The sequence below is a fragment of the Rutidosis leptorrhynchoides genome, chromosome 9 (genome assembly GCF_046630445.1).
Source record: "Rutidosis leptorrhynchoides isolate AG116_Rl617_1_P2 chromosome 9, CSIRO_AGI_Rlap_v1, whole genome shotgun sequence".
NCBI classification, from domain to species: Eukaryota; Viridiplantae; Streptophyta; class Magnoliopsida; order Asterales; family Asteraceae; genus Rutidosis; species Rutidosis leptorrhynchoides.
In genome coordinates, this window is record NC_092341.1 from 72,506,436 (window position 1) to 72,578,524 (window position 72,089).

General features: G+C 33.7%; 4 protein-coding genes across 4 annotated transcripts; 3 read left to right on the plus strand and 1 right to left on the minus strand.

Moving 5' to 3' along the window:
* The first annotated feature begins 8,557 nt into the window (after positions 1–8,557).
* LOC139866214 (thioredoxin H1-like) lies at positions 8,558–9,997 on the plus strand. Its single transcript, XM_071854366.1, has 3 exons — positions 8,558–8,726; positions 9,425–9,547; positions 9,645–9,997. The coding sequence occupies exons 1-3, from the start codon at positions 8,637–8,639 to the stop codon at positions 9,798–9,800; spliced, it is 369 nt and encodes a 122-aa protein (XP_071710467.1). The 5' UTR covers positions 8,558–8,636; the 3' UTR covers positions 9,801–9,997.
* Positions 9,998–35,628: 25,631 nt separating this feature from the next.
* Positions 35,629–40,804, plus strand: LOC139866463 (probable ubiquitin-conjugating enzyme E2 16). Its single transcript, XM_071854697.1, has 6 exons — positions 35,629–35,725; positions 35,874–35,977; positions 36,130–36,232; positions 37,018–37,081; positions 39,273–39,361; positions 40,419–40,804. The coding sequence occupies exons 1-6, from the start codon at positions 35,696–35,698 to the stop codon at positions 40,512–40,514; spliced, it is 486 nt and encodes a 161-aa protein (XP_071710798.1). The 5' UTR covers positions 35,629–35,695; the 3' UTR covers positions 40,515–40,804.
* A 3,802-nt stretch (positions 40,805–44,606) lies between these two features.
* LOC139866709 (BEL1-like homeodomain protein 7) lies at positions 44,607–47,081 on the plus strand. The gene is made up of 5 exons (XM_071855001.1): positions 44,607–44,919; positions 45,177–45,898; positions 45,997–46,364; positions 46,458–46,518; positions 46,609–47,081. Exons 2-5 carry the CDS (start codon positions 45,233–45,235, stop codon positions 46,882–46,884), a joined length of 1,371 nt encoding a protein of 456 aa, XP_071711102.1. The 5' UTR covers positions 44,607–44,919; positions 45,177–45,232; the 3' UTR covers positions 46,885–47,081.
* Positions 47,082–51,389: 4,308 nt separating this feature from the next.
* Positions 51,390–52,969, minus strand: LOC139867345 (uncharacterized). Its single transcript, XM_071855715.1, has 5 exons — positions 52,722–52,969; positions 52,489–52,629; positions 52,266–52,385; positions 52,085–52,180; positions 51,390–51,572 (listed from the first exon to the last, which is right to left on the minus strand). The coding sequence occupies exons 1-5, from the start codon at positions 52,941–52,943 to the stop codon at positions 51,468–51,470; spliced, it is 684 nt and encodes a 227-aa protein (XP_071711816.1). The 5' UTR covers positions 52,944–52,969; the 3' UTR covers positions 51,390–51,467.
* Positions 52,970–72,089: the final 19,120 nt, after the last annotated feature.

Consider the following 72,089-nt stretch of genomic DNA (forward strand, 5'->3'; position numbering starts at 1 on the left):
GCATAATTGTTAACAAAGTATTAAAACCTTGGGTTACACCCAGTCGACATCCTGGTGTAATTATTAAACAAAGTAATAAAACCTTGTTACAGTTTAAGTCCCCAATTAGTTAGAATATTTGACTTCGGGTATAAGGATAATTTGACGAGGACACTCGCACTTTATATTTATGACTGATGGACTGTTATGGACAAAAACCAGACGGACATATTAAATAATCCAGTACAAAGGACAATTAACCCATGGGCATAAAACTAAAAATCAACACGTCAAACATCATGATTACGGAAGTTTAAATAAGCATAATTCTTTTATTTCATATTTAATTTCCTTTATTTTATATTTAATTGCACTTCTAATTATCGCATTTTTATTTATTGTTATTGTATTTAATTGCACTTTTAATTATCGTACTTTTTAATTATCGTAAGTTTATTTTATCGCACTTTTATTATTCGCAATTTCATTATCATTATTTACTTTACGCTTTAAATTAAGTCTTTTATTTATTTAATATTTTACATTTGGTTTTAACTGCGACTAAAGTTTTAAAATCGACAAACCGGTCATTAAACGGTAAAAACCCCCCTTTATAATAATAATATTACTTATATATATATATATATATATATATATATATATATATATATATATATATATATATATATATATATATATATATATATATATATATATATATATTTGTATTTTTATAAATTAAACTAATATAGCGTTAAGCTTTGATTAAAAGATTTTCCCTGTGGAACGAACCGGACTTACTAAAAACTACACTACTGTACGATTAGGTACACTGCCTATAAGTGTTGTAGCAAGGTTTAAGTATATCCATTCTTTAAATAAATAAATATCTTGTGTAAAATTGTATCGTATTTAATAGTATTTTATACCCCTTAGCTTTAACTATCATGCCTCGAGGGCTTATGTTAGAGCGCCTCGAGAGCAAGCAACATTGCTAATGGTCTTATCAAAATCCATAAATTCATTTATGGTTATTGATAATTTATTGTGATTTTATTTAAGGGGAGTGCTAACAAAGTTACATATAGGCAAATAAGCCAAAAAATTAATATAAAAGTAAAAAAAAAAAAAAAAATTCAATAAAGGAAATACCAATTTTACATTTATCAAAAATGATTGATCATAATATAATGTGTAAAAAGATTTATGACAGTAAAAGCGTTGCAATTGAGGTAAACTTGATACTACAAATTCTTTGTTAGTATTTTTTTATTACTCATGAGTCACGACTCTTATTTAGATCAAAATATTAAATGGACCATGCCCGCTTTGCTAGGCCATATTGTTGCAAATGAGATGGTTATCGTTATATAAAATTATACATTTTTAAAAAAAATATTTTACCTGTCCTCTATTTGAAAAAAGTAAAAAAAAAAATCAAGTTAAACCTATCAAACTCGCATAATTTAATTTTTAATAATTTAACCATTCAAATTATAGTTGATTTTAATGTTTGCACAAAAGAATATTTTATTTTTTAAATAAAAGGCAATAATAATCGCTATGTACAACTTATTTATCTACGTTAACAACATCTAATAAGGTTATCTTTAACAAAATTTAAAAGAATAAATGTAAAAAATTTGAAAGTATAATTTTTCGATTAAGAAAAATTTAAAACACTTAAAAATAATTATGTTAAAAATAAAAAAAAAATAAAGTAAAAACATGATGAATGAGTAATTATGTCACATCAATTAAGATCATTTCGAATGGTGTCTGTGATATCACACGCATTTTGCCCACTTTTTGGCCAGAAAGTGCAATCTGCATGTGACTAGACAGTATCAGTTTCTGCCATATTTAACCATTTGTGTCAGTTTTCTGTAGGGTCTACCAGTTTGTAATTTAATTAATTTCTTTAACATAAATAAAATAAAATACATACAATATTAAAAATAAAATACATTTCATTAAAATTCAATAATACATAATTTTATGAATTAAGGGTGAGCTAAAATTTTTATTTTGTTTTTTAAAAAAGATTAAAATCGCTAATTCATAGTACTAAATGTGGCTGGAAGATTCCATATATGCTCCATTAAATCGTCGGTAAGTTGGTCGTGCACCGCTCTATCCTTTATTTCTCTTGTGGTGATGTCTTGATCTCGTCCTCTATTCCTTATACGTTGTGGACGTTTCTCCACGTCCTCGGTAATAAATCTTTCCTCCCACTTACATAGTGAAAAAAATTATCTTCTAAAATCATATTATGTAAAATGTGACAACATTCCATTACTCTTTGCATCTTGTTTACTTTTATAGTGAAAGTCCTAAAATATAAAACCTATCTTGAAGAACCCTAAATGTACTTTCTATGTCATTTCGGACACTAACTTGAAATCTTGTGAACTTAATCTTTGAAATCTCTTGGAATGTAACCTCGAACTCTAGGAATACGAGGCGCGGACTCGACTTCGAACTCTTCATTCAATCCTTGAATAAGTTGAATAATAAGAACATCCTCCGAATCGGAATCGGAGCCAAGTAAATACGATGCCATAATTATATAGATATTAAGATTATAATGTATAAAAAATGATTAAAAACAATGATGTGTTGGTGTATAAAATGAGATATGATCAGGTATATATAAATAAAAAAATAGAGTTTTTTGAAGAAAAAAAAATTGTCCCAACTGCCATGTAGCCGTTTGAAAACGTCTATCCAATGGCAACCAATGAAATCGCGACACCTATGTAGTGACATTTTATTCCGTCAATCCCCTAACTGACGTCCGAGGTCTGTCAAAACTAACGCCCCATTAGACTCGTCAATTTTCGTCAATTTTCACCATCTCATTTGACGCGCTCTAAACGGGCCATTAAAAATGGTCTAAGTGACTTAAATGTTATTGTATATTTGTATGTAACTGTGTTTCGGTTAATCAAACGACTAAAAATTGTTGTTGTTTACATGACAACATTTAAGTAGGTTATCGTTAAAGAAATTAAAAAGAATATAAAATGATAAATGTAAGGCATTTATCAAGTATAATTTTTTAATTAAAAAAAACACTTAATACATTTCAAAAAACCTCCGGTAACACAGCCCCGAGACAACGACAAGTTCTCTGCTCTTGACTTTTTTGGGATTTCCTTCCTTCAAAGACTATAAAAAACTTTATCAATTCTCATTCTTCTATGGCGACAAGGAAGAGGTATGTTAAATATTAAGAAAATTAAGTAAAAACCATTACATGATGAATGTGTAATTAATGTCACATCAATTAAGTGACTTCAATATTATTGTATGTAAAAAGTGAATGATATCTACATATTTTTTTTTTGTAGATAGCTAATCATGTTTTACAGTGTTATATAAGCATGGTTGGTTATGTACATAATAAAAATGATTATCTACATATCATCATTCATGTAAAAATTGTTTGTGGTTTTATTTTAGTATATAAGGCAAATAGCTCAAAATAGTTTTTTAATCCTAGCTTCGTGTCGGGATTCGGTTTCCAATGTATTTTATTGCGTTTATTTTGCAAATTATTTTGTGGCTAACGATGATGTCGTTGAAGCGCAACTCGAGTCGAACGAAAAAGTATATCCCGTCAAAGATTTAGATGTTATCTTAAATTAACAATATATGTGTATTTTCGCATTTCGCTATGGAGTTGTTGACTTTTTAAAATTTAACGCAATTAACTCGTTAGCTTATATTAACACTCCGTATGATTTAAGAATAGAATATTTACTTAGTAATATCAAAAAGAAATTACTAAATAAATTTTTAAAAAAATAATAAGACCCATATGTATATGTTATTAATAGATAAAAATAGTTACGGAGCCCGTGAGAAAAAAATCAACGTGTATGAAAGGTGGATTCAAATATGTAGCATTTTTTTTAAAAAGTGTCCGTTTTGCGTATAGTTAGTGACATTGTGTTCGTAAAGTTATTTCTGTGATAACCCGGAAATTTCCAACCAAATTTAAACTTTAAATCTTTATATATTCCTGACACGATAAGCAAAGTTTGTAAGTTGAATCTCAAAAATTTTAAACTGTGTTCATACATTCATTTAATCTCGACCAAATTCCAAAGATTCACGAACCATTATAGGAACGGATATGATTATATATGTATATATGTATATATTATAACTTGAAAACATTAACAAAGTATTAGACGTATAATACTTTACATAAACTTATTTGTTTCGAAATATATATATTCAAATAGTTATCGATGGGATTAGAAGATGTTATCAAATGATTGACTTAACAGATACATTGAATTAGGATTACGAGTCTCTATTAAGAGGTCCACTTTGATTTATAAAACCTTTCCTTTTTAACGATATCCGGAATATTTGATAAAAGTGATTTACAAAAGTGTCATTAACGTGAGTTAGTCAAAAGTTAGGAATCATTTCCGTTTAAATTTCAAAAATATACTTTACTTGATTAACTCGTGTCCCTAGATAAACAACCCTTTAGTTTTCACATTAAAAACAGTATTTGGTGAAATAACAACTATTATTTAAAAACGAGTTAAATAAAACGAACTTTGAAAAATATTTGATTTTGAAAAAAAAAACTAAATAATACATCATTAGTTAAAATATTTCAAATATATTTATTATGTACGAATTTACAATTCTAAATAAAAATATATATATTTTAACTTAGTCATAAGACGTCCTGATTTAAAATAATATATTTTGACAAACAACGAGTCACTGATTTATAGAAGCAAATGACCACAACGCTCAATTTTATAAGTTACATTTATTATAAGGTAATTTTTTTGATAAGTAAGTCAAATTAATGATAAGGGTACACGTCGCATAACGTAAAAGGCTAGTTATCTAAACGTACGAACGAGCGCTCGAAAAACCGAAAGTGGTACATGAGTCGAGTGACAACGTACAAGTCATTTGAGTAAAAATTACATTTTTACCATTCACGTAAATATAATATAATATATAATTAATTATATAGATTAAATATTAATTTATATATAATATTAATTATAAAACAAGGGTACGTTCAAAACCATGTTCCAAGTTCAAAACCATGTTCCATTATTTATTCGTGCGTACGCATAGTGGCAAATTATATCTATAAAACCAACTCGATCAGGATCCAGTTTTCACTCTTTATCTCTCTCAAGATATATACACATATATTTATATTATAAATATTATTATTAAAATTAATATTTTTATTAATCTAATTATTATCACTAGAAGTATTATTATTAGTATTAATATACATAAAATACTACGACGAGGTCATGAGCGGGTCATTTCAAGACAAGTTTTGCGAGTAGGATAGGGCTAAGGAAATTATGGGTTATAGCCATAGAGGTGATGGGTATGGTTCATGGGTGTGTTCGCGAGGTCAACCTAGTATTTATCGTCTCCGTGGCGTCTACGTACCTTTCCTGCAATATTGAATCTCAATATTGATATGTGAGTACACGTAAATTAACTTTTATATATTAATAGTGTATCCCTGACTAGTGCTCGAGTATTTAGGATTATGCATGCTTGTACTTTTGATATTGCCCTTAGATAGGTTATGTTGAATCTTAAATTAGTTACCTATGCGGTTGAGATAAGGTATAAGATATGCATGTCGTTGGAAAGCTAGCGAAAAATTAAGAACTTTTCATTTAGATGTCGAATGGATTCGATGAACGGATTAGAAGTTATAGTCAATTGAAGTTTTGATATTATTATTAAAAATGATTATTTTCATCGTCGTTATTATCGTCGTTTTAATTTTTATCAAATTATTATTATTATTATTATTATTATTATTATTATTATTATTCTTATTATCAATAAAAAGTATTATCATTAAAAATTGTTATTTTTATTATTATTACTATTGTTAAAGTTATAATTAGTATTATTATTATTATTATTATTATTATTATTATTAATCATTAAAATAGTTATTAGTAATATCATTATCATAACATTTATTATTATTAGTATTATAATATTAAGTAACACTTAATTATTATAACTACTATTATTATCATCAAAATGAACGCGAAATGAAAGACGATTTAAAAGTTACTAACAAATCGATTAGGAAATAATGAGTATGAGTATCATGATGAAATTTAAAATATTGTAAGACATTGATATAGATAAAATTATCATTTTTTATTATTCTTATCACTATTATTATTAAAAGTATTATTAATATTAAAAATATCATTTTTACAAAAATTATTATTTTTAAGAGGAATATCATTTTTAATATAAAATTTCATTATTATGATGAATTAGAACTATCATTTTATCATAACATCATTTTTAGTAAATATAAAAATTAATATTTTTATTAATAGGATAATAATCATTATTATTATAAAATAATACAACTTTTACTTATTACTATTACCAATGTTATTTTATAAAATAAATATGTAATACAAATAATATAATTACCATAATAAAACCTATCGTAATATTTTTATGATATCAAATGAACTTTATAAATTTTATTACTTAAGATATATAAAAGTATATTTTTATATAAAATTATATTTGTTAATAAAAGAATTATATTATTTACTCTAGTAATTCTTTTAAAAATATAAAACTACGATGTTTAAAATATATTATAATCATGTATAAATTTTGGAAATCATTTTGAGTCAAATTGACTTTTGTTGACTTTTGTATATTAGTCTCGAGCATTAGGATTGTGGTACACTATGACCTGACCTAATTGTTAGACAAATTTTGACCAACTTATATATATATAATTAATTTAGGTTCGTGAATCCGAGGTCAACCTTGCACTTGTTCAATGACGTTATATGTATTTTTACTACGAAATACAGTATGGTGAGTTTCATTTGCCTTTTTACCCTTTATATTTTTGGGCTGAGAATACATGCGCAATTTTTATAAATGTTTTACGAAATAGACACAAGTAATCGAAACTACATTATATGGTTGAATGATCGAAATCGAATATGCCCCTTTTAGTCTGGTAATCTAAGAATTAGGGAACAGACACCCTAATTGACGCGAATCCTAAAGATAGATCTATTGGGCCTAACAAACCCCATCCAAAGTACCGGATGCTTTAGTACTTCGAAATTTATATCATGTCCGAAGGAGGATCCCGGAATGATGGGGATATTCTTATATGTATCTAGTTAATGTCGGTTACCAGGTGTTCACCATATGAATGATTATTTTTGTCTCTATGCATGGGACGTATATTTATGAGAATTGGAAATGAAATTCTTGTGGTCTATTAAAATGATGGATATAAATGATTATGATAAACTAATGAACTCACCAACCTTTTGGTTGACACTTTAAAGCATGTTTATTCTCAGGTATTAAAGAAATCTTCGGCTGTACATTTGCTCATTTTAAAGATATTACTTGGAGTCTTTCATAGCATATTTCGAAGAACGTTGCATTCGAGTCATTGAGTTCATCAAAGATTATTATTAAATCAATTTATAGTTGGATAGTGGATATTATGAAATGGTATGCATGCCTGTCAATTTTCGATGTAAAGAAAGTTTGTCTTTTAAAAACGAATGCAATGTTTGTAAAATGTATCATATAGAGGTCAAATACCTCGCAATGTAATCAACTATTGTGAATCGTTTATAATGTATATGAACGGGTCCTTTCAATTTCGAGCTTAACGATGGTGTCGGAAAAATTTAACTCGTTGCGGGCGAGAAGATATAGCTCGTTGAATATTTAAATGGAGTTTATTTAAGATTTTTTATGAAAATGTTGATTTGACACTTTACCCCATGTTTGGGAGAGTCGATTTAATTTTTGAACAAAGTGTGTGGATTTTTTTGAAAAAAAAACAATGAAAAAATGAAAATACCCTCAATACTATTCATAACTTTTTTTTTTTCAGGCAAACAAGACTTCTTATTAAATAACAAAACAAAGCTGGGAATATCCATGCCTAACACAAAAGCCGGAAGGCATACAAACATCAATACAACCTACATACACAAATAAAATGAAATAACAAACACTAGTTTATCCAATCAATAACCCATAAACTAACAGCTCTGTTGACTGCCGTTGACCTCTTGACTTTCAATGTTAACAGCTTACACTTGACATATTTTTGAATCAGTTTACATACATCTCCTTCACTCTTCTTTTCTTCATTGAAAATCCTGCAATTCATTCACTCTACTATTCGTAACTTTTGTGTAATAGATAATTCATTCACTCTACTATTCGTAACTTTTGTCTAATAGATAATATGGTAATATGGACTTGTTTAATTTTGACTTTCTAGAAATAATCATCACTTCTCAATAATAAATCCTAATCGCAAACGTCCCAAACTCAATGACGTCTTTTATGTAACAAAAAAAAAAAAACAAAAAAAAACAAAAAACAAAAACAAAAAAAAAAAAAAAAATTCAAAATCCATGCCGACCTAGTGAGGGGTATTTAAGTCATTTCGTCCACCTGACAGAAATGAAACGTGGTCCTATATATACACGAGTTCGGTGCTACAGAATCTTCATATGATCATATCTACCATACGAATAGAATTTCAGAGAAATACTCAATAAATTGAACGAAATTAGGGTTTTATTTCAACAAAAATTTGGGGGAAAATGGCGTCTGAAGAAGGTGTTGTAATTGGCTGTCACACCGTTGATCAGTGGAACGAACAGCTTGAAAAGCATAAGGGTTCTCAGAAATTGGTATTAATTACTGTTTTTCATCCACTAAAATTTAATTTCCGTTGAACTCCTTGTTGTGTTTTTTATTTAGTACAATTATAATTAATGAATTTACATGTTTCGCGCGCAATTCCGCTGTTCGTATTCGATTGTTTCTTATTATGATGGTTGCTTTCTAAGACCGATTTGATTAATGTTAGAAGTTTGGTTAGGGTTTTAAAATTCATTATTCAGGATTCACAAATCGTTTATTGTTTCGTATAAATTGTTAATTAAATTATAAGATATGTACGAATGTATGAAATTAGGGCATATGTTTGATTATTTGGTATGGAGACATACCATTTTTGTATTATTGAACTGTGTGTCTCTTTTATGTCTATATGTATATATATACGTATACGATACTTTTTTTAATAAGTCTCTTGTGGAATAAGTACTGTAATATGTTCGAAGGAGTTTTTTTATTTTTTTACTTTATCTTTTTAGATGTAATCTGTTATGCAAAATACGGAATTTATGAAACCTTGGTTGCTTGCCTGCTTACCTGTTAGTGTGGTTGCGATCGTTAATTGTTGCGTTTGTTGGATGAAATTGAGTTTAACATGTATTTATAAATCACGGGCATAGCGTGTATATAGATATGAAGTAATGTGTTGGTGTTTGGCTTTATGATTGATTTATCGGTTTTGGCATCTGACTATGGATGTAATTGACAGGTGGTTGTGGACTTCACAGCATCATGGTGCGGTCCTTGCCGTGTGATTGCACCAATTTTGGCTGACTTTGCTAAAAAGATGCCCCATGTTACCTTCCTTAAGGTCGATGTTGATGAAGTAGAGGTAAATTAACTGGTTCATGTTCATACTCTCGTATCATTTACAGGTCTGGCTCAAATTTTAAACGTTAAACTAATGAATGAATGTTTTTGTTATACAGAAAGTTGCTCAAGACTATAAAGTGGAGGCCATGCCAACATTTTTGTTCATCAAGGATGGAGAAATAGTGGACAAGGTTGTGGGTGCAAAGAAAGATGAGCTCCATGCCTGCATTGTTAAGCATGCTGGAGCTGCTGCTGCAACTGTATCGGCTTAAGTTTAATCTTTATGTACTAGATATGCTATCGTTAACAGCAAACTTATTCTCTTATCGTTTTCTTTTAATCTTGTAATGGTGTGGTGAAACCTTAGGTTTTGTGTACCCCTGGTCGACAACTTTTGCGTTGATCTATGCATAAATTTAAGTTGCTGTATATGATTTGGTTGTAGTAATAAGTTTCGGTTACATATTAAGCTGATTATAATTGTTTTCTCAGTAGGTTTAACTAGGTTATGTTGTCATTCTTGTTTATCTGTTTTAACTTTTAATTGAATAAATGGTGATAAGGAAGTGTTAAGTTTTACCATTAAGAACCTAAGCAGGAGCAAACATAGTTTAAAGGAGATACCTTTTACTTTTTATACTCTTAACCGATAAAGATATACGATGTCTTGTTGCAAACTCTATACTCGTAGGAAGTTTTGATGTCTTTGTTCTTACCCTGTGATAGATAGATTTGCTGCAAACCTTGGGTTCTTGGTTCAATATAATTTGCAGCTACGTATTCCTCAAAGGAAGAAGATGAAACAGTAGGTAATGTGTACAAAATCGTAGGACTTATGTAGTAATAAAAGTGGGAGTTCTAATTATAACAATGGGTGGGAATGAGGTGGTTGTTGTTAGCCTTGAGAAGTAAACAAAAAGAAATTCAGTGTGTGTCAATTTATAAACCATAATTTCATCTTTTGAATTCGATGTATATGAACTTATAAACCATAAGTTCATACCAAGGAAAGTTAACATTTTTTTTATGCAGGTTCAAGTTAGAATTTCACTTTGTTAGAATTTATTATCAAAAGGCTCAGGGCCTGTTTACTTTCTTTCTATTAATCTCCTATATGGGTATAGATGGCAGAATAGGTAATAAATGTTTATAGGCAGAAAGATGATAATTCAATTTGCTGTTTACTTTTATGCGGTATGAATTGACTGAATAATGATAAATGACTTTATTACCCTTCAAAACTAATAAAACGTATTAAGTAAACAACTTAGATCATGCATACCTTTTTCTCTCAAAAAACAAACCCAACCTTCAAACCTTCATACCCAAATTCCATACCCATCAAACATGCAAACACCATTAACAACACTTTCATCCACCAGAATTCGTTTGCTAAACCTCAACAACATCCTACTTTTTCTAAAAAAGCAACGATTTTTTTGGGTGGTTTGCCAAGATTTACTAACCCTACAACTATCAACAATTTTTTTCACAAGTTTGGCAATATTCAAGGTATATCTTGGAAACAAGATAGATCGTTTGCCTTTGTTAAATTTAAAAATACACTTCAAGCTTCCAATGCCATTTCAGTGATGAATGGTAAAGAAAATAATGGCAGAATCATGTTTGTAGGATTTGCAAAAAATATCTTTTCACCAAACCCAATTACAACGGCTCTTTTTCACAAAAACATAATTCCAAAAAACAAAATACTCAAGATAACAAATCATACAATACAAGCAACAGTCCTACTATCAATTTATCTATCAATCAACAAACCAGCGATCGACTTTCCCTATCCGCGGTTATCATCGACAAAGACCCAATCGAAGCTTTAAAGTTACTCAAATGGTTGAAAAGCCGATTCATTGAAATCGAGGCAATCTCGGCTTGGGGTCCTTACGCTTATATTGTACAATGTCGAGATGAACAAAGCTACAAAAGAATGACTATGGGCCCCACAATGAACGATCTAGAGTTCACTGAAGTTATTCCGATGGTCAAAAAGATTAACTCCTATTTCAGAATCATCAAAGTGATGATCGAAGGTATCCTGTTTGATTGCTGCTCTTCAAAATGCACTATCGAAGTTGCTCAAAATTTCGGCAGAGTAATCCATGTTCACCGTAATTCATACAATCTTAAAAGAGCTGACGTCTTACACGCTTTGATTGAAGTAAATGACCCAGGTCCGATTAAGAAGTATGTTGAAGCTAACGTGGCTAATGTTACTTCATGTATTCTTTGGGTTGAGGAAATGGGTCACGATAACCCTATCGAAATTGTGGATGATAATATAATTGCAGAGTACAACGAGGTTCTTAGGCTTACCGTCTTAGCCATGAATAACAAAAAAAATGCAGACGCTCCTGTCTTTCCTACACCGGAGTTGTCACCGGAATATGTGCCAGGGGTTGGGGAAATATACGTTACAGGGGAGGATGAGATATTCAAAACTCCTTCAAAGGACAACCAATCTCCAAAGGTGATAGATTCAAAAGTGGTCCATTATTTAATGGAAAAAGTTAAAGTCAAACTTGTAGAGGATCTCAAAAAATCTTTTTTTTCTCCCAAAAAATCGGCTAAGGTTCAAAAGTATGCTGGGAAATGAAACTTGTATACTTCAACAAGCAAACCAAGTCAAAATCACTTACCTTTTAACTTAGAAGAAAAAGACTACCCTACCCTTTCTCAATATCCCCCAAAAAAACTCTTCTATTTCTCAAGGGAAACTAACCAAAGATAATATTTCTCCTGTGCACTTCAAACACCCTTCTGATACTTTTGCTTCAAAACTTGCAAGTTCTAATAACCTTCCTGATCAATCCCTTTCTCAATACCCTTCCTCTTCCAATCTACAATCCGCCACTTTTTTTAATCTCAGTCATCATCCTGTTGATGCAAAACCAAACCAAAAAGATCGATGTCATTGTATTGGAATTGTAACGACCCTGGATTTTCCAACGTTTATTTATTAATAATTGTTATTATTAATACTTTTGATTTAACGAATGTATGTTATTACATTTACATGTTGCCATGATTGCCCGAACTTGACTTTAATTGCCCGAAACGTCTTTGTGACACCCGGAACTTACACGAATAATATTTTCAAGTATTATTTACATTCATGATTAATTTTATTAATCATTTTAATTAACTATGGTAATTAGTTAGTTACTTGGGCTTTAATTGGATTCAATTGTTAATTAATGGAACTTGGGCTTGTTTAAAGTAAATGGACTCATGATATTGGGCTTCCAAGCCCACCCTACCTTTTAAATGGACTTAGTTAGCCCACTCTTTCATGTGTAAGTACCAAATTAAATGTGAACTAGTAGTTAGAATACTTGGAATCTTGTTTGCACACAATCCCCATGAAATCAACTCCATTAACCACCTTTTATGAGCTTTACATACATGAGACTAGTGGATTTTGGCCTCCTCCCTCCCCCACACTTTGGCCGTCGGTTTTGAACATCAAGGAGGAGTTCAAATTATTTTTTTTACTTACTTCATTCACTAGTATTCATCATTCATTTTCACACACATTCTTATTTACATTTTCCTTTCAACTTTTTCCTCTCAACTTTCTCTTCATTCTTGTAAGTTACAAGCTTTCTTTCTCCTTCCTTTTCCTCCTAGAAACCGAATACATACATGCAAATCATCATCATCATTTGTTGTTTGCTACTTGTTCTTGATTATTATTTAGTTACATGTATTGTTGTTACTTACTTACATGTTACAAGAATAAACTTTCTAGTTTGATTCTTCTTTTATCTTGTATCTTCAAGAACACACAAGAACTTAACTTACTAGTTATGTTCTACATACACTTTCTTAAAAGATTGCAAGTTCATGTGTTGCAAATTATACTTGAAAGTCATGTTAGTAAACTTTAAAGTTTACTTTCTTAAAGATCAAACTTTGGTTTGAATCTTTAAAGTATGAACAAACCATGAACTAATTACTTGTTTACTTAGTTTATTTCTTCATATTATACACTTTAATTTCTTGTTTGTTGGTTGTGATTGGTCAAATGTTACTAGTTAACTTTGATCTCATTAATCTTGAACTAAAAGTAACTTTAAAAGTTCAAGAACATGTAAATGAAACTTTTTAATTATAACTTTGTACACTTATGTTAGATCTAGACTTTTGAGTCTTGGATCTTCAAGATCAAACTAAGAACTATGTTCTACAACTTAAGATCTTGATTTCATAAGTTCACTTTCAAGTTTGTAACTTATTATTAGTCTTAAAGTTCATGTATGTGTTAGATCTAAGACTTTGATGTAACTTTGGTTCATCAAAACACTTGCAACACTTAAGTGAGTTGTGCTTCATGTCTTAGACTTACACTTGGGTTATGATGGTCAAACCATGGTAAAGATGATGTAAACACATCAATGAGTTGTACACTTGAAGCTATATGCATCAAGGACGAGAATCATGATGAACATCAAGCACCAAAACCCACCGGAACCCATTTATCTTTCTGTTTCTGTTTACAGCCTACTGTTCTGCTGTTTCTTTAACAGACCAGTAAACATGGGCTTCTGTAACCTTGATTTTCAAATAGATCTTTTCGAGTAGATAACTTTTCATATAGGACTCGACTTAATCCGAGTCACGGTTTAGGATTTATGGCCCTCCGATCGTCACTATGTCCTGTAACGTTGTGCAGAAATTTCTGACCTACTCGCACTTAGACCGTCGCCACGGTCAAACGAAGACGAGTTTGCTTCTGTAAATTTTACCACACTTAAAGGACTCATATACGGAGCCACGGCCACTGGTCTCACCTTATTTCAGTAAGGGTAGAGGCCGTGGTGACTGACCAAAGTCAGCCTTTGTTTTAAACTACTTTCGTAAACGAAACTTACTTTACGCCTTTTGTTTGATGATGAATGATGATGACCCTTAAGACCTTATTTACGTACTTTTAAACCTATTCGGATGATTTACTGACTTAGTACTATTTGACTTAGGTTGAGGACTTTCGGACCGATTACTTGCACACTTTTCCCGACTTGACTTTACGACTACATTATCATTGTGAGTTATAGCATTCCCTTTTTACTTTAACTATTTTGGGAACTGAGAATACATGCGGATTTTATCTTTTACATACTAGGCACGAGTACTTAAACTTATATATGTGTGGGTTATATAACGGCAGAAACATTCCCTTTAGCTCGGTAACGTTTAGTCATTGGTTTTTGAACCGGTGAACGCGAATCTTAGATATGGATCCATAGGGTTTGACATCCCCACTCGGGCTAGTAGCGCTAGCATTTAACGAGTGTTTAATACTTCGTAGACATACGCACTTGCCAAGTGTACTTTCAGGGGGTATAAACGTTAAGTTAGTTACCAAGTGCCCACAGTTAACATATACTTTATCATACTATTTTGAAACGCTCTTTGTAGCACTGAAATCTCGTGGCCTACCTTACATTACTGTTATACTTAAACTATAGCTCACCAACCTTTGTGTTGACGTTTTAAAGCATGTTTTTCTCAGGTGCTTGAGGTTAGCTTCCGCTGTGTACTAGTCGTGCTGTAGACACCCGCTGCTTAGAGTTGTTATCGCATGAACTACTTTATTTTGCATTCAAACATTAGTACTTTTGAACTATGACTTGTAACGACCATTGTGGTCACATACACTTATTATTTGCTTCTACTTAGTGAAGCATGCTTTTGGATTGTAAAACATTCGATGTTGGTTTAGACATCACTTTATTTATGAATGCAAACTCTTTTTGAAATCGCATATAGTACTTAACCTTGTAATGATCCTGTTGTTGATGATTCGTACACGATGGTTTTGTACGGGGCATCACATTTGGTATCAGAGCATTGGTTGTAGAGAATTAGGTTGCATTAGTGAGTCTAAGACCGACCCGAGTAGGATTCACTAATAGGACTAATCTACAACTTGCTAGTTTACTTGTTTCCGCTGAACTTACCGCATGCTGCTGCTTGCTTTTACTGCTATATGTCGTATGCTACTACATGATTTCACTACTGTATGATATCACTTGCTTTCGATTGCATGCTACTTCTGTACGAATCGCTATTATTGCCATACTACTTATTGTTATACATGATTTAAACTGTTGGCTTAATACGTGCTTGCTTTATGACTTACTGACATGGGAAATTTATTTTTCCTTGTTCAGATGTCGGATGTACCACCTGCTATCGTTTTGGGCAGTTTAGACTCTTCAGCTACTCCACCTACCACCGTTACCGATCCACCGATCCTGATACGCACGAGTGACCCCGGCGCTTCATCTTCCGGGACTAGCAGCCAGCCGCCTGCACCAGTGGCTACTATTGACGGACACATGGACCCTACGGAGATTCCAGCTCCGTCTGCTCCCGGATCCTCGGAGCCACAGCTCTGCATCGGTGGTGTTGTGATTCCCGCGGAGTTCGGGGAAGGGCCATTCCGTAACCATATGCGCATGCCATGGCGACGCGCTCCTAATGGACGTTTAGTGCCTATTCCGCCATTCAGATACAGACAGATGATGGCCGCTCATGGACGACCAGTTCAGCCACCCGTGTCACCACCACATGATTCTGATGATCCTTCATCCGATGACTCCTCTACAGATGACTCCAGTGACTCCGACGAAGAGAACCTTGATGACGTACCTATACAGGCACCCTCCACCCCGCCGAAGAAGTGGTACCGTCCTGATGGCACCGTTATTCCAGGGGTGAATGGAGGTCGTGCTTTCACTGACGCTTTTGGTCGGCGTCGGAGGGTTACTGCCCGTAAGCGGCTTGTGCCGTACCCTGCCGACCCACTCATACGTAAGGCACCCCGTTACGTACTGACTATTTCTGGAGCCGGGACATCTGCACCCCGTTTCGTGCGGTCTGCACCATCCGCTCCACCGGCCCCACCGGCCCCACCTGCACCACCAGCACCGCCCGCCCCACCAGCTCCCACTGTCGAGGAATTGACAAGGGAGGTGGGAATCCTCCGAGCTCGGGTTACTGAGCTCGAGGAGCAGTTGGCTCAGGTTTTAGACATCCTACACCCACCTTCACCGTAGGACCTCTTGTATTAGATTTCATGATGTAATCTAGTCGTAGTTTCATATTTCACTTATGTATTGTACGAATCTATCATGATGTATGAAACTTATTATTAATGAATGGAAACTTTGTGATGTTACTTTTTGCACAAGTGTTCTATTTACATTACTGTACGATGATTCTGTGGTATTTGTACCTAGATGCGTTATTTAATAGCATGTGATGTTTTGATTCCATGTTGGTTACTATATACGGTATTATTACTACTTGCATACTGGATTTTGACTTGAGTCAAAATTTTTGTTTAGAACATCATGGCTAACGGTCGATCCACACCTACTGCTGCTTAAATTGAAGAGATGATCCAAGAACGTGTAGCCGCAGCCCTAGCAGAAAGAAACCTCCAAGCTCCACCACCACCACCACCGGTTATCCCACCCGTTCGAAATGGGTGTACTTACAAGGAATTCCAGAGCTGCAAACCACATAACTTCAGTGGAACCGAGGGACCGGTTGGTCTCACCAGATGGTTCGAGAAACTTGAATCAGTATTCCGAGTTAGCAACTGTTCGGAGGACAGCAAAACCAAATTTGCTTCTTGCACGCTATCTGACGGCGCACTAACGTGGTGGAACACGTTAGCTCAAGCGAAAGGTATCGATGAGGCGTATGCTACGGCATGGGAGGAATTCAAAGCGGCTATGATTGATGAGTATTGTCCGAGAACCGAAATCCAAAAGATGGAAATGGAATTCATGCAGTTAAAGGCCATTGAGAACGACCTTGATGGTTACAACAGGAGATTTTTGGAACTAGCCCTGATGTGTCCGACAATGGTCACCCCAGAATTCAAGCGAATGGAAAGGTACTTCTGGGGACTCCCTAAGAGCATTAAGGGAAACGTCACCTCGTCCAAACCACCGAATGTTCCCGAAGCGATGCGCATGGCGCATACTTTAATGAATCAAATAACCATCGATGAACCGGAGAAAACTAAGTCTGAAGCGGGTACTAGTGAGAAACGCAAATGGGATAACCACAACAACAACAACAACAACAGGGGGAGGAATTATGAACAGAACCCGACGAAACGACATGAGGGTTTCAGAGGAAACAACAACGGTGGAAACCCCAACCCCAACAACAACACCAACTCCAACCCGAACTACAAGGGAACCCTACCTCAATGCAAGAGGTGTTACAAACATCACACTGGGTATTGTAATGTTGTGTGTGAGAAGTGCCAACGGGCTGGGCATATCAGAAAAGACTGCAAGGTCACCACTTTGAATGGGAAGCCGAATACCAATGGACCTAAAAAGTGCTACGAATGCGGGCAGACGGGCCATTTCAGAAATGCGTGCCCAAATAAGCGAAAAGATGGCGGACCACCGCGCGCTAGAACTTTCAATGTTAATGCAAGGGATGCACGCGATAACCCCGACTTGGTGACAGGTATATTCAAAATCAACAATCTTTTAGCTTCTGTCTTGCTTGATACCAGTGCGGATAGAAGTTATGTATGTAGACATTTTTGCGATAAGATTAATTGATCATTAGTCCCGTTAAAAGAGAGTATGCTTGTCGAGGTCGCCAACGGTAAACTTGAAAAAGTTGACCACATTAGTCGAGGAGCTATTATCAATATAGCTGGTGCAGATTTCGAAATTGACTTGATACCTATCAAACTGGGAAGTTTTGACGTGATCGTCGGTATGGATTGGTTGAGCAAGATAAAGGCCGATATTATCTGTGGAGTTAAAGCACTTCGCATACCACAAGGAGATGGAGAACCACTGGTTATCTATGGAGAGAGATGTACCTCGAAGTTGAACCTCATTAGTTGCGTGAAAGCGCAAAAGATTATGAAGAAGGGACGTTTTGCTGTCCTAGCACATGTGAAAGCAGTAGAAACTGAGGTAAAGAGCGTGAACGACGTTCGAATTGTGAACGAATTTTCCGATGTCTTCCTAGAGGAATTGCCTGGATTGCCGCCGCAGAGAGCAGTAGAATTTCATATCGACTTAGTGCCAGGAGCTGCACCTGTAGCTCGCGCACCTTATAGACTCGCACCTTCCGAGATGCAAGAATTACAGAGTCAACTACAAGAGCTGTTAGACCGTGGATTTATCCAACCAAGTTTCTCGCCTTGGGGCGCACCTGTGTTGTTTGTGAAGAAGAAGGATGGATTCTTCCGTATGTATATCGACTACCGTGAACTCAACAAATTAACAATCAAGAATCGGTATCCTCTTCCACGAATTGACGATCTTTTTGACCAACTACAAGGATCGAGCGTTTACTCAAAGATCGATTTGCGATCCGGATATCACCAACTGAGGGTGAAGGAAAGTGACGTGATGAAAACTGCATTCAGGACCCGTTATGGTCATTATGAGTTTCTCGTGATGCCATTCGGTTTGACAAATGCACCTGCCTGTTCATGGACCTCATGAATCGTGTCTGCAAGCCGTACTTGGATAAGTTTGTTATCGTCTTCATAGATGATATCCTCATCTACTCTAAGAGCGAAGAAGAGCATGAGCAACACCTCCAACTAGTACTTGAACTCTTGAGGCAAGAGCAACTTTACGCCAAATTCTCCAAGTGTGAATTTTGGTTGAAGGAAGTTCACTTTCTGGGTCATATTGTGAGCGACCAGGGTATCAAGGTTGACCCCGCCAAGATTGAAGCTATCAGCAAGTGGGAGACCCCCACTACTCCAACGCATATTCGCCAATTCCTAGGTCTTGCCGGTTACTACCGAAGGTTCATTGAAGGATTTTCTCTGATTGCGCGTCCTTTGACCGCGCTGACTCACAAGGGCAAGAAGTTCATTTGGGAACCCGCACACGAATCAGCATTTCAAACTTTGAAGAAGAAGTTAACCACTGCACCTATCCTATCACTTTATGAGGGCAGTGACGACTTTGTTGTTTATTGTGATGCATCGAAGAGTGGTTTTGGTTGTGTACCGATGCAACGATCAAAGGTTATTGCCTATGCCTCCCGCCAATTGAAGATTCACTAGCGGAACTACACTACTCACGATCTTGAACTTGGAGCTGTTGTCTTTGCGCTTAAATTGTGGAGACACTATTTGTATGGAACTAAGAGCACTATCTTCATCGACCACAAAAGCCTCCAACACATCTTTGATCAGAAGCAACTGAATATGAGACAGTGTCGATGGATCGAGATGCTCAACTACTACGATTGTGAACTTCGCTATCATCCTGGCAAGGCTAATGTTGTAGCTGACGCTTTGAGCCGAAAGGAGAGGACGTCACCTCTTCGTGTTAGGGCTCTGAACATCACCATCCATTCGAACCTTAACAGCCAGATCAGAGTAGCCCAAGATGAGGCTCTCAAGGAGGATAATATATCTCACGAACATTTGAACATACTTGTCTCTCAATTCGAGGTTAGGGAGTCTGGACTCCGATGTTATGCCGGAAGAATTTGGGTACCTCTTTATGGAGATCTACGAAACCTGATACTTGATGAAGCACACAAATCGAGATATTCGATTCATCCTGGAGCGGGCAAAATGTACCACGACCTTAAAGAACAGTATTGGTGGCCGAATCTTAAGAAGGACGTTGCGACCTATGTTGGTAAATGTTTAACCTGCTCGAAAGTTAAAGCCGAGCATCAGAGACCTTCTGGTTTACTTCAACAGCCGGAGATCCCACAATGGAAGTGGGAAAGGATCACAATGGATTTTATCACCAAGCTGCCAAAGACGGTGGGCGGATACGATACCATTTGGGTTATTGTTGACCGCCTCACCAAATCTGCACACTTCCTAGCGATGAAGGAAACTGATACAATGGAGAGACTTGCTCAACTATACATTAAGGAGGTTGTATCTCGTCACGGTGTACCTTTATCGATCATCTCCGATCGCGATCCCCGTTTTGCTTCTAGATTTTGGCGTTCTTTGCAAGAAGCCATAGGAACTCGTCTTGACATGAGTACTGCTTATCACCCTCAGACTGACGGGCAAAGTGAACGTACGATTCAGACCGTGGAAGACATGTTGCGTGCATATGTCATTGATTTTGGAAAGGCCTGGGAAAGGCATTTGCCACTAGCCGAATTCTCGTACAACAACAGTTATCACTCTAGCATTAATGCTGCACCTTTTGAAGCATTGTATGGCCGTAAGTGCCGATCTCCTATTTGTTGGGCCGAAGTAGGCGAAAAGAAAATCACCGTACCCGAGGTAGTCCATGAAACGACGGAGAAGATTGCTCAGATTCAAGCTAGACTTAAGACTGCTCGTGACCGTCAAAAGAGTTATGCCGATCTTAAATGTAAAGACTTTGAATTCAACGTTGGTGATCGTGTAATGTTAAAGGTTGCACCTTGGAAAGGTGTGATCCGTTTTGGAAAACGTGGAAAGTTAAACCACGATACATTGGTCCTTTCGAAATCTTAGAACGTGTTGGACCTGTTGCATACCGTTTAGATCTACCAGCACAATTGATCTCAGTTCATCCTACCTTCCATGTGTCAAACTTGAAGAAGTGTCTTGCTGAACCTGAACTTATCATACCACTTGAAGAACTTACGATTGACGACAAACTTCACTTTATGGAAGAACCTGTTGAAATTATGGATCGTGAGATCAAAACTTTGAAACGCAACAAGATTCTGATTGTACGAGTACGATGGAATGCCAAACGAGGACCTGAGTTTACTTGGGAGCGAGAGGACCAAATGATGCGGAAGTATCCTCACCTTTTCCCGACTCCTCCATCACCTTCAGCTTAAAATTTCGGGACAAAATTTTCTTTAACAGGTGGGTAATGTAACGACCCTGGATTTTCCAACGTTTATTTATTAATAATTGTTATTATTAATACTTTTGATTTAACGAATGTATGTTATTACATTTACATGTTGCCATGATTGCCCGAACTTGACTTTAATTGCCCGAAACGTCTTTGTGACACCCGAAACTTACACGAATAATATTTTCAAGTATTATTTACATTCATGATTAATTTTATTAATCATTTTAATTAACTATGGTGATTAGTTAGTTACTTGGGCTTTAATTGGATTCAATTGTTAATTAATGGAACTTGGGCTTGTTTAAAGTAAATGGACTCATGATATTGGGCTTCCAAGCCCACCCTCCCTTTTAAATGGACTTAGTTAGCCCACTCTTTCATGTGTAAGTACCAAATTAAATGTGAACTAGTAGTTAGAATACTTGGAATCTTGTTTGCACACAATCCCCATGAAATCAACTCCATTAACCACCTTTTATGAGCTTTACATACATGAGACTAGTGGATTTTGGCCTCCTCCCTCCCCCACACTTTGGCCGTTGGTTTTGAACATCAAGGAGGAGTTCAAATTATTTTTTTTACTTACTTCATTCACTAGTATTCATCATTCATTTTCACACACATTCTTATTTACATTTTCCTTTCAACTTTTTCCTCTCAACTTTCTCTTCATTCTTGTAAGTTACAAGCTTTCTTTCTCCTTCCTTTTCCTCCTAGAAACCGAATACATACATGCAAATCATCATCATCATTTGTTGTTTGCTACTTGTTCTTGATTATTATTTAGTTACATGTATTGTTGTTACTTACTTACATGTTACAAGAATAAACTTTCTAGTTTGATTCTTCTTTTATCTTGTATCTTCAAGAACACACAAGAACTTAACTTACTAGTTATGTTCTACATACACTTTCTTAAAAGATTGCAAGTTCATGTGTTGCAAATCATACTTGAAAGTCATGTTAGTAAACTTTAAAGTTTACTTTCTTAAAGATCAAACTTTGGTTTGAATCTTTAAAGTATGAACAAACCATGAACTAATTACTTGTTTACTTAGTTTATTTCTTCATATTATACACTTTAATTTCTTGTTTGTTGGTTGTGATTGGTCAAATGTTACTAGTTAACTTTGATCTCATTAATCTTGAACTAAAAGTAACTTTAAAAGTTCAAGAACATGTAAATGAAACTTTTTAATTATAACTTTGTACACTTATGTTAGATCTAGACTTTTGAGTCTTGGATCTTCAAGATCAAACTAAGAACTATGTTCTACAGCTTAAGATCTTGATTTCATAAGTTCACTTTCAAGTTTGTAACTTATTATTAGTCTTAAAGTTCATGTATGTGTTAGATCTAAGACTTTGATGTAACTTTGGTTCATCAAAACACTTGCAACACTTAAGTGAGTTGTGCTTCATGTCTTAGACTTACACTTGGGTTATGATGGTCAAACCATGGTAAATATGATGTAAACACATCAATGAGTTGTACACTTGAAGCTATATGCATCAAGGACGAGAACCATGATGAACATCAAGCACCAAAACCCACCGGAACCCATTTATCTTTCTGTTTCTGTTTACAGCCTAATGTTCTGCTGTTTCTTTAACAGACCAGTAAACCTGGGCTGCTGTAACCTTGATTTTCAAATATATCTTTTCGAGTAGATAACTTTTCATATAGGACTCGACTTAATCCGAGTCACGGTTTAGGATTTATGGCCCTCCGATCGTCACTATGTCCTGTAACGTTGTGCAGAAATTTCTGACCTACTCGCACTTAGACCGTCGCCACGGTCAAACAAAGACGAGTTTGCTTCTGTAAATTTTACCACACTTAAAGGACTCATATACGGAGCCACGGCCACTGGTCTCACCTTATTTCATTAAGGGTAGAGGCCGTGGTGGCTGACCAAAGTCAGCCTTTGTTTTAAACTACTTTCGTAAACGAAACTTACTTTACGCCTTTTGTTTGATGATGACCCTTAAGACCTTATTTACATACTTTTAAACCTATTCGGACGATTTACTGACTTAGTACTATTTGACTTAGGTTGAGGACTTTCGGACCGATTACGTGCACACTTTTCCCGACTCGACTTTACGACTACATTATCATTGTGAGTTATAGCATTCCCTTTTTACTTTAATTATTTTGGGAACTGAGAATACATGCGGATTTTATGTTTTACATACTAGGCACGAGTACTTAAACTTATATATGTGTGGGTTATATAACGGCAGAAACATTCCCTTTAGCTCGGTAACGTTTAGTCATTGGTTTTTGAACTGGTGAACGCGAATCTTAGATATGGATCCATAGGGTTTGACATCCCCACTTGGGCTAGTAGCGCTAGCATTTAACGAGTGTTTAATACTTCGTAGACATACGCACTTGCCAAGTGTACTTTCAGGGGGTATAAACGTTAAGTTAGTTACCAAGTGCCCACGGTTAACATATACTTTATCATACTATTTTGAAACGCTCTTTGTAGCACTGAAATCTCGTGGCCTACCTTACATTACTGTTATACTTAAACTATAGCTCACCAACCTTTGTGTTGACGTTTTAAAGCATGTTTTTCTCAGGTGCTTGAGGTTAGCTTCCGCTGTGTACTAGTCGTGCTGTAGACACCCGCTGCTTAGAGTTGTTATCGCATGAACTACTTTATTTTGCATTCAAACATTAGTACTTTTGAACTATGACTTGTAACGACCATTGTGGTCACATACACTTATTATTTGCTTCTACTTAGTGAAGCATGCTTTTGGATTGTAAAACATTCGATGTTGGTTTAGACATCACTTTATTTATGAATGCAAACTCTTTTTGAAATCACATATAGTACTTAACCTTGTAATGATCATGTTGTTGATGATTCGTACACGATGGTTTTGTACGGGGCATCACAGGAATAACCTGCAAGAAAGAATGTCTAGAAATTAAAGCTAGATGTTTACCGGTTGAAGAACCTAAACAACCTTGTGTTCATAACAAAACATGAGGTTTTAAGAAAGCTTCCAAAGATAATACCAACAATTGGGTGGATGATATTCCAAACTTATCCGTCGTTTTTGACACCACCAGCGAGATTAACCACGTTGTAGGCACCTCTGCAAATGTTAAAGACAACAACACAAATGGTCAACAATTTGCTTCAAGAAAATTAACATATAAAGAAGAATTGCACAATTTTGGAGTGTTCATGGATAATATGCCGAATGATGATACTCCTGTCAACAAGCATAAATCATGAGGCTTGTTCCCATCCAATTTCTCAACAGTATAATTTAAAAAAATTATTCTTCAATTATGTTTCAAATCTGCCCAATTTCCCGACATCAACCATCTCATTAACTGTTTCTTTTTCCTTATCATTCCCTGGGCTCTAGTCAATTTCATACAGCCTTTCTTCTTCTCGCTTTCATCTTTTCATCTCCCATGTTCTTTTCTGATTTTGTCACAAGCAAATTGTTCTCGAGCTTATTTTTCGATGCTTATTGTTCTGTGAGATCAAGAGATGTTGTGGTTTTGTGATTGTTCTTCGTGATTTCAATTCATCTCAATTCAATTGAAGACGCTTTCTCTCAAGCATGTGTCGTGTTCTTAGGGTTAAGATGCCCTGGTTTTTTAGGGAAGATGTAAGCCGATCGTATTCTATTCAGGTGTTTGGTTCTGTATTGTTTATTGCAAATTGGGCTTCAGAGCCCTATAACGTCATTGGGCCTCAATTTGTTTTCATTGGGCTCCTGAACTCTGTAACATCGTTGGGCCTCTTTTTAGGTGTAGTTTTTTCTGGGCTTATGTCATGCTAACAGTCGGCCCAACCCATCAACGAGTGGGTTCCTAAGCTTCGGCATTGTTGGGCTTAACGTTTCATTTAGGAGTTTTTGTCCGATGTACTTTATTTCTGTCATTTTTATAGGCTTTTAAGCCGCTTCCAATGTAATATGTAGTTTTTCTTCATCGTTCCGATGAAGGTTTAATATATATATTTCTTTTTCGCCGTAAAAAAAAAACAAAAAAAAAACGCATTAAGTATATTTTTACATTGGAAAAAAAACTCATCATAGCAACTATCACTGAAATCAACTACATCGCTTTTATATGATGACTAACATCAAAGTATCAATCGTAAACTTGTCTTCAAATTAAAAAAAAAAATATCAATCTTTTTTACACAAAACATAAAAATTTTGAGTACATATTGTTGGGTTTATTATTTTGTTTCCATTTATGTGAAAGTAATGGCCCAAGCCCAACAAAAATAGGCTCAAATGCTTGTTGACTTGGTCAAGCATTCTAGGTATTTTGAACTCCAAGTGCAGATCCATTTTTCATTAAGAGAGAGATCAGAGAGTTTTAAGAAAAAGGGAGAAAACCCCAATTTCGTTTTTTAGCTACAGCAGTTCATAAAAGAGACGATCCCCGGAGATCCGACCGTTGAATCTTCTTCGTTTTTGGGTTGTGTCTTCCTGACATCAGTGCCAACATTTTCAACCATTGAATTCGTCTAAAGAGGTCCGTAGCTCGTGATTTTGCTGCTGGAACAGAGAGCAGATTATTGGGTGACGAATTTCCTCTTTTGTCTTTAAATTGTTTCATATACTTGTTGATTATTGTTGTTCAAGAGTATGATGATGTTGTATGCCTCTAGTTGATCTAGAGAAGGATTATTGTATTGCTCTCTTTGTTGATGATAGTGGAATTTAAGTGGCTTACGAGTCCCGTGGTTTTTACTCTCGATTTTGAGGGGTTTTCCACGTAAAAAGTCTCGTGTGTATTGTGTGTGCTTTGTTATTCCGTATTTGCTGATTTGGGACAGAATTGGGGCTGATTTGTGGTGATTGTGGTATACCTTATTTGTTAGTTTCCTCACGGGTTCATACGGGTCGGGAAATGCTTGTCAAACGGGTTTGTTTCCGCTTTGTAGTTTGCCCGTTGTGACTATTTTCCCATCAAATTGGTATCTAGAGCTAGGTTATTTGATTTGACTTGTGTGAAAGATGGAAGCTAATACAAGTAAAATGATTAGTTTAAATGGTTCAAATTATCATGTTTGGAAAGGCAAGATGGAGGATCTTCTTTATGTGAAAGATTATTATTTGCCTGTTTTTACTGAGGATAAACCTGAGGAAAAATCTGATGCTCAATGGAAAATTTTGCATAGACAAGTATGTGGGTATATTCGGCAGTGGGTTGATGATAATGTTGTGAATCATATTACTGGGGAGACTGATGCTAAAGCCTTATGGAAAAAGCTTGAGCAGTTATATGAACGAAAGACTGGGAATAACAAGTTGTTCTTAATTAAGCAGATGATGGCTTTGAAGTATCATGATGGGACTCCTATTACAGATCACCTAAATGCATATCAGGGTATTATAAATCAGCTTGCAGGTATGGGTATCAAGTTTGAGGATGAGATTCAGGGTCTCTGGTTACTTGGTACATTACCGGACTCTTGGGAGACTTTTAGGACATCTTTGTCCAACTCTGCACCGAATGGTACTATCACCATGGAATTGGCTAAGGGTAGTATTTTGAATGAAGAGATGAGAAGAAAGTCACAAGGTTCCTCTTCACAGTCAGATATCTTGGTCACAGAAACGCGGGGGAGAAGTCATAGTAGAGGTCAGGGTAAAAGAGGCAATCATCGTAGCAGCTCACGCAAAGGCAAATTTGCTAACGTTGAGTGTTATAATTGTCATGAAAAGGGGCACACAAAGTGGTATTGTCCAAAGTTGAAGAATGAGAAGAAAAAGGCATATGACAAGAATAAACAAAAGAAAAGTGATGGTGGTGATGATGATAAGGTTGAAGTTAACGCTATCACAGATGAGTTCTTTGTTTGTATTGATTATGATATGATCAATCTTACTCATGATGACACGAGTTGGATTGTTGATAGTGGTGCTACATGTCATGTTGCAATTTGTAGAGATCACTTCTCATCTTACACTCCAGGTGACTATGGATTTGCTAGGATGGGTAATGCCGGGTTATCAAAGATCGTTGATATTGGAGATGTTTGTTTGAAATTTGACACGGGAATGGAGTTAGTTTTGCATAATGTAAAACATGTTCCGGATATGAGACTTAATGTTATTTCAACAGGCATTCTTGATGATGATGGTTATTATAACGGTTTTGGTAATGGTATTTGAAAACTAACTCTTGGTTCTATGATAGTGGGAAGAGGCAAGAAAGACTCAAGATTATACATCACGCGTCCGAAGATCATCCAGAACATTGTTAACGCTGTGGACAATGTTGATTCTACTGAGTTGTGGCATAAAAGACTTGGCCACATGAGTGAAAAGGGGATGTCTATCTTGTTCAAGAAGAATGTGTTGTCGGGTGTTAGTGGTATTGATTTGAGTAAGTGTTCTCACTGTTTGGCAGGGAAACAGACCAGAGTTGCGTTTAAGAGTCATTCTCCTTTTCGAATGGAGAACATACTTGATCTAGTTCATTCGGATGTTTGTGGGCCTATGAAGACTAGGACACTTGGTGGATGTTCCTACTTTGTTACATTCATCGATGATCATTCCAGGAAGGTGTGGGTTTATACCTTAAAGTCAAAGGATCAAGTATTTGAAAAGTTTAAGGAATTTCATACACTAGTTGAAAGGCAAACGGGAAAGAAACTCAAGTGTATTCGGACTGATAATGGCGGTGAATACATTGGCAGATTTGATGCTTATTGTAAGGAGAATGGTATTCGGCATCAAAAGACTCCACCAAAGACACCTCAGTTGAATGGCTTAGCAGAGAGGATGAATAGAACTTTGGTTGAGAGAGTTAGATGTTTGCTTTCACATGCAGGGTTGTCCGATTCTTTTTGGGGTGAGGCTTTAAATACAGCAGTTCATATTATTAATCTAACCCCTTGTGTTCCTTTGCATTTTGATGTTCCTAACAGGGTTTGGAGCGGCAAAGATGTTTCTTACCGTCATTTACGAGTTTTTGGATGTAAAGCTTTTGTTCATGTTCCCAAAGATGAGAGGTCAAAGCTTGATATGAAGACTAAGCCATGTGTATTCCTCGGCTATGGTGAAGATGATTTTGGGTACAGGTTATATGATCCAGTTCAGAAGAAACTCGTACGAAGCCGAGATGTTGTATTTACAGAAGATCAGATGTTAAAAGATGTTGATAAGACAGATTCAGTTCCTCAACCTAGTGCTGATCTTGTTGATTTGGATCCAGTTACTCCACAACATGTTGGAGATGATGTTCATAATGATGAACATGGTACTGATGATGATTATGCTCCGGAGCAGGTAGAGATTCCAGTACCAGATGTGCCCCCATTTGTTCCACTTAGGCGGTCTACCCGAGACCGTCATCCTTCTGTTAGATATTCTGCTGATGAGTATGTATTAGTTACTGATGGGGGAGAGCCAGAATGTTATTCAGAAGCAATGAAAGATGAGCATAAGAAAGAGTGGGGTGAAGCTATGCAAGATGAGATGAATTCCTTGCATGAGAACAATACTTATGAGCTGGTGAAGTTACCTAAAGGCAAGAGAGCTTTGAGAAACAAATGGGTATTCAAAGTGAAGACAGATGAGCTTACTTCACAACCAAGGTACAAAGCTAGGTTAGTCGTTAAAGGATTCAGCCAGAAAAAGGGTATTGATTTTGATGAGATTTTCTCACCGGTTGTGAAGATGTGATCTATTCGAGTGGTTCTTGGATTAGCTGCTAGTCTTGATCTTGAGGTTGAACAGATGGATGTCAAGACTGCTTTTCTTCACGGTGATTTGGATAAGGAAATCTACATGATGCAACCTGAAGGTTTTCGGGTTAAGGGTAAAGAAAATTATGTTTGTAGACTTCAGAAAAGTTTATATGGGTTGAAGCAAGCACCGAGACAGTGGTATAAGAAGTTTGAGTCGGTTATAGGAAAGCAAGGCTACCGAAAGACAACTTCAGATCATTGTGTTTTCTTTCAGAGGTTTGGTGATGATGATTTCATCATATTGTTGTTATACGTTGATGATATGTTGATTGTTGGTAAAAATATTAAAAGAATTGCGCAGTTGAAGCGAGAATTGAGCAAGTCTTTTGCTATGAAAGACTTGGGGCCAGCAAAACAGATTCTTGGCATTCGAATTTCTAGAGATAGAGGTGCTAAGACGTTACATATATCACAAGAGCAATACATTGAAAAGGTGCTAAGTAGATTCAACATGAAGAATGCTAAAGTGGTTAGTTCCCCTCTTACAAACAACTTTAAGCTAACAGAAAGAGATTGTCCTACTTCAAAGGAGGATGTTGAGGAGATGGATATAGTTCCATATGCGTCAGCAGTTGGTAGCTTGATGTATGCTATGGTGTGTACTAGGCCAGATATAGCTCATGCGGTAAGTGCTGTTAGTCGGTTTATGTCAAATCCGGGTAAGAAGCATTGGGAAGCGGTTAAATGGATTATGAGATACTTACGAGGTACTTCAAAGTTAGGTATCACATTCGGAAATGGAGAGCCGGTGCTTGTTGGTTATACAGACTCAGATATGGCGGGAAACAAAGATAACATGAAATCCACTTCTGGATATTTGATGACTTTCGCAGGGGAAGCAGTTTCATGGCAATCAAGGTTACAAAAGTGTGTTGCATTGTCTACAACCGAGGCTGAGTATATGGCAGCAACAGAAGCATGCAAAGAACTATTGTGGATGAAAAGGTTTCTACAAGACCTTGGGTTTAAGTAATCACGATATGTTGTTCTTTGTGATAATGAGAGTGCGATTCATTTAGCTAGAAATTCTATGTACCATAAGCGGACAAAACATATTGATGTGAGGTATCATTGGATTAGAGAACGTCTTGAAGATGGTTTGTTTGAACTTGATAAAGTTCATACCGATGATAATGGTTCCGACATGTTCACAAAGGCTTTAGCAAGTGAGAAGCTCAAGGTATGTTGCTCGATCGCCGGGATGGCGAACTCTTCCACATAATTGGAAAGGGGGAGATTTGTTGGGTTTATTATTTTGTTTCCATTTATGTGAAAGTAATGGCCCAAGCCCAACAAAAATAGGCTCAAATGCTTGTTGACTTGGTCAAGCATTCTAGGTATTTTGAACTCCAAGTGCAGATCCATTTTTCATTAAGAGAGAGATCAGAGAGTTTTAAGAAAAAGGGAGAAAACCCCAATTTCGTTTTTTAGCTACAGCAGTTCATAAAAGAGACGATCCCCGGAGATCCGACCGTTGAATCTTCTTCGTTTTTGGGCTGTGTCTTCCTGACATCAGTGCCAACATTTTCAACCGTTGAATTCGTCTAAAGAGGTCTGTAGCTCGTGATTTTGCTGCTGGAACAGAGAGCAGATTATTGGGTGACGAATTTCCTCTTTTGTCTTTAAATTGTTTCATATACTTGTTGATTATTGTTGTTCAAGAGTATGATGATGTTGTATGCCTCTAGTTGATCTAGAGAAGGATTATTGTATTGCTCTCTTTGTTGATGATAGTGGAATTTAAGTGGCTTACGAGTCCCGTGGTTTTTACTCTCGATTTTGAGGGGTTTTCCACGTAAAAAGTCTCGTGTGTATTGTGTGTGCTTTGTTATTTCGTATTTGCTGATTTGGGACAGAATTGGGGCTGATTTGTGGTGATTGTGGTATACCTTATTTGTTAGTTTCCTCACGGGTTCATACGGGTCGGGAAATGCTTGTCAAACGGGTTTGTTTCCGCTTTGTAGTTTGCCCGTTGTGACTATTTTCCCATCACATATTACTCCGTATTTTATCTTCACGTTGGACACCCAACTAACCCAAAAAAGTCTCCTTTTACCAAAATATTCCTAGTTCTTTATTATTTCTTCATATCCTACCTTAATTTTGTCTGGGCTTCTCTCAAATTACAAATCTAATTAGAACATACAGTTTATATATCTATACTTGAAGAAAATCAGGATGTTGGAAAGTGGAAACACAGCAAGATTTAATGCCGTCGTATACAAATCGAAGTGAGTAATCTGACTTCATCGCTGTAATTACAAATCGAATACATATGTACAATTTTTGGATTTTGTCAAATTACAATCGAATACACGGAAGTCTCATACACATCTAGAAATATGGATTCTAAAACTGAATATCGATGGAGATGTGATTGTATGAAGTTTTGATTGGGGTAAAACTTGTAAGAGAGAAGGGTGTAGAAGAGGGTAGAACAGTAAATAATTTGGTTGTATGGGGACAACACTACTTTTATAGCTGGATGGATATATGTTCGCCGTCCATTTAGAAATAATCCCAAAGTAAACAATACTGGGCGGAACTAGAATTTTTTTCATCGTGGGGCGAAAAAAAAATTAAACCGTAGCAATTTTTTTTAACAATATTTGAAGGTTTTTGGAAAAATTTGAAGGTTTTTGGAAAAATTTGAAGGTTTTTGGGGGCAAAGTTGAAGAATTTTGAGCAAAATTTGAAGGTTTTGGGGCAAAATATGTAAGTTTTGGGGCAAAAAAAATATCCACTAAGGGCAAAGTCGAAAAACTCAAAATTTTTATACTGAAAAAAAATCCACTGGGGGCGGACGCCCCCCTCTGCCCCCACATAGTTTCGCCATTGCATGTTGGTGACCGAATGAGCTTTCAATAACATTCAGCCCATTAAGGCGTTTGTAAACAGGCCCTTAGAGGTTAACTCTATCGTTTGTCGGGTTTGTAACCAAGGGGTAGAAATTTGTACTAAATAAGAAAAGAAAATGGTAAAGGGGCGGATATAACCAAGTGGGAAGGGGTGGAGTTTGATTAATCATCTGTTATTTACTTGCTCGGTGGCTTTGGAGTTGTGCTGTTTGGTTCAGTTTTGGTTGGATTGGGACTTGCTTGTATTTAATTTGTGGTCTAGCTTCATCACTTGGTTAGAACAGCGGCTATATTCATCATATTTGCTCTACTTTAGGTGATTTGACGGTTTCAAAATTGCAATGTTTATAATGGTTCTTCGTTTAAAAATGTAATCTATTTGGAATTTATGGCTGTTCAAGCCATTGTAATTTCTCTCTTAACATCTTGTTAGGGGGGTTCTTTTAATATAGTTTTGCCGTTAAAAAAATCTCATTTAAAAGAATTGAAAAAGACAAGTTTCCTATCAGTTAAATTATGAAGTATAATGAGATGAGAGTATGATAGTCGTTGAATATAAAGTTACACCCGATAATTTGGGTTGTTTCACAAACTTTCGAGGATTAAGATGTTTTGGAAGCGAATCGTTTTTTGTTTTGAAACTCATATTACATTTTAAGTAAAAGCTTGCATAGATACTTTTAAAGGTTTCTATTGTTATTTATTTTGGTTTCGGTGTATCATTCCAATTCGTCTTTTTATTGTTTTATTTCTTGTTAAATCATTCGGTACCAAACTAGTATAATATTACGTATCTTTTATCACCGTACCAATACCAATCTTAATACCCAATCAACGCTATTATAAGCGGTACCAACATGTTCGTGTTCAGCATAAAGCATGCTTAGGCCACTCCCTATCGTAACTAAACTATTCATCCTCTTAACATTCCACATCAGCGCCACATCAACACCAATATCCTATAACTAACTCATAACTAAACACTTCCTATAATGGCTAAAACAATACTCCTCTTAATATACAACGTACAAGCAATAAAGCATCAAGTCCAACAATAAAAAGCCACTGAGACCCACAATTTCTATAACTAACCAAAACTCTTCCATTAAATCCATGGTGAGTGCGGGTAACTAATGCGGGTAACTAAGTCGTGCCTATGGTTCATTACGGGTAACTACGAGTAATGAGCGGGTAATGAACGGGTAACTAACCATAGGGAGTGGTCTTACCCATACCAGCATCTTCTGTCATCCCAATTAAATTTTATGTCGATGTCGATGTGTTACGATTCATCTAGATCACAAAGAATAATTCGTTATGGGGAAGCTTTTGGGATAATGGAGTAATAGGTAGATAGATTCTTTTTCAAACAAAAGGGCCAAAATAAAACACATTATATTCGGTTACAATGACACGTGACATCGTAAAATACACGCCAATGGAGCAACTTCGACCGTTTCGATCAAGGATTCGAGATATACCTTTTGACTACACACATTCAAACTCAATCACAATTCACAAGTTCTACTTTTAACAAAAAGCGTATTTCTACAAAGCTCCCAATGTTATAGTAATTTACATAAGAACCCCACAAGTTATTAAGAACTCCAATTTGCCACATGATGATATCACAATCCAACTAGGATGTGAATTACATAACGAAGGGTTATCAAATGAAAAAAACTAGTTGTGGAGCCCCTCGCTTTGCGCCGGGGGCTCCCTTTTGAATGCGAGTTAAAAAAAAAGTCTTGATCTATTTTGTAAAAAAGAATTTTTTTCGACATCTAACATTGAAGGGTTGTTCATTTTGTGAAAGTTGCTTCTTTTAGCGTTCGGGTTTTATTTTTTTAAAAAAAAGTTAGTTGATCTATTTTGTAAAAAAGAATGTTTTTGGACATCTTTTGCTAGCATTGAAGGGTTGTTCCTTTTACGAAAGTTGCGTCTTTTATCGTTGGAGAAAAAAAAAAAAATTAGCACAGTAGTGGCCTATGTGAGTCATACTGTTTGAGCGCAGTGTACAAGTCGGTAAAGCGTGATGGGTGTTATTATTTAGTATTTTTGGTGTTAGTGATGAGATTAATAATAATTTAGAATATATGTATAAAGTGGGGGTTCGATTTGTATTTTAATAAAAGTAAATGGGTTAAGTTTGCGGGGTTCGATTTGTATTTTAATAAAAGTAAAGGGGTTAAGTTTGTGGGGTTCGATTTGTATTTTAATAAAAGTAAAGGGGTTAAGTTTGTAAAAATTGAAAAAATGAATAGTATAAAGTGGGGGTTCGATTTGTATTTTAATAAAAGTAAAGGGGTTAAGGTTGTGAAAATTGAAAAAGCGAATAGTAATATTCATAAGATTTTGTCTAGTAGTTATATTGGTAATCTAATAATTTAGAATATATGTATAAAGTGGGAGTTCGATTTGTATTTTAATAAAAGTAAAGGGGTTAAGTTTGTGGGGTTCGATTTGTATTTTAATAAAAGTAAAGGGTTTAAGTTTGTGAAAATTAAAAAAACAAATAGTGTAAAGTGGGGGTTCGATTTGTGTTTTAATAAAAGTAAAGGGGTTGAGTGGGTGAAAATTGAAAAAGCCAATAAATCTATTCATAAGATTGTGGCTAATAGTTATGTTGGTAATATGGCGGTTTCTTAATAACAAATTCTATTGATACGCAAATTATCGTTTTGTTGTTAAATTTGAATTGTACTCGTGGTATTCATTGTATATCGATCAAGAGGTTTCGTAACGACACTATCTTTAATTTCGATACTATCAAGAGATATACTCCGTACTATTTTACATATCATTCGTTAATTTTCGGGTTTTCTTGGTGAAAAGCTATAAGCAATTTTGCTCCTAGCTGGAACACGTGGTTTTGCTCTCCTTTATAGTTGTATTGTTCTTGTTTGTCGAGCCTCTCGCTAGCGTTTAATAAAATCAGTTTTAGCCGTTAAAAAAATTATATACAATGAGTTTTCTTAAATGTAAAGTTAAGTTTTGTTATTTCACATTACTAAATTGTCAAAAATATTTACATTAGTGTATTTCCTCCATTATTGAATTCATAACTACAAATGAGGCTGAAGTTTTACTCGGTTGTTTAAGTTCGATTTGAGTTGACTCGGTTGTTTAAATTCGATTTGAGTTGAGAAAGTATTTTGTCATGTATGAGTACAAGTATCAGCCCAAATGATAAAAACCAAATATCCATCAACTAACGCTCAACTTTTTCATATCATTCGGTCCAGTCTCGAACTTGTTAGAATCATTATAAAATATGTATGTCAGATCAATTTTTAATATATTTACGAATTGTTTGAAGCTCAACCTTCTATCTAAAAACACTACAAAGTTAAGTAAGATTTGAATCAAAAAATCATCGAACAAAACTCAAACATTTTACTATTGTAAAAAATTCAAATATGACTGGTTATAAAAGTCAAATATTCACGTTTAGATGTACTAAAAATGTAAAAAAAATAAAAAATAAACGTTGTTTAGAAAGTAAATAAAATTTATACTAGAAGTACCAATATTGTCACAAATCATTAATATTTGGTTAAAAAGTGAAATAATTTATTTCGAAAGTACTAAAATTGTCACAAAACAGCATTTTACTTCTAATTTACTAGTATCACCCTTCCTTCAACACAAAAACACAGACCTTGTCTTTTTGTTTCTAGAAGCCAATAGAAACATGACGAGCCCTTCAGCTTCTTCTCGCAAGGTTTCTAATTCTCCTCTCCTTTTTTATTTTTCTTGATTATTATTTTATTATTATACCTATACGCATCTGTGCATCTATATACGAATCCCTAAGCCAATTGAAATTGACGATAAAAATTTTATTTAACGATGAATTTAATTAATTGTAGACGCTAAGCAAGATCGCAACAAATCGTCTTCAAAAAGAGTTAATGGAATGGCAATTGAATCCACCTGTTGGATTTAAACATAAAGTCACTGATAATTTACAACGGTAAGTTAGGTTTTACATTTAATTGTAATTGTAATTGTAATTGTAATTGTAATTGTAATTGTAATTGTAATTGTAATTGTAATTGTAATTGTAATTGTAATTTTAGGGTTTGAATGTTTTAAGTGTTATTAATTTTTATAATTTGTGTAAAGATGGATAATTGAGGTCAACGGTGCACCGGGGACTTTGTATGCAAATGAAGTTTTTCAGTTGCAAGTTGATTTCCCTGAACATTACCCTATGGAAGCCCCACAGGTGATAATTTTTATTTATTTATTTATTTATTAGTTGAAATATTTGTTTTCTGGTTGTTGAATTTGTTAATTAATTCTGAAGTTAATGAAATAGTAGAATATTTATTTTTAGGTGATTTCGATTTTGAAGATTATCTATGTGAGGCGAGAATATATATATTTTACTTGTGCAAGTGAATGTCTACTTGCTATATACGATGCCTTACTTTATCGGTTATTTGTTACGTTATAAGTGTTTTTCTTTTTATGGCTAATGTTACTAACTTACTATGTAGTGAACATCTTTTACAATTCTATTAAGCTAAGTCACTTATACTTACCCGTTTAACCAATCATCTTTGATTAAACTTGGTCGTTAAATTTTCTTACAAAAAGTTTGAGTGATCTTGGTGAATCTATTTTGAATTTTGGTTACTATATAGTGACATTTTTATTTATGTTTAAGCAACCAAATATAAATTTCTCTACTTTTTCTATAACCAGACTATTGTAGTGTTGGCCTAAGTCATTTTGAAATTTTCTTAAATTGGTTTTTTTAGGTATTATGAAATTTTATTTTTACCAAATGAGCATGGTAGATATTGTCTCTTTCGTATGATATAATTTGCTTCATCAATAATCAATGATAGTAGTTTATTTGATCTTGTGCAAGTCTACGATTGTCGTTTATACTTTATAGCCATTGTAACCAGTTTCCCTTTTCACCTTAATGTTTGAAGCTAAGCATTTATTCTATTCTTTTAGTAATTTTGATCGTTGTCTTTTTATAATCTTGTGGTTGGACAGGTTATTTTTGTTCCTCCGGCTCCTCTTCATCCACATATTTATAGCAATGGTCACATTTGTTTAGGTTTGTCCTTTGATCCTTGTTTCGTGACTATGTGATTATGTTTTTCACTTTTGACATAATTTGAACTATTTTAGAAAATCCTAGTAGCAAGCACTATACCAAGTTGAATATTTAACCAAACTGGCTTTAGTTTACTTATTACAATATTTTTATGTTTAGTCATGCGCACTCTACACATTTGACATGTATACATAATTACATACAGACTAATTGCTTTAATCATTTAAATTGATTCATCCAATTTAAGTGACATGCATACTTCTTAAGTTTTAACATTTTTATATCAACTTTATTTTAATAAAATTTTAATCTTTATAAAGACATCTTTAATCATTAGCTCTTTGAACTCCAACCTTGGTTTCCCGATCGGTTTTGCGCTTCCATTTTTCCATTCTTCTAGTTACATATAATCTGTGCATTAGTTTGTATTTGTGTGTGTTTGTTTGTGTTCATTCAAGTATCTAATGTATAATAAAATGGACATAATGAACAAGAAATGTAGTTGTCTTTAGTGAAATAACACCAACAACATAGTTGTTTTTGATGAACAAACACGGAGAAGCTTTTCTTCCTTCGGTTAACCGCTTAGTTACATGCATGTAGCCACTAAAACGTCTAGGGTTTATTCTTTTAAAATGTAGTTAACTTTGCACTTTCAATTATAATATGTGACAAACTTTGAAAAGTTCTATTGAGTGTATTGAAGCTTAAAAAACGTATATTGCGTACATAGTTTACTATTGTATATATAGAAAAAGCCAAGATGCATACAATGGACACTTTGTGAATCTTAAATACATACAATAGTAATTTTCAAAATTCGCCTCATAGAATAGTAAAAGGTGTAAAGTTTTATACTTCCTAAAAACACACACCCAAACTTCTTTATTATGTTCCCTTATTAAATGTTTCCTTATTAAATTCCTAAAGGCTTGCTAGTGTATGACTAGATTCCATGTAGAGCATAAATCATATGCTTTTGTTTAGGTTCCGGTGTTTACTTATATTAAAATACTGTAATTGCATTAGTTTTCATTATGTAAATCCTGTTTGCATTTCTCATTGCTTTAACAAATGCGACACAGCGACCCAGCGTCTCATTTTCTGTTTTTGTAACGTTGTGTATATTGAACCCACAAATCTTAAATGTAATAATCAATTGAGAGGCTTGTTTGGTGTTTACTTCGAAAATATAATATGTTTTTACGGCTACTGATTCTACTCTCATTACAATAGGGGATGGTAACACATTTATTTTCTTGTACTTCAATAACCACCGGTAAACTTACCGTACCAATCATTGAGTTAACCATAGTAAGCTGTCACTGTAATTGAATAGTACTCTGTAATAACTAGCTAACTTATGTCCTATGTCCTTTTATCATCTCTCATTTCATAATTTTCATAAAAACTTAACTCTTCGTAATAGATAACCTTTTGGAGCAACTTTAAAGACAATTCAGCATCTACTAGTATTTGAATAAAAGGCGCTAGCAAACGATAAAATAAAAAGGTAGTGTTTGTTTGATGTACATGGGTTCAAAAAATGGGAATCAAACCCTCAAATCAAGGGTTCTCTTCAACCCACCAAAAGGAGTGGGTGTGAAAATCCTATCCCATTTTGATTTTACATGTATATCAAACTTATACCCGTTCCATGCAATACACCAAACACACCCTCAAAGTTAAATTTATCAAAGGAAGGAGTTATATGTGATCTGTTGTTGAATATGTATTGATAAATGCACACTAAGATGCTAAAACCTTAATCTTATCGTATTGAATAATAACTTATCGTTCCGTTTTCATCTTAGCACTTGTTTCTAAGTTCACAGATTGTGAATTATCTCATCTGTTTACCCATTACCTGTAATGATATAAGAATAAACTGACAATAGTCCGAAATATCTTTGTTGATACATAAACTCCTGAAATTTAATTCCACCCCTTCTTAAAATGTCAGTCGTTCTGCTTAAAGTTGGAACCCTTTGCTATAGAATGCTTATTAACGGTTATTCTAATAATTTTTAAACAACTGTTTATGTGAAATGTGGTCTAATCTTTTTTCAGCTGTTTAATGTGGTTACTGTAAGAAACTAGAAGTTAAGGTCAAGTATGTGCTTATTAAACATTCTAGCCACATTTCAACTATTATCAGTTATTAGTTAAACTGCATTTTTTATTGTTGCAGATATCTTGTATGATTCATGGTCTCCTGCTATGACTGTCAGTTCTGTATGCATCAGCATACTCTCCATGTTATCAAGCTCTACCTCTAAGGTTTGCTCTAAAGTTGTGATTCTGTCTTCTCGGAAATTAATAATCAACCGATTATTTTATTTTTTGCATATCCAAAATGTCTCTTTGAGCACTTTTGTCAAAGTCGGCCAATGCGTTAGTACTAGCCCGTCCCGATTTGCCCAAAAAAGCCTTAAAAGTCGGTCAACGCTAAAAAGTCGCCAGAGTCAGAGTCAAAACTTTATCCGTATTAGATTCTGTGTCATATACCTATGTTTGAAATTTTTATGTTTAATATATTTAAGAGATATGTGTGTGTGTGTGTGTGAGGGAGGGAGGGAGGGAGGGGCACCTCTTTAGGGATAAGAGATACATAACTTGTTAAAATTAGTTTTAGGGATAAGAGATACACAACTTGTTAAAATTAGAGCTTAGTTTTTAGATTTTTTAATTTATGGGGTTGGTAATAATTGTGTAGATTCAGAAAAAAAAATATTTTTCTTTACAGCAGCTTATCACATCTGATGTATGATGTTTGTTAACCTGCTGTGATGTTTTTTTTTTTTTCAATTTAGCCCGATTTAGAGTTTACGGTTTAGTGTTTTGGGTGTAGTTCCAAAACCCTAAACCCTAAACGGTTCGTGTTAAAAACTCAATATAAACCCTATTTTCTAAACCCTAAACAATGTTTTTCGTTAGTCATTTTTTCATTAGTTTTGGTTATCAACCTGCTATCATATCTCATACAACAGATGTATGTTATCAAGCTGTTAAAAATAATTCTGAATCTACACTATGAATACTAATACCAAAAATTTCTATTTTTAAATTTGAACTCTAATTTTAAAGATATAAAAAAACAAATTTGCTTAACCCCTTATCCCAAAAGGTACTTGGCGCTTGATCCTTCCATTACACACACACATGTTTAATTTATTTATTACTAAAAGTCAACGTAAAAGTCAACGTTGGTCAACGCCGAACTCGTTCCAACTTGTCCGACTTGCGACTTTTACAGCCTTGTCTTCGTGATATGAAGTCATTTGTGTAAATTTAAGAAATGGTAACTGATTAACTTATGACTTTTTGGATGTTGCAGAAACGTCCACAAGATGATGAACGTTATGTCAAGAACTGTAGGAATGGCAGATCTCCTAAGGAGACAAGATGGTGGTTCCATGACGATAAAGTATAAATGTGTTTGGGGTAAAATTCTGTAAAACAAAGTCCCCTTCTTCGATAGAAAGGGGATGTGGTTCCCTTTCCTTTTCGCGTCGTTTAAATTATGATGAAAACGTTACATTTTAAAACAATATCTAACTTAAGCATGTAGCTCCAGTCAAGATTGGTGCGACTGTGTGTCAACAATGAATGCCTTTAGTACTTGTAAAGTGGTCAGCATTTTCTAATGCAACCTCACTAAGGTTTACACCACTATCTATTTGTTTTGTTTTGGTTTTGCCTTTTTTCCATTTTTTTTTCTCTAAATGTAGAACGAAACTAAAGAAACGTAAACGCGCCCATTAATAAGTTTGGTGGGTTTAACCACATTAAAAGTCCATTGACATGCGAACTTGACAAGACAATATTTTGTCAAATCCCTAATAGTAGTAGTAATGTTTTGGGTGTAGTATTCACATTTTACATGATAACTAATGTCATGAATACTAGCGAAATTGAACTGTTTGAACGAACACGTAAAGCTATAACTCTTTCATCTCCTTTCCAAAGAAGTACAGTTGGATAAATTCAAGCCATGTGATCAACTGGATAAATCAATGTATAATCCAATGATTTTTAAATTTGAAAAAAAAAACATACTGTAATAAAATACTGTAGTATATAGTGCTCATATTCCTTTCAATATACTAGTACTGTATACTTCAGCAAGAAAGTCAAACTAGGATGGAGTATTTATTTATTTTATATTTATATTTTATATACATACTAATAGCGAAAACACTATTTTCCTATTCACCAATAGTAATCAGGGGTCTTCCCATAATTTCACCTTTTTTTTTTTTTTTGTCCCCAACGATAAAATAAGCAACTTTCGTAAAAGAACCAACCCTAATAGCGAAAACACTATTTCGCTATTCACCAATAGTAATCAGGGGTTTTCCCGTAGTTTCACCTTTTTTTTTTTTTGGTCCTCAACGATAAAATAAGCAACTTTCGTAAAAGAACCAACCCTAATAGCGAAAACACTATTTCGCTATTCACCAATAGTAATCAGGGGCTTTTTCGTCATTTCACCTTTTTTTTTTGGGTCCCCAACAATAAAATAAGCAACTTTCATAAAAGAACCAACCCTTAAATGTTAACAAAAGATGTCGAAATTATCTATATATCTAATAGACAAAACACTGTAGCACTATTCACCAATAGTAATCAGGGGTATTTTCGTCATTTGACCTTTTGTCTTTTTTTTTTGTCTCCAACGATAAAAGAAGCAACTTTCGTAAAAGAACCAACCCTTCAATGTTACCAAAAGATGTCGAAAAAAAAATTCTTTTTTACAAATAAATCAACTAACTTTTTTTTTCCCTTCCTCAACGATAAAAGTGGCAACTTTCATAAAAGGAACAACTCTTCAATGCTACCAAAAGATGTCGAAAAACATTTTTTTTTACAAAATAGATCAAGTAACTTTAAAATAAAAAAAAACCAACTCTAAAAGAAGCAACTTTCACAAAAGGAGCAACCATTCAATGTTAGATGTCGAAAAAAATTCTTTTTAAAAAATAGATCAAGAATTTTTTTTTTTAACTCGCATTCAAAACGGAGCACCCGGCGCGAATCGAGGGCTCCACAACTAGTTAAAGTACTAAAGCACCACAAAGTTATAATTATGAAACACCTTAAACTGAATTAGAATATTAATTATAAGGTTTAAATAATTATACGGAGTAATTAATAGTAATAAATAATAAGAAAAACAGGACTAAATAAAGAGAGGTGATTCTCACACACCACTTTTTGATCCGTACACACTTTTGTACTATAAACTTACAATTATATCCTTACATTTATCTAGGGAGTTGAACTTCTATTATAATTCTAAACATAAGTAAGGGTATAATAGCCAATTAGGTGTGTATAGATCAAAAAGTAGTATGTGAGGATCACTCCCCCTAAATTAAGTTGGTGTTAGAATAATAAATTGGTAAAACTTGTTATCGAGTAAAGCGAACATGGTTAAATTATGTTGGCCCATTATACCACTGTTAACCAGACGTTAAACACGAAATCTTGCGAACTTATGAAAAATTTGACGTCCGTTGACGTCCCGCCCCTAACGCGACGTTAGGGCTGTCGACCAAAAAAACTCGCCGGGCCACGTGGCGCATTTTGATTGACTTTTTGTTTTGGCCATTTTTACAAACGGTAATATTACCGTTTGCTATTTTTTTTACCCCTAACATTTTCAACTATAATACCTTCATTCACATTTCATTTTCATACTCAAGTCAAACAATTTACATCAAACTTTTTACACAAAATCACACCATCTCATCAATCTTTTACTCCAATATTAACAAAAAAATGTCTCACCTTAACAACAAATCACATAACAATTATGTTTCAATTGATTTATTTTACAGGCGTGAAATTGAGCATGACTTTACGTCATACAAAAACTGGATGAAAAAATCATTCGAATCCGTTGAAAATTTAGGGTCACTACAAAATCAACGTTAGCAGGTGCTTAAAACGCTTCGATGGGTGTGGTCTTAGTAGTTTGGACCACGTCAACTGTTTTCTAATTTTTTTTTTTTTGTTTATATTCTTTTTGTCAAGATAACTGAAACATTAATTATTCATTAAGACCATCTCTAACGCATCGTCACCATGCTCCACTGTCGCTGATTTAGCAACAGTAACGCCGCTAACACGATGTCACCAATGACGGGTTGACGACGTTAGTCAGTAGAGTATCGGGGGAGAAGGCTGGCGTTAGTCACACGTGTCGTGTCACACTGTGGTTGGTTGATAATTTCGACATTTTTTTTTTCAAACGGTTTCATGACCGTTCCAATTTAATTTTTTTTATCTTTTAAATTCAAAAATTCATTTATTTTCTCTTGCATATACACACACTATATTTAAACTAACAACACACTTTCATATTCACTTTCATATTCACTTTCATATTTCATATTCTAAACAAATCTTCAAACAATGTCTGACCCGAATCGACCCAAAAAACCTTCAACCCCGAACGAGTGGCAAGATTATATAGATTACGATAGTTATATCAGAGGTGGTTCAGGTTCATCAACCCCAAACATTATTCAACAAATTCCCATAGTTAGCCATCAATTTCGAAACCAAACACCCGAACAACAAAACTACATTTTTATGAAACAACAACGAGCGATCCAATATTTTAATCAACAAGATCAACTATCTAGTAGGTTTCAACAATTTCAAGGTAATTAAGAAGATTTTCATCAACTTCAACGACATGTTCGTTAACAACTCAACCGTAATTGAATACGCAACAAGAAACAGTTCTGTAGACGCAATCACTAATAGTCCCAGAAACGCATCTACAACGAACACTAAAAAAGATAACCGGTAATAGAGAGCGATTGGACGGGATAGGGCAAAGAAAGCGGTTCGGAGTTCGGCGTCTTCTGACACGCCGACATGGTCTCGTGGGTCTTGGGGATCAAAATATGAAGAGTTTACTGACAATATGAATATAAATACATATCGAATACAAATATAAATATAAATATATATAAATATAAATATATATAATAAAATAAAATAAAATAATAAATGTAATATTCATAAATTAAATTAAATTAAATAAATAGAATGAAGACGTAATACACGTTGGAGACGTGTGTTATGTATATCATTTGACTTCTGTACATTATACCTTTCTCTTTTTGTAACTTGATTTTAATACTTGTAAATCTAAATATTAAATAATATTTCACATATTATACTCAATTTAATAATTTTAAAATAAATTAATTCATCAAGTCCAAATGTTTATGTGTATGTGTATATTCAGTTTAGGTCCACCAACTGGTGGTTAGCCTTCACAATCCTCATTTTTCAAGCAATCTTCTTCTTCTTCTATTCTGTTTTACTCATATACCAGTATTAGTTTTTACTACCAATTCTGCTGTTGCCCCTAATCATTTAAAATCTTGTGTTTTGTTCGCACGTGCGAAATCACACGGTTGGTTGTTTAATTTTGTTTTCATTTTTTGATTATTATAAACAATTCGGTGTTTCCACAACTATAGAAACTTTAGGTTACTGTATATAATCCTGTTCTTGTTTGCTTGTTATCCAATAATTGTGATGTTTAATCTTTGTTTACTTGTAAGAGGTGGTCATTATTCAATTATAAGTAGGGGTTAGTTAGTTTTGTTTATTTGTTTTTATCAAAATTACTTTGATTATTTTATTAATTACTAATATAATATTGTGTGGAATCTAATATTTTCTTCTTGTTCATATCCATTTTTTGTCTCCCTTTTAGGAAGATTTTGTTTCACCTTCTTTGGTTCCATCTTCATGATTCATATCACTCTCACACACACACAAAAACACACAGTTGACTTGATAGCTCTGAGGTATGATTTCATAATCTTCATGTGGTTTTTGATGCACACCAAGTGTTTGATGATATGACTGTTGTGTAAAATTAGAAATATTGCCTTTTTGGAATTAGTTTTTGCTAATGAAATTTACATAATAAACTATTAATCTTGCCATGTGCTTTCAGTTATGCAATTTAGTTAGGTTTAACTGTTATGTTATTTTAATTTCTTAAGGTGTGTTTCATTTCATTCTCTCTTTAATAGTTTGTTGTTTTTCTTGTTAAAATTAGGCATCATATCAGCTAATAACCGGCTTGATAGTTATCGTTTTAATTTGCGAATTAAGATGGCTACTTATTATCCAACTTCAAGTAATCATCAAAGAGATATGTTTCCAAATTCATATATTTCAAATGATTCATATCAAGAATCATCTTGTCCTCCTGTTGATATCATGTACCAAAACCAATCGTCTACCGACACCTCGTTCTTAGAGCTTTTATCCGGTAATATGCAACCAAACCCTCAAATCCTTTCGCGAGTTGATGATCATAACGAAAATAACTTGAATTATCAAGAATTGTCTCTCAGTTTAGGAATGCAATTACCTTCTTCTTCAATGGATTTACCTGCCTTTCAATACAATTACTTGAATTCCCATCTTCCGAACTCAACCGATCATGTTTCTCAAACTAATAAAGTTGAGAATACAGAGTATTTATCATTCGATTTGGGTCCAAAAAATGGTCAATGCTCTATTTCGAATACTTACGATGGTTCATTTGGAGTTGTGGGTAGAATCTTCGACTCTAAGTATCTTAAACCGACACAGGAATTACTCGATGAAGTAGCTAATCTTCGTGAAGCGTTGGGTCAACTAAAGTCAAATCGCCAAAATGATTCCAAATTTACGTGTCTTGAATCTACAACCAGTTCATCCGTTGAACTTTCGGCTTCTGAGAAACAAGATTTGCAAAACAAAATTACAAAATTGTATACGTTGTTAGATGAGGTATGGTAATTGTTATCCTATCTTATTATCTGATCAATTCGAATTCTTGATTATTGCGTTAACAATACTAACAATGATATATATTATATTAATTACAGGTTGATAGGAAATACAGAGAATATTGTCATCAACTGCAAATAGTTGAATCAACATTAGATGTGGTTTCTGGATGTGGGTCCGCAAGGCCATACACAGCGCTTGCACATCGAACAATATCTCGCCATTTTCGTTGCTTACGTGATGCAGTCAATGGTCAAATTCAAGTGACCCGTCAAAGTTTAGGAGATCAAGATGATTCATCAGACCGAGCTTTACCACGCTTACGTAACGTGGAAAAACATCTCAGACAACAAAGAAATCTTCATCATCTTGGCGGGACCCGCCATTCGTGGAGGCCGCAAAGAGGGTTGCCTGAAAGCTCGGTTTCCATTCTTCGTGCTTGGCTTTTTGAGCATTTTCTTAACCCGTATGCTTCTCATCTTTTTTTTTTATCAATGTTTGTATGCGTTTTGCGTTAACTGTTTCAGTTTAATGTAATCCTGATATTGATGTTTTTCAGTTATCCGAAAGATTCTGAGAAAATGATGTTAGCTAAACAAACGGGGCTTACTCGAGGACAGGTAAATACGATTTTCAAGTATAACGTTTTAATCTTTATGATGATTTTGATCGTTTTTCATGAATTGATATATGGAATTTTGTTTTTTTAGATTGCAAATTGGTTTATTAATGCACGAGTGCGCCTATGGAAACCAATGATTGAAGATATGTACAAAGAAGAATTCGGCGAACAAGAAGGCAATTGTATATCAGCACAAGAACATGCGCCTAAATCGGTAAACAATAACTCATCATCTTCTGATGATAAAGATAAAGAATTGGATCTAACGGCTGGAAACGTTGGTCAATCTAGCGACTCAAATCCCGACTTTTTCAGTCAAATGGAAGTCAACAGGTTTGGCGAATCTCAGTATTTTGTGGTATAATAAAAACATGTCATTTAGTTTTGATAAAACACATATGTATGCTGATCTTTGCTAGAATTTGAAAATACGGATGTGAATATGGGTGGTGTTTCGGTTAGAACCATATAGTAAATCATTTTTCTTCAAAGATCAGCCTGTAAGTAAAGATTATTGTAAATTCATTGAATAAACAAAGCTCTTATTTGTTGAATATTATTAAAAACTACAATTTGATAACTTTTTTTTTTTTTTTTTTTTCATGTAGTGACTTCAACCGTCCTCTGTATAATATTATTGTTGTACTTTGTTTTGAAAGATTCATGAACATAAAGGGCCACCAGTTTAAGAACACAAACAGAGCATTGCAAAACTCAGTGTAGGATAGGAATGATTGTTGTAGTAACCTAGCAATGAGGGTTGGGGACCAATTCATCTATTAAAGTTGTGTCCTTTTTAGTAATTTTAATGGACATGAGTGAGTCACATCTCACATAGGTTTTGTAGCATTGTAGAGATGCATGTGAGATTACTAGTTTTAGCATGATTAGCTATACATATACATACATATATACTGTATCCTTTATGCATTTCTTCAGTTTGGAAGCTTCTGTAAATGGCTATGAGGGGTCTGAATTGTGAAAGTAATTGACATTTATTATCACCTCGATTTCTTTATTTGTGGTTACAACTTAAATTTTCTTGAGATTTGAATCTTGTTAAAGTCTTCATTGACCAATCTTTTTAAACTCCTTTTCACACCCATTGATAATTCATTCTATCAGATTGTCATTTCATACCCTTGTGCAAGTCAAACCACTCCTAACCATAACTAAATTTTCTCTCATCACATCAGCACATTTTCAAACGTTTTCAAACTTACTCCTAGAACTGAACCCTACCATCTATGACTTACTAAAAAAACTAGGACCCACCGTATATATTGGGAAGAAAATTGTACAACACGAATTAACTATACATACCGTTAATACATAACTAGTTAGTCCCTAGTTCTTATCGACTATTCATATATAATTGTCATTTGGACATGGACATTATAGTAACGGAACATTGGACTTTGGATATTGGTTGTTTACCTTACTTAGGTAATGGTATGTTTAGTTGTAATTGTTTATCTTTTATGTAACAAGATCGTTTAATGTTAATTCAAGTTAAACTGACTTGTCCATCGCACGACAGCAGTCAGAGACTGTCGCACGATGAAGTGACTTTGTCACACGGTAGAGTTAAGGTGGAGGATTAACATAAATTATTGTCAATCGCACGACAGTGTCACGAGAGACAGTTTGTCACACGATAGAGAGCTGTCATACGACAATATATAAATAAAATATATAAATAAGGGTTACGGGTTTCATTATAATGTTACACACTTTGCACAAACCTTAGCCGAACCTCCGTTTTTCGTTCCTAAACCATCCCGATATGAGTAACAACTCTAGGTGTGGATCTTATCTCTTGTAGGTTTGTCTCTTCAATCCCGAAAGTAAAGTTTATTCGATTAAAACCTTTTCTAGTGAATTCCGCCTCTAGTTTAGGTATAAACATTTGATCTAAGGTCCGTATTAGCACCCACACATACGTTCTCAAACATGTTATCTGTGTACAAAAAAGAGAATGAAAAAGAGGAGGGCGACCGTAGCCGAAAGTGCTGCTATCGGGGCTCTCGAGGAAGTTTGTGAGGGGAGACTGTGAGAACTAACCATTGACAATTCTTAAAAGGGATGAACTAATATAGATTGTCATTTGTCGCCTTGTGGGTTGCTTTGCAGTCTTTGCTGGGTCTACCAGACCCAACCAAAACCCGGTTATTGTAGTAGTAGGAATGACCCAGTATCAGCCCATTCATCATAGATCCAAATCATTTCATAAGTTTGGATTTAGCTGATAGAACACTTTGTTTAAGCTTTTGTTCACAATGTATATATATATATATATATATATATATATATATATATATATATATATATATATATATATATATATATATATATATATATATATATATGTATATATGTTTTAGTTGAAGATCAATGTTTATGTTTTTTATCATGCATATTGAAGTTTGAAAACAATAAGGAGTACCCTACGTGGCTACGTGTGTTCATAATATGTATACTTGGCAATTAAGATTCATACACCAAAAATTAGGTCCATTGAGTCAACTATTTGAGTCCATTGGGTCTCGAGAAATTAAAAGGAATAAGACGAATATGGACCCATCTTTACTCTTTCAATATGTTAGAAGGTCTATCTAGACCCGTTGAAAACTCATTATATAAAAATATTAAAAAAACAAAATAAATGAAAAAAATAAAAACTTAGAAAATAATAAAAACAAAAAAAAATTAAAATTATTTAAAAAAAAAACAAATAAAAAAAAGGAATAAAAAATAAATAAAAAAATGTTAAGAAAAAATCTTTTAAGCAAAAAATGGGCCTCAGGCCGACCAAACCCGACCCAACCCGCTTGGACCCGACCTGTTCGGCCTGTTTAAATTGTTAGACCCGTTCGACCCATGACCCGTTTTGACCCAAACCAATTTGGGTCTTGACCCAACCCGACCCATTTGCCAGGTTTCATCATATGCAATTGTTATTCAGCTTCTACAATATTAAAAGCCATGTTGTTACAAAGTGTTTTGTCAATTTTGATAAGATTGTGTATGATGCATTGTTTAATATGCATTTTCTTACCATCATTTTAAGATTTCTATGTTAGTGTGTTTTTAAACTTGTTGTGGCCTTTCATATTGTTCGAGCTTGATTCTAGTATAGTGCTTGGATTCCATCTCAAAATGGGACATTTCGTCGCGGACACGGTTAGTATTTTGATGTGCAAAGCTTGCAAAGATAGTGAATTCAAAGATGTTAAGTTTTGGACAAAGATATGACTAGCAAGAATTTATTGCATCTTTAACGGGGAGTTTTCTTTTGGGCCTTTTCGTTCGCATCATTATGCCTAGGGTGCTCCTATGGGCATCTTCATTTAGAATATGTTACAATTTATGTTTGGGAGACCAATTCTTTTACTTAAGCCATTCGGTTTAGTTTGTAATTGGTAGGATCAATTGTATGTTTCATCCGTATGGCCTTTATTGCTTATATTATGATCGTGAACCTTCATTTTTTTGATGAATGGTTTTCGATTTTGTTAATGATAATATATACGTATTTATTTTTGCCGAAAAAAAAGTGTTACGGAGTATTTAATACCCAAACTGAAAGTGTGATACTACTTTTTTCCGATTTTCTAATAAAGCTAAAAAAGCATGCCAGAAAACCAATAATACTACAAAAAGATAACATAAAAGTAACTGTTGAGAGTAGTTTTTAAGTACACTTTTTTTATGATGGTATGAATGTCAATTGTTACTAAAAAACAATGCAATGATATGGGTTTGTTGTTTTTGTCACATGATATTCTATATCTTGCTCAGAAAAAGAACTCTGTAAACAAATTAAGAATTATACTCCGTAAGTTATTAGTTATTGACATAGCGGTATCGTGGTGCCATTTCAACTATTAGGTTACGGGTTTAAGTTTTGAAATGAAAAAAGGTGTCTATATATTCGTGATGCGTGGTGGGGTGATTGAGTATTAGCTATTAGCTATCCTATTAAAATTATAAATTCTTATGCAAAATGAATTACTTTTTAAAACAGTTGCATCACTATTGAAATGAAGGTAGAAGTGTGAGGTGTTGAAGCAAAAGTGTTGATACTCAACTCCAACATTGTGTGCCAAATTTGATCATTTCTAAGGCAGAAATATGAAGTATAACATGTAACAAAACTTTTGTTTTCAAATATTTCACCAGCTGCTAAATTAATATCAGTGTCCTTATAACCAAGTTCATTAAGAAACTCTATTAGAATACTGAAATGGACTTGATTATACTGATATATACTTTATACATAATGTAGCTACCAATTTGATCGAAACTACATATTCTTGATACAAAAGACAGGTATGGAAAAAAAAATCTTTCTTGTTAACAAAAATGAAGTTGTCCATGATATCACTCCATAAACAATTAGATAAATATTTTCAAAATTTTGCATAATTAATTAGTCTGAATTCCTTAAACAAAATAACTTGATATCAGTGCAACTACTAGCAAAAACGGGAATTTTTTTCACCAAGGGTGAATTTTTTTAGAAGCGTAGCAACTTTTTTTAACCAAAATATGAAGTTTTTGGGTAAGATTTTGGAGGTTTTGAGGGCAAAATATGAGACTTTGGGAAAAAAATTCCATTAGGAGCAATATGAAAAAATCCAAAATTTTTGAATTAAAAATTAAAAATCCATTTCGCCAATAAGTGCAAGGACGTATGATGAGTTCCAGTTAGTCACCCAGAAGGCCAGACACAATCAAACAAAATGCTAAAGGCCTAACCTTTGTTTCATGGGCCCAGTTTACTCCTATTTTGGGTTTATGCTCTTTTAGTGGGCTAATTCTCTATTTTTAGCCCAGTTTTAGTTTAGAAAATTAGAGATGTGTACAAACAGATTAACACACGGTACATAGCAAGGATAAATGTTATATATGCGGAACAAATTGTTATACATCAATCGACTAAAGCTAAGTGGTTTTGGATGTTGATCTCTTAATCAATTTGTATTTCACCATTTTTGCAATCTTGTAGAACCAAAAGGCACTGACTAATTGAAGCCCCAAGGCCATTGCCTGCACATAATCAAACAACATCATTCAGCATAAAGGGTATTTTTAGACTTTTTTTCTCTTATAGTAAACGACGCACGTTGCGTCCGTTGCGATGCCTATTGCGACGCTGGTTACGGCGTTCTGGTGACACGCTCGTCTCGGCCCGTCCCGTCTTCTAATAAATTGGTCAGCAGTCAAAAGTAAAGTCGGTCAATGCCGGTCAAAAGTCAAAAATTGGGTTAAAATCGATCAAAAAGTCGGTCAAATCGATCAAAATTGACGTAGTTTAGTGTTACTTTTTTGTATTATATTAACGATAAGTGCAAACTTGTCAAAGAAGGTTTTTTAACTTTAAAATATGTGTGTGTGATATATATATATACAAGTCCGTATCGACCCCATCTCGACGTTTTAAGGTCCCGACTCTGTCTCTCGTCTTTTTCAACCTTGTATATATATAGTACAACTTATCAAAGCATACAAATATCTTAATTATTTGGAAAATGGGTCATCTATTTCAAACTTAACAATACCTTGATGAGAATAGGATTATTGGCAGATAGTGTAACATAACATAGATATGGTCCACAACACATTCTTGCAAGTGTGAAAATCACTCCAAATGAAACCTATAATTCAATAATAATGAAAATAATTAACCAATTAAATAAGACATTTATCAATTAGAACTTGAGAAATTACAAAGGAACTAACATCAGCAGCTAAATTGACATCAGTATCTTTATAACCAAGTTCTTTAAGAAGCTCTCTTAGATGCAGAAATGGACTTGATATTTCCGTTATCCACATTGCAGCCACCATTTCTGATCCACACTACTTATATTTGAAGGAAAAAAAAACTTTCTAAATTTGGAAACTCAAATTCTTTTTAGGAAAATGTAAATATAAGATAGAAATTAAGAAATCAAAAGTATACCTTTTCATAAGCAAGTCCTGCTCCAATTCCAACAATACTAACTAAATGATGAACTGAATTATCAAGCTTTATATTCTTATCAAACAAACAACATATTAAATCGTAGATTAAATAAGAAAGCGTAACGCCTAAAGCCCTCATCTGTTGATAAAATTCAAGAAACCATTAACATGAATTCATTCAATTCGATATTTTGTCTAAATGAAAAAAAAATAGTAATTTTTCTTCCAAACCTGAAGTGGGGAAGAGTTAGAAGCCAATGGACAAACAGGACAAGTCCAGTCTTGAACAGATTTAGACGACAACACAACCGCAAAAACAGCATGAATCGTTGAAACGATACGATTACAAAAATCAAAAGATCTTTTTGGAAATATCTTTCTTGTTAACAAGAATGCAGTTGTCCATGAGATAACTCCATAAACAACCAAATAAACCTTTTCATCGTCTTCCATGATTAAATAATTCTATAATTAGCTTTCCTTTTAGCCCAAGTAATTTATATAAAAGACCATAAGAAACATGAATGTAGCCAACTGTTTACCTAATAACACTGACATAGAGCATCATATAGCAAATTAGTAATTAATGAGGAACTTTAGGGGAGTTGGTTGTTATTGTAATTCAAACATGGCAAGTTAGTTGGTGAGGGTAGGGGATGCCTTTTGGTTGGTTAACTGCATTTAGTTTCATGCAATAAAGAATGATTAAGACATATAACTATAACCAATAAAAATTATATTATATTTATACACTAATGAACACTGAGATAATAATAGAGTCGATTTTATTTAGAAGAATATTTAGTATGTTTTACAACGACGACAACAACAACAAAACCCAATAACACATGAGTGGTATATGGGGAGGTGAGATGTAGACAATCATCCCCTTATCCGAGAATAAAAACAAGTCATTTCTCCACCCAGAGTGAAACACTCTCAAAAGTAGAGATAATCATCGCTCTCTCTATTCGGCGGATAAAGAGATTGCTTCCGAGTGGATCTCCGATCAATAAGTAGATTTTTTTTCCTTTTCTTAAAGAAATAGTAAATTAAAATTAAAAATAAAACTTGAGTGGACTTGTAAATTTAAAAGTGAAATAAAGAGAACTTCAAAAGGAGTTGAGACATAAATAAAATATATACGTATAAAAAAAGAGACAAAATTGAAATTGAAAACGTTGAGTTTTTAGTTAATTAACTCATTAGTTATAAAATGCTTGTAAGAGCACTCGGTGCCTGTAGTCGTTCATCACCGTCGCCCTTAACCAATGCCGGGATCGACCGTCGGTCACACTGGGCCGGCGTCGATCTCATCGTCAGTTGCCAAAGTCTCTGGCACGACGTTGGAAAAAATGACCGTTGCTTTTGTTTTTGAAAAAGGGACGGTGGGGAAGATAGACGGTGGGAAAAATGATTGTTGCTGCTTCTGCTTTTGTCACTGAAAGTCAACTTTGACGTCCATTTTTTACCTTGAAATGAATACTGAAAAATGGATACGGACATCTCGTACTGTAAGTACTTGCTCGTCAATTTGTTTGTAAACCAGTTACGTGCTTGTTTAAAATTTATTTATATATAAAACCACGTATGTTTTATCAACGACTGAACGACATAGTGTTGTGTCTACTAGCTAAATTAACTTTTAACACGTAACACGTTACAATTACTTTAATTGTTTATTGTTTATATGGTGCACGACTATTGAGTACCGGAAACAGGAATTAAATTAGTCATTTATGTATAAGGGCATGTGGCCCAACTCTTTGAGTTGAAAGATTTGATCCAACATATGGGCCTATTAATAAGATCATCAAGACAAACGGGTATGATTAATTTGCCCACAATAACGCTTCACGTTAGCAGCTTTACTAAACTATAAGAAGTCAATTTATATGGCGGATAGCAAATAGTAGACTCTCAACAATATAGAATCTTGACAACTGAAGTGTCATCGTGTCGATTTATACATTTAAATTTAGTGGCAGAGCTTGAACGTTGCGTTTGGAGGGCCAAATTTTGTCTAATGTATGCTATGTTTTTAACAAGAAAAAACACTAACTTTGGTGAAAAAATTACATATTTTATGCACATTTTAGGTGACAATACTGATTTTAATTGTACATTATCTAAGTTAACTTCTTAAACTTTAGCTTTAAACTTGATTTCAAAGTAAAAATGCCAAGAAATATAAAAGAATAAAATAGATTGTTGATGAAAATAAAATCTACGCGCCTTCACCATTTTCGTCATATCTTCTTCACACGCACTCCGATTTATTTGATTCAAAAGCCCAAACGTCCGTAACTAAAAGGACTACAAGATACCATTACTTACTAAAAACTTTGGAGGGGCGAGGGCCCCCTCCTGTCCCTAATAAGCTCCACCCATGTATTTAATGATATGTGATATGACCTAATTCGAGACGGTCTAATCTCCGAGAAAATTAAGAGAGGGAAATAGTAATTTGATTGATTAAGAAATTCGTTATCACATTACAACTGAATCCTACTACTTTATACATCTCAATTTGTTATGACAACTAAAAAACGCTAATAAACTTGTTAACTTTAGTAACGACTTTTTCCTCTCCTTCACTTCTAATTGAGCTTGTAATATTTGAACCATAATGGTGGGCCTTTATTTGTTTTGGGTCTCTCACTATTGGGATGCTCAATATTTGAGTGTGTTCCTGCTGTAAGCGTATTATTATCTTCCCTATTCAAATTAGCCATGCCATCATCGCTGAAACGAACGCAAACCATTACCGAAAATCGACGCCAATTTTTTTGTGCAACAGGAAAATGGAGCGGAGCTCCAAATTTGGAGCGGCGCTCCACTTCACTGCACCAGATGCCCAAAATCTCAGTTTACTCTCGGGGTTAAAAACCTTTGAAATGGAGCGGCACGCCAGCTTTTGAAGCGACGCTCCATTACACTGGAGCTGGAGCTGCACTTTCATTTTAATTTCCAAATCACATTTCCAACATGTTGTAAGTCTTGGTGCATCCAAAAACTCGCATAACAAATTTTACAAAACATACAACAAGTTTTCAAGAGTTTTGGACACCGAGTGCCACATGACCCATAAAATTACTAAGTGTTTAACGCGACCCAAATTACAACAATTTGACCCAAAATTGAGCATGATCGTCCAGGCCAACTACCAAAAGCAATCCTATCCAAAGCTACTACAAGGCCTTACCCTTATCCCTTGCGGTGCTTGAATCTATAAAAAGAAAAACAACGAGGGAGTAAGCAACATGCTTAGTGAGCAAAATACTTATATGCATACATACATAACTTACTTACTTGTGAAAAGACCCGTCCTAATCTATCTGGACGAATACATTACATTTGGTTACATCGCGAGGTACTTGACCTCTATATGATACATTTTACAAACATTGCATTCGTTTTTAAAAGACAAATTTTCATTTACATCGAAAGTTGACGGCATGCATACCATTTCATAATATATCCAACTATAATTGACTTAATAATAATCTTGATGAACTCAACAACTCGAATGAAACGTCTTTTGAAATATGTCATGAATGACTCCAAGTAATATCTTTAAAATGAGCAAATGCACAGCGGAAGATTTCTTTCATATCTGAGAATAAACATGCTTTAAAGTGTCAACCAAAAAGTTGGTGAGTTCATTAGTTTAACATAAATAATCATTTCCATCATTTTAATTGACCACAAGATTTTCATTTCTCATAAATATACGTCCCATGCATAGAGACAAAAATATCATTCATATGGATTGAACACCTGGTAACCGACATTAACAAGATGCATATAAGAATATCCCCTATCATTCTGGGAAATCCTTCGGACATGATATAAACAACATCGAATTACTAAAGCATCCGGTACTTTGGATGGGGTTCGTTAGGCCCAATAGATCTATCTTTAGGATTCGCGTCAATTAGGCGTGCACTAATTCTTAAAATTAGTGATGTTCCCTAATTCTTAGGCTACCAAGCAAAAAGGAGCATATTCGGATTCGATCATTCAACCATATAATGTAGTTTCGATTACTTGTGTCTATTTCGTAAAACATTTATAAAAATAGCGCATGTATTCTCAGTCCCAAAAATATATATTGCAAAAGCATTTAAAAAGGGATCAAATGAAACTCACCATACTGTATTTTGTAGTAAAAATACATAGAACGTCATTGAACAATTGTAGGGTTGGTTTCGGATTCACGAACCTATATCACACACACACACACACACACACACACACACACACACACACACATATATATATATATATATATATATATATATATATATATATATATATATATATATATATATATATATATATATATATATATAATTGTAATCAAACGAAGTTTTATATTATTAGTGATATATTTGTTATTTTAGTAAATTATATGTTATATGTATTAAATAGGATTTTATGTAACAAATTGTTATTTGGTAAATTAATATTAATAAAAAGTTGTATTAGCTTATAATAATAATAATAATTTTTAATAATAAAAATAATTACAATAATAATAATAATCATGATAATAATAGTATTATTAATGGTAATCACAATAATGATAATAAAAATATTGTTAGTAAAAATAATAATAATAATAATGATTGTAAAATAATGATACATATAATAATAATAGTAGTTTTTAATAAAATGATAAGTTTAATAATAACGATAATGAAAATATTAATTTTGAATATATTACTTAATAATAATAATAATAATAATAATAATAATAATAATAATAATAATAATGATAATAACGAGTAATAAGTAACTACCTCAAAGGAGTAATCCTTAAAAATGCCCAAGTTCGAGTTTGAACCCGCGACGTCCCGCTAACCCTATAAACCAATGAACCATACATACGTTCTTGAATTAATCACCACATTTAATTGTCTTAACATGTTCGTTATCATTCTCAACATAATCCTGTCATCATCTTCCTTCTTAACACCCTCTAATCACCACGATTACCGTTTTTAATCATCATCATCATTATTAATATCTTCACCGTAATATCATCATTTTATGATCGTCCGTTCGTGATCTATTTACCCACCGGTTATATCTATTCAAGATTCATCACCTCGATCATAAACGTTCGATATTCCTAACTACCATCAATACCGTGATTATCTATTATCATCACCAACTCATTTTCCTAATCTAATATTAATCATAATCAGCTAATATAGTTTCCATCATAATCGACCATTTATCTAGATAAGAAGTTGAGGCTCGAAATAACAAGTCCAATTTGTATGATCCTTTCCATAATACTTGGCCCAACAAAGAGTAAATATTTATATCTTGGATAATTCATTTTGTAAACCTATTAACTCTTAAACCTTGCAGCCCAAAATTAATATATATCCCATCATATGTTGCTGTACCAAAACAGAAATAACATTTTCATTTTTACAGTTACCATCACTCTTTTCATATCACCACTGCATCATATTATCATCATCATCATCTAATCTCCTGATCCTCAACATTGACGTGTATCATTATCTATATTTATTACCGGATAAATCATCATTCACTTATCATGACTATCATCATAATAAATCATCATCGTGGACTCATCATCATTACCTCATATTCGTATTATCATTACCATGGTTTCCTATCATTATCATGACATACTCACGATCATCATCTTATCTTCATCCGTGTTCTCCATTTACTCATACAACATCCTATTTCTCGTCATTATCATGATCATAATATAACATCATGATTATAATCGTAATATCATCTTAACATTCTATTATCCTTGTAGTGTATCGTCCTAAAAAAAAAAAAAATCAACCACAAAGTATAGCAGTAGTCCATTTGGTATTCAGGCACAATCACTCTAACAAACACGGCCCCATTTATAAAAGTCCAATTAGAAGAGTTTAAAAGAGTTCAACAAAGTTAAATGTTTTGGACTTGAGATTCGTTTTAATAACAAAATTTAAGGACGCAAGCTGCAGTAGGTATGCAACCACTCCTGCCATATTCCTTTCACAATGTAAAGTAATAAAAAAAAATGATGTATACCAACTTGGTCGGCCATGAAGTCTCATTTGTCCCACAAGATTAATTGATACAACACCATATATTAATATTCTATAATCAAGTTGGCAAAAGTTTAAATTGTGAATATATCCTACCCCTCACCATTTGTTAAAGTGCTCGATAAGGTTCAACAGCAGCAGAAATAGTAGTGGTTATTTATGATGGTGTTTGGGATTTGTTTGGTTCGAACGCGAGTAACAGCAGTTTGATTGTGCAGTAAAAAAATGGTGTTGTTTGTGGTGTTTGAACAGAAACATAAAAGCAGAAAAACTAAACTGCAGCATAAATGGAGGTTGCAAAAGGCGATGGTGTGGTTCTTGTGGGTGTTGTCACAGAAAAAGGAAAAAAAAATATGGTGGAAGGCGATTTTACTTGATGGTTAACATAGTTGTCGATGGTTTATGATGGCAGCTGTTGGATTAGAAATAGGAATTAAGTAGTAGCAAGCTAGGGTTAGATGATAGTGGGTTTGTAAGTGATAGATGGTGTCGTTGTTGTTTGTTCATCGGGCAGGGAACTAAAGAAGAATAAAAAGATAATAAATATGTTGCTGATGGCTTCGGCTATGATGGTTATTGACTAGTAGTTGGAGAAGAAAGAATAAGTTAATTGTGTGTTGAACATAAAGTATGGATATATTTTCCATGCATGTGAATATGTAGGATATAAATATAGATATAACTATGCTGTAAGTTGAAGTAAAGGGAAACAAGTACCAATCAAGCATAGTATAACTCAATCTAATATTAATCATATGTCTAAAAAGGATGTAGTATTTCCCATTCCTAAATCACGGGTGAGAGATTTGAGAATCAAAAAGAAACATAAAATTGGTGTTCTTTATAATAACATCTATTTAACTACACAAATACTTTATTACATGTTGATTGGTAATTGTCTGATTAGAAAAATATACTATATAATTACCCTACATGATTTTAATGAAAAGCGGAGTACACATTTATATATATATAACCACATTATCACATTATCAATTTTTTTAATGTCACTTTTTGCTAATTTTAAATCACATGAATATCGTGATTTAACTGGAATTTTGCCAAAATCAAATGGGTTTGGTTTTGATTTAAGTATGTGTTACATGTACAGATATATAAGAGAATGAGGTAGTGCAAAGTAGGGGTGTGGTTGTTCATGATGTTATTGTTTAGATCATTTTATATAGTATGGGATGATTGAAATGTGTAATTCTCTCTTTAGGTTATTATTTGTTACTATACTTCAATTATATGTATTGATATATTTTAAATAATAAATTTTATAATATCTTATCTTATTTTATTTTTCATAATAAATTCTAGCAATTACATCATATAATATTTCCAATTATATATATATATATACATATATATACACACACACAATATATATATATATATATATATATATATATATATATATATATATATATATATATATATATATATATGTGTGTGTGTGTGTGTGTGTGTATATATATATATACACACACACACCTATCTATTTACAATTAATTATTCGTGAATCTTCAAGAGCAGTCGATGGTCAATTGAATATATAAATAGTTCAAAATTTTTGAGACTCAACATTACGAAATTTTCTTATCGTGTCGAAACCATATAAAGATTAAGTTTAAATTTGGTCGGAAATTCCCGGGTCGTCACAATACCTACCCGTTAAAGAAATTTCATCTCGAAATTTGAGTGAGATGGTCAAGGTTAACAAAAAAAATGTTTTCATGACGAATACGAGTTAGAAATTAGAGTTTTATCATCATTGATTAATATACACAAAACGATTCGATTATGTGAAGCGTACAAGTGAAGCTGTCACAAAAGATAGAGATAGAGATTTAACTTTTGACGTAGTCACGGTGGATTTCTGGAATTTAAGGGATTTAAAGGAAATCTTTGAAATCTCAGTGAGATCTGATTCTTCAGTGAATAAGGAGATTAAGATCTCTTCAATTAAATGCGATGATCTACCTCGATTGCTATGTCTGATATTTCCATTATAAATTAAACTCTTCCGTTCTATTATTTTCACCATTCCTATACTTTCTTCCTGTATTCCTACTTCCAAAATATTGTGAAAATGCTCCACCCAGTTCTGATTCTTGATATTTTCCTAACTATCACATCTGTCATTCTTCTTTTCCATTTACCGCTGGAGGAATCTTTTCACTTCTACTATTACCTTGGGGTTATTGTGTCTATCATACTCCCGTGTCTTTATATTGCTATTCGTATTAATGTGCACGGTTTATGATTTCTGTGTTGTTGTCGGGTTTTATATCTTCCCTTATGTTTCGGAGCTCTTTGCCTTTTTCTTCTCTTCTCGACCTCTAGTAAAGCGAGTAATGGTCTAGAATTTGTAGATATAAAGTTTCGAATGATTATAATGTTCTAAGCAGGAAGGAACGTGATAGCACGATTTGATTTTCAAATTTATCAACATCACGGAAGATAGAACCATCAAGAATACATTTTCTTGATATGTTTAGAAGTTAAGTAGAATGAAAGAGTTATGTAACATGGCACATGATGATGGTATAATCTACTGTGAATCATCACGTTCCATTAGAAACTCAGCATGACTTACTGTAATATAATCACGTTGGCCAAGCGTCATTATATTATACTAACTTATGCTTCAATTCCCTACGCTTCTCCAGAATTCATTCCTAATTTATACTTAGATTTTACAGAAGTTTCCAATATAATGGAATACAGAAAACACAAAGAGGTAGATAATTTCGGATAAGAATATTTATGAAAATATCCTCAGAAATATCGAAGATATTTATGATGATATTTTGGAATTTCTAAGTTCGAAAGTTGATGAAAATTTTTTTTAGCAAGATTTTAACATGAGTTCAAAGTAAGATATTCTCTAAAGATTTCATCGGATCCAGAATTACCTGGATTCTTTGAATATAGAGTTTGGTCCATGTATTTGTCCTTGTTCTCCTTCATGGTTAGCTCAATCTGTTTTTCAGTACCAAATTTTCTATCGAGCGTTCCCAACACTCCATTCTTTATCATTAAACTCTTGGCCGTTTAGACCATCTACAATTTTTCTGTTTCCTCTGCATTTAATGCAGTCATATCTGAGTCGTCAGTTACCAATCCGAGGTGGTTTCAGGAGAATTATGTTTTTAGATGATTAAACACTGATGGTAGTATGGTGGAATATAAAAGGTTTTCCGGTAACGAAGGGAAAAAGGGGCAACGTATATATCAAGGTTATAATAAGACTAGTGTGACTGAAAAGTCGAAGTTGACTTGCTGGAGCTGTGACAAAATTTGCTACTTTGAAGAAGAACTGCAAAGTTATTTTGGGTAATAATAACACTAAAGGAATTAGCACAGCTACGTGTTAAACGTTTACTCAGTTTCCGAGAGTTTTTCAGGTGCATAACTATATGTATCAATCTTTTCTTCCGTAGATGAAGCGCGGTTGGTCCATCCTATCGATTGAGGTGTTTTTAAGAATCATGAAAGGTTTGAATGCGGATTGTAATTGTCAAGATACAAATGAGGTTTAAGATGAAATCAAGTGGCAAACTTGAAGAAATGTTTAGTTTCATACGTTATAATCAATATTTTAATTCATTTTAATTGTCCAATGTTGGTAGTCCACAGTTAGCAATTCAATAATTCATATATAGTTTAATATATAATATTCGAATTAATTAATACATATCGTGACCCGTGTACATGTCTCAAGTTCGATCACAACTCAAAGTATATATATTATTATAGAATAAACCTCAACCCTGTATAGAGAACTCTAGCATTACAGCATATAGAGTGTCTATGGTTATTCCAAATAATATATATATATATATATATATATATATATATATATATATATATATATATATATATATATATATATATATATATATATATATATATATATATATATATATATATATATATATATATATATATATATGCGTCGATATGATATGTCAAAACCTTGTATACATGTCCCGATATTTAAAGTGCGTAAAGTAAATAACAGAAATTAAATGACGATAAATAAAATTACGATAAATAAATTGCGATAAATAAAATGTAATCAGTTAGCTAGGAACAGTTAGCTGGAAACAGTTAGCGTGGATTCTTAACAAAATTTTCCTCATAGTTAATTTGTTTGTTTCTAACAAATTTTATTTTGTCCAATGTTTTTCTTCATTATGCCACTTGTTGGATTCTGATAAGTCAAAATCCAAATATGAAATTGAATGAAAATGGTTACTCTGTGGTGAACGGATTCGTATATCTGTGGATGTAAGTAGGATACTAAATGACTGTTGAATCGGATTCGCAGAATGTACCGTGTAACTGATTAATGTGAAATCTAAATATTCCTCGGGTATTACCTACCCGTTAAAATATTTTTACCATTAACAGTTTGTACAAAAGGATTTTTAATTACTATCTTTATGAAAATATACTTGCATATATATTTTCTTCAGATGTAATCATGGATTTAATGAGTTAACAAGATATTAATCTCATTTGATTTTCGGTTTGAGCTAGAATAAGTAATCTCTAAAACTATTAGAAACCACATATTCTTCGCAGAATATTAATGAAGTTATGGATCAATACTTCATCGTTAATTATTAGGAATCACATATTCTTCGTAGAATATTAGTGAAGTTATGGATCAATACTTCATCGTTAATTATTAGGAATCACGTATTCTTCGCAGAATATTAGTGAAGTTATGGATCAATACTTCATCGTTAATTACTGTTGGTACTCCTTGGTATCTATGGCACGTATGATATTGATGCTCGTGGGACAAATTGTGATGTTGAGATGTGGGATACGGATGTTGCTGTTGGTGGTGGTACTGTTGGTGTTATTGATGGTGGTACTGTTTATGCTGCTGGTGCTGCTGATGCTGCTGATGCTGTCGATACTGCTGATGGTGATGATGCTGATGCTGATGTTGATGGTGCTTGTGGTGTTTGTGATGCTTGTAAATCACGCACCATTCTTGTCAGGGTTTCTATCCTACCCTCTATCATTTCTATCCACCCACTCATCTGATTCGATAGATCTTGATTATCAATTTAAAGTTCTCTAACTTCTTCTAATATTCCCCTTTGATTGGTATTTGGAAGTAGAGGTTGAATATTTTCTGAGATTGCAGTAATGCGACCTTCGAGGTGGAAAATTTTGGCAAGAAGAGTGAAAACAGTGTTGCGTATAGGTTCACCGGTGAGTACATCATTTTCTTCGATGTTAGGAGGTAAGTTTGGTTCACTGTAGGGTTCGCCTTCTTCGTTTCTCCATCGAGTGAGTAAGTCTCGGACCTACCCCCATCTCCTCCAGAAAGAAAAATAGCTAAATGGTGGAGACACTTCGGGTTCATTGACTTCAGAGTCTACTTCAATATACATTTCGAAATTGCTTCCGGAACTAATGGAATCCAAGCTAGGTGTAGGATCCATCTTACACGATCAGTTAGAAGATTTTTGATATGAAATGATTTTCAGATATCGGATGATATTCTAGTTACATAGAATACCTAATACCTATATATAGTACAGAAAGTCCCGTAGATTACGGAGGAAATTTAGGAAACGTTTCAGACAAGATTTAATGCTATGGGATATGAATTTGTCTGTACACCATCTATGCAATAATTGCAATAAGACGTGTCGAGACTGAAAATGATAGATAGATATTTTTCGACAAGGAATGGTAATCAAAGCTTTTGATGCAAACCAGGTTCAAGTCTAGACATCATTAATATAACCTAACAACTACTAGGTCGAAGTCCAGACTCACTAATGCATCCTAACAACTCCTAGTTAGACACACTAATGCAAGACCTGGTTCGCTACGACCACCGCTCTGATATCAACTGAAAGGACCCGACCTAATCCACCTGGACGAATACATTAAATTTGGTTACATCACGAGGTACTTGACCTCTATATGATACATTTTACAAACATTGCATTCGTTTTTAAAAGACAAATTTTCATTTACATCGAAAGTTGACGGCATGCATACCATTTCATAATATATCCAACTATAATTGACTTAATAATAATCTTGATGAACTCAACGACTCGAATGCAACGTCTTTTGAAATATGTCATGAATGACTCCAAGTAATATCTTTAAAATGAGCAAATGCACAGCGGAAGATTTCTTTCATACCTGAGAATAAACATGCTTTAAAGTGTCAACCAAAAGGTTGGTGAGTTCATTAGTTTAGCATAAATAATCATTTCCATCATTTTAATAGACCACAAGATTTTCATTTCTCATAAATATACGTCCCATGCATAGAGACAAAAATATCATTCATATGGATTGAACACCTGGTAACCGACATTAACAAGATGCATATAAGAATATCCCCTATCATTCCGGGAAATCCTTCAGACATGATATAAACAACATCGAAGTACTAAAGCATCTGGTACTTTGGATGGGGTTCATTAGGCCCAATAGATCTATCTTTAGGATTCGCGTCAATTAGGCGTGCACTAATTCTCAAAAATTAGTGATGTTCCCTAATTCTTAGTCTACCAAGCAAAAAGGGGCATATTCGTCTTCGATCATTCAACCATATAATGTAGTTTCGATTACTTGTGTCTATTTCGTAAAACATTTATAAAAACATCGCATGTATTCTCAGTCCCAAAAATATATATTGCAAAAGCATTTAAAAAGGGAGCAAATGAAACTCACCATACTGTATTTTGTAGTAAAAATACATATAACGTCATTGAACAATTGTAGGGTTGGATTCGGATTCACGAACCTATATCATATATATATATATATATATATATATATATATATATATATATATATATATATATATATATATATATATATATAATTGTAATCAAATGAAGTTTTATATTATTAGTGATATATTTGTTATTTTAGTAAATTATATGTTATATGTATTAAATAGGATTTTATGTAACTAATTGTTATTTGGTAAATTAATATTAATAAAAAGTTGTATTAGCTTATAATAATAATAATTTTTAATAATAAAAATAATTACAATAATAATAATTATGATAATAATAGTATTATTAATGGTAATCACAATAATGATAATAAAAATATTGTTAGTAAAAAAATAATAATAATAGTGATTGTAAAATAATGATACATATAATAATAATAGTAGTTTTTAATAAAATGATAAGTTTAATAATAACGATAATGAAAATATTAATTTTGAATATATTACTTAATAATAATAATAATAATAATAATAATAATAATAATAATAATGATGATGATGATGATGATGATGATGATAATAACGAGTAATAAGTAACTACCTCAAAGGAGTAATCCTTAAAAATGTCCAAGTCCGGGTTTGAACCCGACGTCCCGCTAACCCTATAGTACTTTAAACCAATGAACCATACATACGTTCTTGAATTAATCACCACATTTAATTGTCTTAACCTGTTCGTTATCATTCTTAACATAATCCTGTCATCATCTTCCTTCTTAACACCCTCTAATCACCATGATTACCGTTTTTAATCATCATCATCATCATTATTAATATCTTCACCATAATATCATCATTTTATGATCGTCCGTTCGTGATCTATTTACCCACCGGTTATATCTATTCTAGATTCATCACCTCGATCATAAACGTTCGATATTCCTAACTACCATCAATACCGTGATTATCTATTACCATCACCAACTCATTTTCCTAATCTAATATTAATCATAATCAGCTAATATAGTTACCATCATAATCGACCATTTATCTAGATAAGAAGTTGAGGCCCGAAATAACAAGTCCAATTTGTATGATCCTTTCCATAATACTTGGCCCAACAAAGAGTACATATTTATATCTTGGATAATTCATTTTGTAAACCTATTAACTCTTAAACCTTGCAGCCCAAAATTAATATATATCCCATCATATGTTGCTGTACCAAAACAGAAATAATATTTTCATTATTACGGTTACCATCAATCTTTTGATATCACCACTGCATCATATTATCATCATAATTTAATCTCCTGATCCTCAACATTGGCGTGTATCATTATCTATATTTATTACCGGATAAATCATCATTCAATTATCATGACTATCATCATAATAAATCATCATCGTGGACTCATCATCATCACCTCATATTCGTATTATCATTATCATGACATACTCACGATCATCATCTTATCCTCATCCGCGTTCTCTATTTACTCATACATCATCCTATTTCTCGTCATTATCATGATCATAATATAACATCATGATTATAATCGTAATATCATCTTAACATTCTATTATCCTTGTAGTGTATCGTCCTCAAAAAAAAAAAAATTCAACCACAAAGTATAGCAGTAGTCCATTCGGTATTCAGGCACAATCACTCTAACAAACACGGCCCCATTTATAAAAGTCCAATTAAAAGAGTTTAAAAGAGTTCAACAAAGTTAAATGTTTTGGACTTAGGATTCGTTTTAATAAAAAAAATTTAAGGACGCAAGCTGCAGTAGGTATGCAACCACTCCCACCATATTCCTTTCACAATGTAAAGTAATAAAAAAAAATGATGTATACCAACTTGGTCGGCCATGAAGTCTCATTTGTCCCACAATATTAATTGATACAACACCATATATTAATATTCTATAAACAAGTTGGCAAAAGTTTAAATTGTGAATATATCCTACCCCTAACCTTTTGTTAAAGTGCTCGATAAGGTTCAACAGCAGCAGAAATATTAGTGGTTATTTATGATGGTGTTTGGGATTTTTTTGGTTCGAACACGAGTAACAACAGTTTGATCGTGCAGTAAAAAAAAATGGAGTTGTTTGTGGTGTTTGAACAGAAACATAAAAGCAGAAAAACTAAACTGCAGCATAAATGGAGGTTGCAAAAGGTGATGGTGTGGTTCTTGTGGGTGTTCTCACAGAAAAAGGAAAAAAAAATATGGTGGAAGGCGATTTTACTTGATGGTTAACATGGTTGTCGATGGTTTATGATGGCAGCTGTAGGATTAGAAATAGGAATTAAGTAGTAGCAAGCTAGGGTTAGACGATAGTGGGTTTGTAAGTGATAGATGGTGTCATTGTTGTTTGTTCATCGGGCAGGGAACTGAAGAAGAAGAAAAAGATAATAAATATGTTGCTGATGGCTTCGACTATGATGGTTATTGACTAGTAGTTGGAGAAGAAAGAATAAGTTAATTATGTGTTGAACATAAAGTATTGATATATTTTCCATGCATGTGAATATGTAGGATATAAATATAGATATAACTATGCTGTAAGTTGAAGTAAAGGGAAACAAGTACCAATCAAGCATAGTATAACTCAATCAAATATTAATCATATGTCTAAAAAGGATACATTATTTCCCATTCCTAAATCACGGGTGAGAGATTTGAGAATAAAAAAGAAACGTAATTTTGGTGTTCTTTATAATAACATCTATTTAACTACACAAATACTTTATTACATGTCGATTGGTAATTGTAAGATTAGAAAAATATACTATATAATTACCATACATGATTTTAATGAAAAGCGGAGTACACATTTAAATATATATAACCACATTATCACATTATCAATTTTTTAATGTCACTTTTTGCTAATTTTAAATCACATGAATATCGTGATTTAACTGGAATTTTGCCAAAATCAAATGGGGTTGGTTTTAATTTAAGTATGTGTTACATGTACAGATATATATAAGAGAATGAGGTAGTGCAAAGTAGGGGTGTGGTTGTTCATGATGTTATTGTCTAGATCATTTTATATAGTTTGGGATGATTGAAATGTGTAATTCTCTCTTTAGGTTATTATTTGTTACTATATTTCAATTATATGTATTGATATATTTTAAATAATAAATTTTATAATATCTTATCTTATTTTATTTTTCATAATAAATTCTAGCAATTACATCATATAATATTTCCAATTATATATATATATATATATATATATATATATATATATATATATATATATATATATATATATATATATATATATATATATATATATATATATATATATATATATATACACATACACACACCTATCTATTTACAATTAATTGTTCGTGAATCTTCAAAAGCAGTCGATGGTCAATTGAATATATAAATAGTTCAAAATTTTTGAGACTCAACATTACGGAATTTGCTTATCGTGTCGAAACCATATAAAGATTAAGTTTAAATTTGGTCGAAAATTCCCGAGTCGTCACAACTTGTACCACTTACACATAACCGCATACAAGCTAGAGTCACAAAGCATACAACCACAATATAACTCATTACACTACAACACACAAATATATGGTTAACCATACCCAATAGTGCTAGTTATCAAATGAAATAACACTATCTACATATGCACGTGGCCAATGAAGGCACATTTCTGGATAACACCGCCACGCACACACGAATGTGGTCGCTGAAAAGTGAAACCATTAGGTGACACTTCCCATAATCCAACACACCGTGTGGCCGCCGAAGAGTGAATAACACTCACCACAACTCAAACCGCAAACGTGGTCAACAAAGAGTGAGACCTTACGGGAAACACTCACCACCATGCATCAAGTGGCCAACAAAGAGTGAACCTTACGCCCGATGTCACTCACCACCCCACCGACAAGCAAAAAATTTATATATATATATATATATATATATATATACACATATAAGTACTCCACTGACCTTGATCATTTAGATGAGCTATACACGTGCTAGAGCTTCACGAATGATTCGAAAGCAATTCAACTAGCACACAAAATCACAACACCAAGCTACAAACACCAATAGCTTGACCCAAAACACACAAGTGAACTTTTGACCCAAATTGCACTTTAATCACCCAACTAGGTCAACCAAGACCTTAACACATCTAATCACCAGTTACTAGTGATTATAACCCAATTTCACCCAAAATGACTTAAGGTCAAGTGCTTGAAGCACTTTTTGACCCATAACCACAAGTGCAATTTCAACCTGCACTTGACTTCCCTTGACTAGGTCAATCTAGACCCAAACACTTTCAACCACGAATAATTTGTGGTTTAAGACCCAGGGTTACCACTTAGACCCAAAACCAAGTACTTCAAGTACATCTTAACCCATTTTAACACAAGAACCCATTTTGACCCAAATTAGGGTTTTACACCCAAAACCAAATTAACACTAACACCCACATCACTAGTTCATGAGTTTTCTAGTGATTTACAAGAACATGCAACATTTGAATCTCATAAAATCTTCATCCAAACCCTAGTTCACCTAAATAGGGTTTACTTACCCAATTTGCACCTCAAGAACCCTAATTTCACAAGAAAATGGGTCTTAGACTCATACCAACCCCAAAACCTAACCCACATACGAAATTAAACACAATTACTTAGATTTAGGGCTTACCACAAGTGTAGATTAAGGTTAGATAGCATCTACACTATGATTTGACTTCAATTGGGGATGGATTTGGCTTCTTCTTCACAAAAATCCACTTTCTCACTCTAACACTTGCTTATCTCTCTAAGTTGGGGTGTTAGATGGAGTAAAATGAGGTTAAGTGACTGATTTGAGTCAGTCTTCTAACCTCCAAAATGACCCCATGCAAAATTTCACTCTAGTCCCACTTATTTTTAATTTTGCCAAATAGCACCAGTTCCCGCCAGTTGGAGCGGCGCACCAGAAGATGGAGCGGTGCTCCACTATGCTGTGACTGGAACCAGAATGTTACAATTACACATAGCTACTTTCATTCGATTGTAATCCTCTGCATCAATCCAAGTGGATTCTTCATTTGGCAATAACTCCCACTTAATCAAAACTTGAGGAACTAACACTCTAATTCTTAAGATATCACTAGAAGCTAAGATATGTTGTGGGGTTAACACTGGCCCACTATAATTGTCAGCTTCAGGTAGAGGAGAGCATATGACAGATTCATCACCTCGAAGCTTCTTTAAAAGTGAAACATGAAATATTGGATGGATTCTAGAAGTAGCAGGAAGTTCTACTTGATATGCCACAGTGCCAATTCGTTTTATGACTTTATAGGGACCAAAATATCGCCTGCTAAGCTTTTGATTAAGCCTCTTGACCAGAGAAAGTTGCCTATATGGATGTACTTTTACCCATACCAATTCGCCTTCGACAAAATGTTGTTTAGTTCTATGTCAATCAGCAACCAGTTTCATCTTCTCATTTGCTTGCATCAATGACTGTCTTAACAATTAATTTTCTCATGTCTTTCTTGCATAATACCATGTAAAGCATCCACAGTCACATTATCACTCAAATAATCAAAGATCACTGGAGGACTTCTACCATACATAGCTTCAAAAGGTGAAATTCCTGTAGCTGAATGGACATAACTGTTGTAATGAAATTTTATAAAAGACAAAAATCTATACCATTGTTTGGGACAATTACCCACAAAACACCTTAGATAGTGTTCTAAACACCTATTGATTAACTCTGTTTTCCCATCAGATTGTGGGTGATAAGAAGAAGATAACCTCATCTTTGTTTGATTGATCTTGCATAATTCAGTCCAGAACTTACTCAAAAATACCTTGTCTCTATTTGACACCACTGATTTAGACATTCCATGAAGTTTATAGACCATATCAAAGAATAACATAGCCACAGAGACTGCTGTATACTTAGCAGTTAAACCCTAAAATGTACTCCTTGTTACAATCTGTTAACCACCACACAAATGACAGTGTAGCCATATGAATTTGGCAACCCAGTGATGAAATCCATACTAACATCCTCCTACACTTCTGGGTATATTTAATGGTTGCAAAAGTCCACATGGTGCTATATTCAGGGTTTTAACTTGTTGGTAAACCACACAATTTCTCACAAAAACTTCCATATCTTGCTTCATTCATTTCCAATAAAAATTAGCTGCCAACCTCAAATAACTCCTTTGCACACCAGCATGACCACTAATAAGAGTTACATGATATTCTTCTAGCAATTTATACCTCAAAATCAATACCTCTGGAATAAAAATTCCAAATTTGTAATATAATATTCCATTTGTAAATTTCCAAAACTGCATATCTTCTGACCTTTGGGTAATAGCAGCTATTATCTTTTGTAACTGTGCATCTGTCAGTAAATATTGCTTCAAATATTTAATAAAGTCAAATTGCACAGATGTCAGAGCTAAAAGTGATCCAGACTAAATTAGTTTTTTGGATAAAGCATTAGCTACAATGTTTGCATTCCTGGGTTTATACACAATCTCATATTGATAACCCAACAACTTTGTCAAATAGTGCTACTGCTCAGGGGTTTGAATAACTTGCTCCATTGAATTCTTTAAACTTTTGTGATAAGTGAATATGGTAAACATATTTCACAACAAATATTGCCTCCACTTAGCTATAGCTGCAGTCATAGCATATAATTCTCTGGTGTATATGGAAGATCTTTGTTATTTGAGATTCATTTTCTTGCTG

Excerpts from the sequence above, each read along its gene's own strand:
- LOC139866214 (XM_071854366.1), top strand. The coding sequence starts at position 8,637 with ATGGCGTCTGAAGAAGGTGTTGTAATTGGCTGTCACACCGTTGATCAG. Across the intron at positions 8,727-9,424 it reads ATAAGGGTTCTCAGAAATTG|GTGGTTGTGGACTTCACAGC; the intron begins GTATTAATTACT and ends TGTAATTGACAG. Across the intron at positions 9,548-9,644 it reads TCGATGTTGATGAAGTAGAG|AAAGTTGCTCAAGACTATAA; the intron begins GTAAATTAACTG and ends TTTGTTATACAG.
- LOC139867345 (XM_071855715.1), bottom strand. The coding sequence starts at position 52,943 with ATGGAAGACGATGAAAAGGTTTATTTGGTTGTTTATGGAGTTATCTCA. Across the intron at positions 52,386-52,488 it reads CAGGACTTGCTTATGAAAAG|TGTGGATCAGAAATGGTGGC; the intron begins GTATACTTTTGA and ends AAATATAAGTAG. Across the intron at positions 51,573-52,084 it reads ATAATCCTATTCTCATCAAG|GCAATGGCCTTGGGGCTTCA; the intron begins GTATTGTTAAGT and ends GATTATGTGCAG.
- LOC139866463 (XM_071854697.1), top strand. The coding sequence starts at position 35,696 with ATGACGAGCCCTTCAGCTTCTTCTCGCAAG. Across the intron at positions 35,978-36,129 it reads GTCACTGATAATTTACAACG|ATGGATAATTGAGGTCAACG; the intron begins GTAAGTTAGGTT and ends ATTTGTGTAAAG. Across the intron at positions 39,362-40,418 it reads TATCAAGCTCTACCTCTAAG|AAACGTCCACAAGATGATGA; the intron begins GTTTGCTCTAAA and ends TGGATGTTGCAG.
- LOC139866709 (XM_071855001.1), top strand. The coding sequence starts at position 45,233 with ATGGCTACTTATTATCCAACTTCAAGTAATCATCAAAGAGATATGTTT. Across the intron at positions 46,365-46,457 it reads TTTGAGCATTTTCTTAACCC|TTATCCGAAAGATTCTGAGA; the intron begins GTATGCTTCTCA and ends GATGTTTTTCAG. Across the intron at positions 46,519-46,608 it reads CGGGGCTTACTCGAGGACAG|ATTGCAAATTGGTTTATTAA; the intron begins GTAAATACGATT and ends TTGTTTTTTTAG.